At 43.5% G+C, this 61,521-nt stretch overlaps 1 protein-coding gene and 1 long non-coding RNA gene across 11 annotated transcripts; one reads left to right on the top strand and one right to left on the bottom strand.

The window, feature by feature from the left end:
* Nucleotides 1–901: 901 nt before the first annotated feature.
* Nucleotides 902–34,947, bottom strand: HMGXB4 (HMG-box containing 4). Of its 10 annotated transcripts, none has more exons than XR_011255287.1 (12): nt 34,651–34,756; nt 29,726–29,825; nt 28,929–29,077; nt 28,587–28,665; nt 26,843–27,801; nt 12,385–12,466; nt 11,356–11,420; nt 10,027–10,132; nt 9,406–9,575; nt 3,485–3,607; nt 2,883–3,019; nt 902–1,958 (listed from the first exon to the last, which is right to left on the bottom strand). XR_011255287.1 is itself a non-coding variant. In XM_069581096.1 (12 exons), the coding sequence occupies exons 6-12, from the start codon at nt 27,731–27,733 to the stop codon at nt 2,975–2,977; spliced, it is 1,482 nt and encodes a 493-aa protein (XP_069437197.1). In that variant the 5' UTR covers nt 27,734–27,801; nt 28,365–28,479; nt 28,587–28,665; nt 28,929–29,077; nt 29,726–29,825; nt 34,651–34,935; the 3' UTR covers nt 902–2,974. The 10 variants fall into 10 exon arrangements, 9 of the variants coding, with proteins under 9 accessions (XP_069437197.1, XP_069437199.1, XP_069437198.1 ...); XM_069581096.1 differs by adding an exon at nt 28,365–28,479 and having other exon boundaries at nt 902–3,019; nt 34,651–34,935; XM_069581098.1 differs by lacking the exon at nt 34,651–34,756 and adding exons at nt 28,365–28,479; nt 34,026–34,568 and having other exon boundaries at nt 902–3,019.
* Nucleotides 34,398–42,686, top strand: LOC138435912 (uncharacterized). Its single transcript, XR_011255288.1, has 2 exons — nt 34,398–34,933; nt 42,084–42,686. It is a non-coding gene; the product is annotated as an uncharacterized lncRNA (long non-coding RNA).
* The last annotated feature ends 18,835 nt before the right edge of the window (nt 42,687–61,521 follow it).

Below are 61,521 nucleotides of genomic sequence, written 5' to 3'. Positions count from 1 at the left end.
GGGGTCGCAAAGAGTCGGACACGACTGAGTGACTGAACTGAACTGAACTGGGGTAGAAGAGAGCCTCGGCTTTGGGGTTTGCTGTTCCAGTGTGCTTATTCTGGCTTTGCCATTTACTTAGCTGTTTAAACTCAGGGAAAGTGCTTTCCTGTACCTGTCTCCTCTTTTGTAAAAGGGGATAATATTGATAAAGCTTTGGGGGAGGATTAAGTGCAATAAAATATGCAAAGCACTCTCTTCATTCAGCAATATGGTGATCTCTTTCTTGCTGCCTCTCTGTAAGAAGTGAGGCTTACAGCCAATATTTTGCTATTTATGACTATTTGCTATTTATGACTATTAACACCTTGTGTTTGCATTGAAAATTTTACCTTGAAAGGTCTAAACTCATATATTAGATGTTCACAGTATTACTAAACGTACATGTCAGGCTGGCTGGCTGCAAGGCTTGGAGACAGGGAAGTGACATTAACACTTATAGACAGGACTGTAGATACCTATAAAAATTAAGTTATTTATCCAATCCACTGTAACTCAGCAAATCAGAACAGTGCTGAAACACATGATTTAGCACACAACTTGAATGCGACTCTTATACAAGATTGACAGATATTTGACTTAGGCCAATAATGTAATGTGCGTACAATTTCATTTGTCAGTGAAGATAGCTACACTTACAGAGCCACTGGGTTTGCAGTTAGCAAAAGAGAAGATGAAAGTCCTCAATGTAAAAGTTAATAGAAACAGAGCAAGATGTTTGTTAGGAAGATAGCTTTGATCAGAAACTTGACCTCTATTCCAGATGGGCTTTTTTTTTTTTTTTTTCAAATGTGAAAGACAGGTTTAAAATTTCATAGGAACTTTGGTTAGCCACAGGAAAAAGATAGCTGACACTGGACTACAAATATTAAAAATGTGATTTTTAATAATATAAGTACAAAATTTTATTTCTTTATACAACTGTAATGGGATTTGGATCAAACTGCTAGAATTTATTTAAAAAACAAAATAAAACAATGATATAAAAACTGCAAGAAGGTCTGAATCCAAAGTTTTTCCTCTAATAGTACCAAATACCACAAGGAACAGATTATTATACAAATGTGTACAAATTTTAAATACAAATACAATAGGGTTGGACTTTAAAGGAAAACAAACAAAAAGCAGGCTCTCGTCAAGACTTCGTTAATGTATACAGATGACAATGGTGGGACTGACTTCTCTCTGTACTAATCCATGTCTCTGAGGCCCCTTCCTTGATGCCCTGTGTCCAACAGGAAACTGGCGTGGGTAGAGAGGAGGTGTGTGGCAAGCACTGACACACGAAACCAAACCAGGATTTCTGCTCTTCGTAATTTTGGTTCCCAGACGTTCCTGTTCCCTTCTGTTTCCCCAGTTCAATCTCAAAGCTGCTCTGAGGTGAGAAAGGCATATGGCAGCCAGAATACCTTTAAGGAACACAGCCCCGTGGCCACATGGATGGGAAGGAAGGATGGAAGGAGTTACACAGGATGCAGGCTGGGGGCACTATCCTCAAAGATTGACTCTGATGCCTCAGTGCTCCATCCAGGCCAAGGGAAGCAAGCAGTCACCTCAGAGCTTGGTTTTGATGTGGACTCGCACAAAATTTAAAAACAACCATGAATGGCTCAGCTGTTTTCTTTGGAACTGGGAAGCAAAATCTGGTTCTTTGGAAATGAGGGCAGCTGGGAATGGTAACATTCCTTTTTATTTCACTTTCTTGACATTATTTAATTGTAAAGAACTAGAATCCCAACATAATGATTCCGTCTTGAGGCACGATACCTTAAAGTGTGGGTGATCTGGAGTTTGCAGAGGAGGCCAGAGGAAGGAGGAGATGAAGAAATGACAAATCTAGTCTCTTCCACATGCTGTTGCTGGTGGAGGCTCTTGTTTTTTAAATTATATATACAGAAATTTACAGGATAAATTAAAATCTAAGGGAGTTTAAAGAGTTAAATACACATAATTAAAACACATTCATACTCGCACATAAATAAACCTACATGAGAACACAGTACTTTTTTTTTTTTTTCTTTTGCAATTCGCTTATGTGTGGAATGCGAAACACCATGTATCTGGCCAGCAGGGGAGCCAAAGAGAAGATCCCAGGAATTAGGCTGGGCAAAGCTCACCTTCCCAACAACCAAGAGGGAGAACTGTGAGCTGAGCTGATGCTGCCCATGGAAGATACCAGCTCTTGGTGATGCAGACCAAATGCTCTGGATCAGCTCACAGTACAGACTGTGCAACTGGTGACACTGATGGCTTTACCCACTCCAGGGCTCACAAAACTCCTTGGCCCAGACAGAGGCTGCCAGTGGTACCAATGATTACAATAAGTATTGAGACGTGGACACCGACAGAGCAGGAATTGGAATGAACCCTCTACTAAGTTCACTTAGGCCATCACAATAACTTTCCGGTGGGAACGATGTTATCGCCTCCCACCTAGGTCACTTCAAGTTGAAAAGCTTTGTATTTTCAGTTAACTGACGTCTTCCCATAATCTTTCCCATTACATTTCAGACTGTAAGACAGGTAAGGCAAATGGTCAGTGATGGGTCTGGAGGTACAACTGAGTTTGGAAAAAAATCACATTATAGCCAACCTTACTGTGATGCACTAGGCATCCAAAACTAGCCCCCAGCCCCCAAGTTACATTGATTTTTAAGGCAGATTTATCCACCACAGGAGAAGAAAGAATTCCAAGCCCATATTCATGCCAAGGTTTCCTCTTGGCTAAACTTTTGCCATTTCATAAAATTATTAAAAGCAAAGTACTTACAGTCCTATGTATATATTTTACATTTTACATATATATATATATATGTGCATATATATAAAAATTTAAAACCTACACCCAGAGGCCAGTGAAGGGATCTGGAACAGTCACATACACACAAGCCAGCAACAGGGCAGGATAAGGTTTCTGTCCCAAGAGTCTTTGCTGTCACAGTCCAGGCATGATGTAAGCAATGTTGTCTAGTGTGTTTGACTGCAAAACAAGGGGAAAAGTTTCAGTTGAAGAGTACTTTACCTTAGTTCCCTGAGACATATTTCTTTGTTTAGGGGAGAGAGATCAGAAAAGGAGTCTGGAGTTAGAGAAAACAGGGAGAGAAGATGGTATTCTGTTGTCTGTTATGCGGGGAGCTTTTCTGCTGACGTCGCCCATTAATCCTAGTAAAGCAGGGGCAGCAGACTCTCTTCATCTCTGGAAGAGCAAATAGGAAACACAGGCGGTGCAGGGCCTTAGGGGCTACACTGCTTCTCTCCAGAGGAGAGAAATCTTAGGAAATGGCGCGTCTGCGGTTTCACTGAGGGTCCAGCGCACATTCAACAGTCAGTGTCACGTTCCGTCGGCTGACAGCAGTGCAGCATCCAGGAAGCCTTAAGAGCCTGGGCCTGACAGGGCTCCCAAGGGTCTGGCCCCTCCTAAATCCCAGGAAACAAGGAAACTTACCAAGACCTGTTTGGGACAGCCGTTCAACTCAGGTAGTTGTGTGGTCAGACACGCCAAGGGGCCAAGTGCACAGATGATGGAGTCCAGAAGCACGGACAGACTGCCGGACACAGCCACCATGCCCTGAAAGGAAGAGCGTGAGAGGAGGAGGTTGTGGCCTGCATCACACTCGTGAGGCTCCCTCCAGGCCCTGGGTACTTCCTCACATGGCTCTCTGAGTCTCGGGCAGTTCCAGGAAACTTGCGGCAGAAATGGAAGGTTTCTGCTTTGGTAACTCAATACATTCCAGGTTTCCTGTCTATATTTCTAACCTGTTGAATCCTCTGTGAGACCTTGGGTTGGTCACTTACAAAGAGTAGGGGCTGGGCGGGGAACAACCCTACACTTAAAAATATTAAAAAAGGCCTCACCTATTGTGGAGAACTGCTGGCAAGATTTGTAGAGGTCATGAATGCAAAAGTTATTTTTCTCATGAGCCCCAAAAATATAGCTCAAATGTGATAACCATGAGAATTCTACACGTTAATGTTTAATATAAGCACACACACACAAATTCTCCACATATGTAGCTTTTGACAGGTGAGGATACCACTTTTCTGTTCTTTTTAAAATTTAACCTCTTCTAGAATTAATACTGTTTGTTATCTCTGTGATTCAAAGAGATAAGAAATAAGATTGCTTGGTGCAAATACAGCTGCCGAGCTCGTGTAATCTGCTTCAACTAGGAGTACTGTGAGGGTACGTGACCTAGAAGGCAGTGTAGCAGAGTCCGTCAGAGAAGGAGCTCTGGGCTTCAGACAGCTGGGTTCAGAACCTGGCTAACTCACTCACTGAAAGGGGCAAGTTGCTTTCTATGCTGTGCCTGTACTAACAGTACTAACAGCTGTTAGTACTAACAGTACAGACAGTACTAACAGCATCTGCAGCAAGGAGGGGATTAAGTGAGATAACAGATGTAAAGTATTTGGGGGTGGTTCTTGCTACCTGGTAACTGCTCAGAAAGTATCCATAGTGCTTACTACTATTACCAACATCTTCATCTCCAAAACTGCATTTCAGGCTTCCTGCTAGATCTTCCGTTTTGGGTATTTCTCAGTCTCAACACACTGTAAAGAGAAACAGCCTACCGCTCCTCCTAGCATTCCTTCCTCTGCTAAAGTCATCATCACTCACACACCTGCCCAGTCTCAAGGCCTTGCCACCACTGACTTTTCTCTCCCTTCATTCTCCTTGTCCAATGTCTCCCCCTACTTCCAAGTCAGAAAATAAAGCAAAGGGTTACAAGAATGGGCCCTGAGGTCATGCCACCAAAGTCAAGGCTCCATTTCAGCACTTAGGGGCTAAATTCCAGAGAGAGTTCCTTAATCTGAAAGTCTATTCTTCCTTCTGTAAAATAAGGGAACAACACAAATTCTGTTTTACAAAGCATGCAATGTGAATTAAATGACAGACTCTATGTATAGCACTCACAAAACTGCCTGAGTGAGAGTTCAATGAAAGATAGCCAATTAATAGTATTACTCCATACTTTAACAGTTAATTAGAGGTAATATTAGGAGAAGGCAATGGCACCTCACTCCAGTACTCTTGCCTGGAAAATCCCATGGATGGAGGAGCCTGGTGGGCTGTGGTCTATGGGGTCGCTAAGAGTCACTTTTCACTTTCATGCCTTGGAGAAGGAAATGGTAACCCACTCCAGTGTTCTTGCCTGGAGAATCCCAGGGATGGGGGAGCCTGGTGGGCTGCCGTCTATGGGGTCGCACAGAGTCGGATACGACTGAAGCGACTTAGGAGCAGCAGCAGCAGAGGTAATATTTTCTGTCTGACTCTCCCAATAAGCATCCTGAGGGTAGAAACCAAGTCCTATTCTTTTTTATATCCTCCCAATAACTACTGGGGTTCTGTATAGTGTAATCCCCCAATAAATATTTGAATTAAATTAAAATCTTTGTCATGTCTAGACTATTGTTATAACGTTTCCCTAACTCTGCTGTCTTCACTCTCAATCTAAAGTAGAAGATATTCTCAAAGAAAATCAAATGAGAGCTGTGACCAGTCCTTCTACCCCAAACATCCCTGAAGCTCCTGAGCCCTCATTTCCTTCTGCAACTTGTACTGGGCCCTTCATAGTTCAGCCTTTCCCCACCTTGTGCGCTGGATGTTCTAGTTTTTAATCATTTAAGCAATAAAACCCTTTGAAAAGAAAACCTCAAGTGGAACCCTAATACATAAAAGAGTTAAAAGATCTGGTGAAGGTAGGAATGGGGGTTAAGAGCCCCACTGGGTCTCTTCTGACCTATCTCGGCAGAAGACGCCAGGGCTGAGAAGCACATGTGCACTGTGGTCTTGGTTTAGGATACCATCTCCATGAGGCAAGTCCTGCCTGTCCTTCCGGGTCCTGATGGAACCCCACTTCCCTTTCAGAGCCTCTCCTGACCCCCTAACTCTGCTCTAACTGCTTCAGGTGGCAGAGCTGTAGAATGGCAGCAGACTGCACAGTGGGACAAGCTAAGCTTGTTCACAGTGAGTTGTGTAGACTTATAATAATGGTCACAATTTTATTGGGCTTCAGGTATTCAATTTTAAATGAGCAACTGTATAAGTCAATGCCCCTTGAAGTGTAGTAGTTTACTAATTTCAGGTGGCATACAGGTGAGCATTAATCAGTTAATGATGCGCATCCATTTTTCTAATGTACATTAGAAAAAAGATTAGCATACCACACTTGTGATATCCAGGGTATCACTGTGAAAGCAGGGACAAATTTATTTAAATAAAAACACACAATAGGTAACAGTATAAGTGGTCTGAGGAAATGGCAAAATTGTGAAGATATATGCAAATGATTAAAGTCTGGGGAGAAGTGGATTAGAAGGGGAATTACTGCTTACTGCTGACACACTGTTGTTGTTTAGTTACTAAATTGTGTCCAGTTCTTTGCAACCTCATGGACTGTAGCCTGCCAACCTCCTTTGTCCATGGAATTTCCCAGGCAGGAATACTGGAGTGGGTGGCCATTCCCTTCTCCAGGGGATCTTCCTGACCCAGGGACTGAACCCTCGTTCCTACAATGGCAGACGGCTTCTTTACTGTTCAGTCACCAGGGAGGTCCACTGCAGGTACATACGGGGTCTCTCTTGGGGGTACTGGAAATGATCTGGCATTAGACAGAGGTAATGGAGCCAGAAATCTGTGCATATACTAAAAGCCACTGAATTCTTCATTTTAAAAGGGTAAACTTTATGGTTGTTGCTGTGTTAGTCACTCAGTTATGTTCAACTCTTTGCGACCCCATGGACTGTAGCCTGCAAGGCTCCTCTGTCCATGGAATTCTCCAGGCAAGAATACTGGAGTGGGTTGCCATTTCCTTCCCCAGGGATCTTCCCAACCCAGGGATTGAACCTGGGTCTCCTGCACTGCAGGCAGACTCTTCATAGTCTGAGCCATGGCAGTTATATCTCTATGACTGTTCCTTATGTTTTTAAAAAAAGTGGAATGGAGGGTCTGCAGTGTAATTCTCCCCTTTTCAGCCAATACAGACATGTAACCCTTCCGTGGCAACTGCTCACAGAAGCTGGCTTGTTTCATTGGCTAATTTTGTATCTATTTTATCTTTCCAGTTACACTGCAAGTTTCTTGATGATATGAAATCATCAGGAAACTATTAGGAATTCTCCTCCTCCCAGTTTTTGGAATTATGCCTAAGTATTCAACAAGTATTTGCTAAACTAAAAGGAGATGGCAGGGACAATCTGTAATATGGGAGGTGAATTTTATTGTTTAGTCTCTCAGTCGTGTCCAACTCTTTGCAGCTCCATGGACTGCAGGATGCCAGGTTTCCCTGTCCTTCAACATCTCCTGGAGTTTGCTCAAACTCATGTCCATTGAGTTGGCGTTGCCATCCAACCATCTCTTCCTCTGTCATCCCCTTCTGCCTTCAATCTTTCCCAGCATCAGGGTCTTTTCCAGTGAGTCAGGCTCTTCACATCAGGTGGCCAAAGAATTGGAGCTTCAGCGTCAGTCCTTCCAATGAATATTCAGGATTGATTTCTGTTAGGATTCACTGGTTTGATCTCCTTGCAGTCCAAGGGACTCCCAAGAGTCTTCTCTAGCACCACAGTTTGAGGGTATCAATTCTTCAGTGCTCAGCCTTTTTTATTGTCCAGCTCTCACAACCATACAAGACTACTGGAAAAACCATAGTACTGACTATACAGACCTTTGTCAGCAAAGTAATGTCTCTGCTTTTTAATACATTGTCTAGGTTTGACATTGCTTTTCTTCCAAGGACAAGTAACTTTTAATTTCATGGCTACAGTCACTGTAACTTTTTAGGAAACATAAGAATATCTAAATATGAAAAATAAGTAAGGGTCCCAGAATATTTTCTTCTAGAAATATCTATTCAAATATCCATTCAAATATCCGAGCCTACCAGGAAGTGTCTCTTTTTGACACTTACTAAATTTTGAGAAATTAGCCAAAGAATTTAGACAAAGCTTCATCTCTTGTGGCTCTGGCATTTTATTTGTTGAATAGTAATTCAACTTCCACATAAAAGCAAGTGGGTAGTTTTATATTTCTATACTGACTTCTCAGCTTAAAAATGGCTTTAGGAACGGAGACTGATTTCTTTACTGCAATGTCCTACTAGGACCCGGTGGAAACCTGAAATCCTACACCACTGAGTTAGCCAGGGGGCAGTATGATTAGAAGTGGAATATGGTAACAGAAATGGAACATGACAGTTTTGCAGGTTAAGTGACTTTGAAACTGAAGCTTAAAAGGACAAAGATCTCCTTAGGGTATACAACACTGTATAATTCAAGTGCAGAGTAATGAAGAGCTTGGACACCTCAATCTCCCCGTTTGCTACCTATCTTCAAAGCTGTAGAGGAACTCTTACTCCCCTGGATAATCTAACCTGTCTATTCAAAACCTTGCTGGAAATGCATAGAAAAATCCTAATTCTCTTGGAAGTAAAAATGATGAAAGTTTCCATGGGATTTGGACTCATTTTTCAAAAATAAAAGTGAGTTGTAGGGTTATATGTCAATTATTTCTCTATAAAACAGAGGGGAGGGAGAGGAAGTGTCAGGGTAATTTTCTTTCGTGTCATTGTTTCAATAGAAAACTATCAGTGTAAGCTTTGAGAGCCAGCTTCCAAATCTCTAGGTATTTCTATTACCATCCCATTTCTTTAAAAAATTTTATTTATTTTTAATTGGAGGATAATGGCTTTACAATGTTGTGATGGCTTCTTCTATACACAATGTGAATCAGACACAGGTATACACATCTCCCCTCCCTCTTGAACCTCCCCTCCACCCTCTACCTCGTCCCACTCCTCTAGGTTGTTACGGAGCACCAGGCTGAGCTCCCTGTGTTACATAGCAGCTTCCCACTAGCTATCTATTTTATGTACGGTAAGGTATGTGTTTCAATTTTGCTGTCTCAATTTGTCCCGCCCACTTGTTGCCCTGCTCCGTTCAGAGGTCTGCTCTCCATGTCTGCATCTCTAGTCTTGCCTGCCAACAGGTTCATCAGTAACATTTTTCTAGATTCCACATATATGCATTAATAAACGGTGTTTGTTTTTCTGATGTACTTCACTCTGTGTAACAGGCTTTAGGTTCATCATCTCAGTACAACTGACTCAAATTTGTTCCTTTTTATGGCTGAGTAATGTTAACTGTATATATGTACCACAGCTCCTTTATCCATTCATCTGTCAGTGGGCATCCAGGTTGCTTCCATATGCTGGCTGTTGTAAACAGTGAGCACTGCCACCCCTCCTTATCACTGTATCCTGAGTACCCGGTGTAGCAGCACACAGCAGTCGCTCACTGCGTGTATGTGGAATGAGCACACGGGTCCAGACTCTACCAGCAGCTGGAGCTTGCTGCTGATGGCGCCCTTACCTCAGTTTCCTGCAGGCGGTGTCCAATGAGGCTCAGGGACTCTCCCAGCAGCTGGAGGTGAGCAGCCACATCAATGGGCTCTGTCTCAGGAGCTTTGGCTGGCGAGGCAGGTAACAGCATGGCGGTGGGAGGGGATTTCTTCTGGGGTGACAGTACTCCCATAGAAGCAGCTGAGAACAGAGAAGAAACAGAGTGATAAAGCTTGCCCAGGGCCTTGAACCACAGAACTGTTCTTCCTGGTCTTCCCTTTTTATGAGCTCCACCAGGCATATGCTACAACTGTAGACTGAGGGTCGGATCTGGCTAATAACTTGCTTTGTATGGCCTGTGAGCTAAGAATGGTTTTAGATTTTAAAATGGTTGTTGTAGAAGAAATAAAAATACATGACAGAGAATGCATATGGACTAACCTAAAAGATGTATTCTCTGGTCCTTTACAGAAAAGTGTGCTGACTCCTGACTTAACATTTTCTAAATATTGGGGGCAACCTTTAATATCTGGTATCTGGATATCAAGATCTGCTTCTAATATAGGCCACTCTCCCCATTTCTTAGTAAAGAAGCAAAATTCACAGAGCTGTGGGGAAGAGAATGAAAAGAGGAGAAGGAAGTGGTCATTACCTTTCACTTTCATGGAACCTTCTGAGCTGGATGCTTTTCTTTTCACAGTTGTAGCTTCTGCTTTGTTCTGTTTGTGTTGTAGATACTGGGCTTTTTGCTTCCAAACCTGCAATCAGATCAGGGCAAAAATAAATTTCAAAGGGCAAAAAACTGAAAGGGAAAGCAGTCATGGAAGAACAGAATGAAGAAAAGAAAAGGAACAGTGGAGGGGAGCAGACAGAGGATTAGTGTTTCTTTTTAAGCTGGAAGGTCACTGCATAGGCTTCAGGCAGTGGAGACAGCAGCATCTCAGGTGAGGACTAGGCACATCCTTCAGTGCTACTGCTCAGACGGCAGCATGCACTCTGCGATCCCTCTGCCTAAGGCTGGAACGTAAAAATCACAGAGGAAACCTCTGGCTCACCTTTATGTCCATCTGGTTTAAATATTTCTTCTAACCTGTCGGCTCGCAACACCAACAGTAGGATAACAATGACACAAAACCCAGAAACTAAAGATACTCTACCTGGGTGAAAAATACATGTCATCTCACCTAGATGAGCAGTACCTTAAATAAAGCAAAATGGAAATTCTAATTTCTAGACCACCTTTGTATCATCTGACTGTAAGTGACTGTGAGTGATTCAGGTATGACTATATCATTGTCTTATTAGTTTCTTGATAGGGTGGTATATTATTTGGTAATGGTTGATGGAGGTGATGACCCAGAACCTGTCTTCCTAATAAACAATGTCCCATGTTTTTATTATTTGCTGTGACTATGGAGCTCTTTCCTCAGTTCTCAGACCATAGCTAACTACTAGCTATAGTCAGGGGCTCTGACTTTAGATCCTCTTTTAACACGTATCATTGCCCAAGGCAGGTCATCTTTTGGCTCAAACGTAAGGTTGCTGAGAAAAAAAATTAGGTGAGGTTAGAAGACAGCCTCCCTGCTGCTAAATCCTCACCTAGAGTGAACTGGCACCAACTTGTTTACTGACCTCTAAGCCATTTTCCACCAATCTATAATTTTTCTTTTTTCCCCTATTTTCAGTGTTTGGGATTTTGGACTTCGCCAGGGGCTCAGAGGTAAAAGAATCTGCCTGCCAATGCTGAAGACATGGGTTTGATTCTTGGGTCAGGAAGATCCCCTGGAGAAGGCTATGGCAACCCACTCTAGTATTCCTGCCTGGGAAATCCCATGGACAGAAGAGCCTGGTGGGCTACAGTCCGTGGGGAAGCAAGAGTCAGACATAACTGAACAACTGAACAACAACAACAACATAAGAGGATTACATATTTTGGAAGGACAGAGCAATGAAAAATGTGTCTGTGATAAAGTCTGCTTACCAGTTTGTCCTTCTCTGGCAACTGCTTCCACACCTCAGCCAGTTTTTTACTCAGTTCCCCAAAATCTGGCACAAAAGAGTAAGAAAACCCAGGAAAACTGAATACAGTAAAGGTTTAACCGTAAACAAAACAGAAGGCTGAACAGAACAAAAACTAGGAAGATGGTTTTGAAGATCAGATTTAAATAGCACAAGATTCTTTCAGAAAACCAAACCAAACCCTACCACTTCCCTTGGGTCTTTTATAGAAGGAAGGAGCTGTTTGGGTCGCTATGAGACAGGCTCAAAATCTCACACATCTACTCTTTAACAATTTATGCCTGATGCATCATATTGGTATCTTTTAATATGATCCCATGAAACATGGCTTATCTACTTAGGTTAAAGAAAAAATGTTATGTAGGATTTGATAAGAAATGTTAGGTTTTTACCAAATTTCTGAGAGCTCAGAAACAAAGGAGAATTTCTCTAGAGCAGCTCAGAAGCAATCTTTCAGAGGTGTAATACTGTGCTCCCCACACTGTAGAGCAAGCTCACACTTTATAAAGCACATCTGAGTCTTTTCTGATGCTTCATGTGTGCCTCACAACAGCCCTGGTGAGAGGGTTGAGAAGCTAGTCCACACACTAGGCAGATGAGATTTGTAGATGTTACCTGACTTGTCCAAGGGCTGAGGTGTAGCGTTCTCACCTTACCAACTTCGATATAGAGACAAATAACGAACAATGTAATATGTCATCTCCATACCCAACTCCAACCCTATACTCCAACTCCATACCCAAGAGGCAGTTTGGGGAAAAAGTCAGCTGTAGAAGAATCTTGGAAAGAAACAACTGTATGTTTACATACTGTGCTTTTGGACAGGCTGTACTAAGGCAAAATCTAAAGTGACTTGTATAGTTGAGGAGAGAAATGAGATTTGTGTCCTTTTCAGACCATGGGAAGAACTTCGCCTGCTGACTGAATTAACTGCCTTGCTTCACAGATAGACATGGAAAGTAAGAACACTAAAAATGAGAAATGTTCTCACCTATGCCTGGATGGTCAGCCACAATGGTTACACGGTACTCCTTGCAGAACACTTGGTAGGCCGACATGTTCTTCTTTTTTGGCTAGTACCACATAAAAATAGAACAGGGTAAGACTTAATTAGAAGTCAAGTTGAACAACTTTGCGTCTATGAGAACAAAGCAGAAAAGTGACCTGCACTTTTTCCTCAAGGGTCCTAAATTGCCAACCAACTTTCCTTAAACAGGATAATTATTAAACCATGTCACTTATGACTCAGAGATGAGTATCAGTTTTACTTTTAGAAGGTAAAAACCAGATGCTGATTTTTAGATTTTTCAGGTTGTTGCAGCTCCTTGATAATTGTTTGTAAAGCTCTTCATTCATCCTACAAATGTTACCTAATTCTTTTAGAATTGAGCGCTAAGCAAATCTTTATCTCCCCTGGGGTAGCTATTTTTCATCTTTAAAATAAGAACCACATAACTTTTCTTTACTTTGGGGCTAGAAAATCAAGAGCCAAATTTACGTTCATATTGTGCCTCTGGTTTTCATTTCTTCTTCTTTCTTTTGGTTCTGCGGCATGTGGGATCCTAGTTCTCCAACCAGGGATCGAACCTGCGCCCCCTGCATTGGATGTGCAAAGTCTTAACCACTGGATCACCAGGGAAGTCCCTGGCTTTGATTTCTAATCTTAAAATTTTCTTGATCCTGCTTTGACTGTCACTTGTAGTTTATTGTTATTTTACTGTTCACATTTTTGTGGTCCAAAGGTGAAAAGTAAATAAATAACTGAGGACAATTCTTTGGTACTCAATGTAAGATGAACCTCTTTCACATCAACAAAGTGTTTTGTACTACTTGAAGTATGTTTATGCTTCATTGAATTATGACAATTTCAAAGGCAACACAGGATTTTTGAGAAACAAGCTTTTAAAACCAACCAAGTGTATATAAAACAGAAGGTATTATACATTACCATGCATTCCATTTTACAATTAACCATAAACTTGGAAGAAAAAAGTTTCCCTACCTGAAAAGGCACATTAGATAGCACCTGTCCAACCCCCTCACTTTGAGGATGAAGAAAAGGAAACTCAGAAAAATAGTGACTTGTCTGGGTCCTGTAGCTATGCCGGTTGTAACACCAGAATGGCTACGACCCAGGCACCTGAACTTTAGGGCTATGCACTATGGGCCAAGGGAAAAATACATTGCTTCCTTACAGAAAAAGTTACTATTTCAGACTAAAAGATTATCCCTTTATAACTTTTCTCTAATATACTGAGATGTTTTCAGTCTGGCTTTCCTTACAACCTCATTTGTAAGTATCAAAGTACAATGATTGGTCCTCCACCTCCTTCCAAGATAGTCCTTTCTGGTCCTGCAAGTTATTATAATCACATGAATGTCTGGTGCTTTAAAGCTGCTGGAAACTTTTGTTTGCCTCAAGAGTTATATTTTACAATCAAAACAAAACAACAAACAACACCGTGCCTGTCTCATGACTTCAGAGCTGCACCTTGTTTAAAACAAAGTCTAATCACGCACTTTGGGTTCACCTGACTTAATTCTTAATATTGTTTTCATAAAACCACTATCCTCAAAGACCAAAGGCTAGCCAACACTTTTTTTGTTGTTCAGTCGCTCAGTTGTGTCCAACTCTTTGTGACCCTATGGACTGCAGCATGTCAGGTTTCCTTGTCCTTCATTATCTCCTGAAGTTTGCTCAAAGTCCATTGAGTCGGTGATGCCATTCAACCATCTCGTTCTCTGTCACCCCTTCTCCTCCTGCCCTCAATCTTTCCCAGCATCAGGTCTTTTCCAGTGAGTCGGCTCTTTGCATCAAGTGGCCAAACCACTGAAGCTTCAGCTTCAGCATTAATCCTTTCAATGACTATTCAGGGTTGATTTCCTTTAGGATTGACTGGTTTGATCTCCTTACTGTCCTAGGGACTCTCAAGAGTCTTCTCCAGTGTCATGGTTTGAAAGCATCAATTCTTCAGAGCTCAGCCTCCTTTATGGTCCAACTCTCACATCCATACATGACTACTGGAAAAACCATAGCTTCAACTATATGGGCCTATGTTGGTAAAGTGATGTCTCTGCTTTTTAATATGCTATCTAGGTTTGTCATAGCCAACACTTAAGACAATAAAAAAAGCTGTGTGACAGCTCTGACTTGAATTCCCAAAGGAATTCTGAAACCATTTTTGAAGAATGGAAACAACCCTGAGACATCTCCCAAAGTACCTGCTCTGAATGAGATAGCACTTCTTTGGCTATAAAAATTATGGCATGTTTGTTATAAATTTACCTTCAAAAATTTCAGACCAGTTTTTTAAAGACAGCTTATTCATAGAACTGACATTTGGCCATATTATAAAACTTGTAAGGAGTTTTAACAATGTTTCCTTAGACAAGTTATAAGACTGTGAAAGGTTATTGCCCTCTATTTCACAAGGCTATCTACAGCTATAACATAAAACTAAAATGACTTTTATAGAATGAATCACAACTCTTATTCAATACATTAGATCCCAATCCACATTCTGAAGAAAGGAGTTCCTCTCATAGCTCTCATAAGGACTTTATTCAATTGTGTAGAAAATTAGCCTGCATCTTTTGAGTACCTGTACTGGGTATGTGAAGTGGCTCAGTTGTGTCCGACTCTTTGTGACCCCATGGATTGTAGCCTACCAGGCTCCTCCATCCAAGGGATTTCCCAGGCAAGAGTACTGGAGTGGGTTGCCATTTCCTTCTCCAGGGGATCTTCCCAACCCAGGAACTGAACCCGGGTCTCCCACACTGTAGTCAGACACTTTATAGTGAGTAGTTAAACAGGATAAGCTTTTGAAGCCCAGATCTTATTCTAAGGCAGTCAAGCAGCATAAAACGGTGGAAAAATTTTAAAACATAAAGTTCGAAGGCCCACCATCTTTTCTCAGCTTCAACTTATACTAACGATTTGATCCTGAATAAAACACAGGAGAAATGGATAGCTCTTCTGACATGTGACGTTAAAAGTATTTCAGTGGCAAAGAAGGAAAAGCAGAGACTAACAAGGAGGAGATCGCAAAGGAAACATAGTAACCCATCAAAGTACTCTGTACTCTTCATTTCTTAATATTTACTAAGCATCCACTCTATGCCAGACATTGGGAATACAGCCAAGAACCAGACACAGAATCTAACAGAGGAGACAGATAAATGTGTCATCATAATGCAATGTGACAACATTACAGGAGAAGTACTGGCTGCTACAGGAATATGCAACAGAACCGCCTCACTCATCAGGGAGTTGAAGAAGGTCCTCCTTGCTGGAGGAAAGGACATTTAACTTAGACGCTAAAGCTGAGTAGAATTCACCAGGTGAAGAATGGTACAAGTGTTCCAGGCTCTCAGCCTGGTGACACTCATCAGAGAGGGAGGTAGGAGATGGCGTCAGAGAAGCAGGGAGTGCTCAGAGATGGATGCCATGTAAACTGTATTGAAGAGTAAGGGTTCTATCTGAAAGAGGCCATTATTTCAAGCAGGAAGTCACTAGGACAGATTGCAGTTTATGACCATGGAGAATGGGCTAGAGGCAGGGAGTCCTGTGATGTGAGGCGGCTGCTGCAGGAGCACCCAGGAGGGGTGGGTGAAGGCCCATGGCCAAGACAGTGGGGCTGGAGAGAAGCAGGTCAATTGAAAGGGAGGGAAAAGTTAACAGGATTTATCAGACACAATGTGGCAAAAGAGAAAGACCCTGGGCTTTGGGGCCGACAGAGCGAGGTTAGAATCCTGACTTTAGTTTCCCTGAAAGTAAAACCTGGATGATACCACTGAGCTTGGATACCACTGTTTTCAGAGGTGGGAATTCATCAGTTTGGCACTTCAGGAGGTACTCAGTCATGTTATCTCCGTGGTAGGCAGGATCCTAAGATGGCACCCAAGATTTCTGCCTCTCTGGTGGACATGGCTTGTAAAAACACCCTCCCTCGACTGTGGGCAGGACCGGTGAATACCAGAGGGTGTCACGCCCATGGACCGTATTATGCTGTATGGCAAAAGGGGATTTTTACTGCTATTAATTAAGGTTCCTAAGAACCTATCCAGATGTAATTAAGGTTCCTAAGCGAATTGAATCCGAGTGAATCAAAGAGAGATTATCCTGAGTGGGCCTGATGGTATCCAGTTCAGTTTGGTTGCATCCGACTCTTTGTGATCCAAGATATTATCTGGTGAGACCTTAAAAGAGGTGAGACCCAACAGGAGACACTCCCCTGCTGGCCCTGAACAAGTTGCCATGAGTTCTACAACTGAAAGGAACTGAATGCTGCCAACAACCTGGCAGCTCTCTAGCCTCAGCCGAGAACCCAGTTCTAGCCAACACGTGGACTCAGTCTTGTGAGAAACAGAACAGAGGGCCCAGAGGAGCACTGGCTGAACTTCTTGAGGTGATATTAACAAATGGATACTGTGGTAATCTGCGATGCCATAATAGAAAAGTTAATTTCTATTCCATGTTTTTTTTTTTTTTTAATAATAGAAGTTGTAGCATCCAAAAAGCCAATATGAGTTTTCTTAAAAATATAAATTCTGGTGAAGGGGGATAGGGTGAATTCATCTTAAACAAGACAAAGAAAACAGTGGCAAGGCCCTTAAACATTTCATTTAACTAGTAAAGGTCTTAGTTTTAGTATTCTTCTGATGAAGCCAGTCCTGTTCAGAGATGCTACAGGAGTGAGTTCTGGGTGCTGTATCTCCTGTATTAACTGAGTAGCAGCCTCATATCCCCAGATGCGCTAAGTGTTCTAGTCCTTTCAAATCTCCCTTTATTGTGCTCAAGATAAAATGAAGTGGCATCACAGAGAAAGATATGAGTTCACAGTTCTATACTTGGCCATGAGAGAGAGAGGGCACTACGGACTGACTAGCCTGGGTGACTTTGCTCTGAGGACCCAGTCCTTGGAGCGAGTGTGACGGAAAGCATGAATCTGCTTTCCTCAGACAGTTCCTGTATGTCTCCCTCAGTGCGTGCGCCTTGCTGTCCAAGGCGGAGTCTGATGGTGGAGCCGACATAATTACAAAATAAAAGTATGGCTTCTCAACATACACCGATGACTTCATCTGGTGAAGAATGGGCTGACATTCTGTTGGACTGAGCATCTACTGGCCTTCAGCTTTCCTAAGGGATTTTCAAGGGAAACTCTTAACAATTTTCACCTTATGTGCTGACCTTAGAACCTAACCTTTGTGTTATAAGATGCAACTCCAGCCTAAGGATTCAAAGTTTGGAATTCAAACTTAAGGGTTAAATTTTTTTCAGGGCATAGCCATTTTTTCCTAAATTAACAGTCAGAAATAACACATATAGTGGATGATCTCCAGATAAACAAAATATTTCCATATGATTCTAAATGCAAGGCCAGTAATTTCACCCTAGAAATTTTTTTCTGCTGTCCCACACAGTTAGAATCTTAGTTCCCCATCAGGGATTGAACCTGAGCCCCCTGCACTGAAGCTCAGTCTTAACCACTGGATCCCCAGGTAAGCCCACACCCTAGACTTTCTATTTTTATAGCAGAAATAGGATTTTAATATATTCAAGTTTAGCACTTGCTGTTTACAATAAATCACCACCCCTCCCCCACTCCCAAACTGGTAATGGAGAAGGAAATGGCAATCAATTCCAGAGTTCTTACCTGGGAAATCCCATGGACAGAGGAGCCTGGCAGGCTACAGTCCATGGGATCTCAAAGAGTCAGACACGACTTAGCAACTAAATAACAAACTGGTAAACCTTTTTTGTTTCACCTATTATACAAACATTCAATCCCTCTCCCTACTGCCAAAATCTTGTGACTTATAGTGGTTACATCTGGAATAACTAGGGGCTCTCCTTTAACAAAATGTTAATACTTTAAAAACTTGGATACTTTATAACTAGTAGCAAATAACTGCAACAAATCCACTTAAGCATGACTCAGGAGGTTGTAATTTTACAGCCAGACCTCCTTTTAAATGTTTGAAGACATGTGTCACAATATCAAGACCTTCCAAGAGCAACTTCTTAATGTGTTGTATAAAGCAGTCATGCTGAACTCCTTTAGAGCACAGAACTCTTTGTGAAAGTCAGATAAAAATCACTCTTTGAACCCATCTAGGACTCTAGTTTAAGAACCTATTTTTAAAGGGTAAAATATCTGGGGGTTAAGGCAAAACAGCTTCCCTGGTTGCTCACTCGGTAAAGCATCCGCCTGCAAAACGGGGGACTGGGTTCAATCCCTGGGTTGGGAAGATCCCCTGGAGAAGGCATGGCAACCCAGTCCACGGGGTGCCTGGGGAATCCCCGTGGACAGAGGAATCTGGCAAAACATAATTTATGAGTTTTCTAAATAAACTTGGCTTTCTTCTGCTGCTGATGGAACCCAATCTCTTCACTGATGTTAATACTGTGCAGGAGATGGTTACCAAGGCTTTACCTGCAGAAATTCTTTTACTGCTCCCAATAACCCTACAAGGTAGGTTTCATCATTCCTGCCATTTTAAGATGAGAACCAGATACCTGAGGCATAATGTTTATTATAAACATTCTTTCTGCGTCCTTTTATCAGAAAAACTTGGGGTCAAACCCTTGTACTGCCACTACACAGGTATGCATCCAGGGGCAGGTTATCTCACTTTTTTTGAGCTCGTTTCTGTGAAATGGAGATGAAAATACCTACACCTCACTGGGCTCTTGTGGAAATTCATCAGTACACCATAGATAAAAAAACTTAGTGCAGTTCTTAGACTGTATGCGCAATTCCATAGCAAAGTTCTTATTACCACTGTAATTTACTAATGCCTGCTTCCTGCCTTCCACACGTTTTTTACCTTTCAGCTGGCTGGACTTCCTGTGGTTCTCTGAACACCCTATCACCACTCATGCCTTCACACGCATTCTCCACTTCTTGACTGGAATGCCCACTCCTCCTTTCCACCCTTCAATTCCTATCTGGCCTAAAGATTCGGTTTTGGTGCTGTCTCCCTTTGAAAGCTTCCTGGTCACCCCTAGGCTCTCCTTGGCACTCGGCACACATCTCTGCTGAGGTTCAACCCACTGGGTACTTTCCAACCCCTCTTACTACATCGAGAGCTCTTTGAGAGCTGACACTGTATCTGATCAGGGCCTGGCACAATGTACGTGCAGAATAAATATGCATTTTATGCATAACCAAGTGTCAGAATTGTGTGTGAAAAGCACATTCATTTGTATTCCCTCATCTGCTTCTGGATGAAGCAGGCTGGGTGCTTGTTCATTAAGACTGTGCAGAAAAGAATAGGGCCAGAGTGGCCCCTTGATGCACCTCCAGCTGATGTTCCCCTTCCCCAGTGCCCATGAAGTGCTCCAAGGATCTGCTGTGAACTTGTTCTGTGACATCTGCTTTTGCTCCTTAGGGACCCTGTTTTCTTTCTGGTTCTTAACTGCTTTCCAAATAGATGCTGGTTGCAGAGGTGGGTTCCTAAAAGGTGGGTGTTAATATGAAAAAACAAAACAGAAACAAAACCATAAAAGCAGCACCCCCTTGCTCACTCTAATTTGTGAAATGAGTGGCTGAAAAAAAAAAGTTTTGTTTTCAAGTATATGTTATGCTTCCAAGGAACCTGGGATGAAAACAGTTGCTGTAACAGCAGCTCTTGACTGAGCCACGCCCTGTGCCAAGCATGTTACTCATTCACCTGATTTACTCTGGCAACCCACTCCAGTATTCTTGCCTGGAGAATCCCATGGATGGTGGAGCCTAGTGGGCTACAGTCCACAGGGTCGCAAAGAGCTGGACACGACTGAGCGACTTCACTTCACTTCTTCAGCCCCTTTCACAAGTGAGCAGGGAAGCGAGGAAGCCATCTCCAGAGAACAAGTCTAGTAAGTAGCAACTAGAACAAGAACTCCCTGGAGCAGGAAATGGCAACCTGATTCAGTATGCTTGCCTGGGAAATCCCATGGACAGAGGAGCCTGGCGGGCTCCAGTCCATGGAGCTGCAAAGACTTGGACATGACTGAATGACTGAGCACAACACAAGCAAGAACAAGAACTCAAGACGACTGAACTTGAGTCCAAGCTTTCAGCCACTTTATTACAACATCTGCCTGTCTCCATAGCGCTGATCTCAGACACCAGCGATCAGTCTCAGTTCCCCTAGGACCTACATTTAGCTTTGTTGAAGGCTTCCTGTGGCACTGGGTAATCATCTTAAGTATTAGAAAGGCATGCACTATAGTGGAAAGAGTACAACATTAGGGTTAAAGAAACCTCTATTAAAATTCTGGCTCCGTGTCTTGTCTTCTCAGCTTCCTCCTCTGTGAAAGGGGGCTAACCATACCTATCAGTCAAGATCCCTCTGTGTGCAAAAAGGCCTCAGAGAGCCTGGCACGTGGCAGGCCCTCAGAGATGGTGCCTCCTCAGTGGTACCACTTCTGGCTATTGTGACTCATTTATGTAATACCATGACAAGACAAGTCTAGTTATCTCTCAGAATTTAGTTTATTTGTAGATCAACAGCAATGTCTGAGCATGCCAGGCACTAGGCCAGCCTTCGTTTGCTTAGAGGAAATGAGAGCACTCTGGAAACATAGAGATAAGTGAAGACATGCCTCTGAAGTGGCAATGTCACAGATTTTATTTCAAGTGGTAGTGAATGGGGTTTTACTGATTTAGTAAAACCAAAAGTAAGGTATCTTTGGACTTCCCTGGTGGTCCCGTGGTTAAGAATCCTCCTTCCTGCGCAGGTGCCATGGGTTTGATCCCTGGTCTGGGAAGATTCCACATGCTTCAGTGCAACTAAGGCCATGCACCTCAACTACTGAACCCACATGCTGCAACTACTGAAGCCAGAGTGCCTAGAGCCTGTGCTTGGAAACAAGAGAAGCCACCACAATGAGAAGCCTGAGCATCACAACTAGAGCCCCGACTCACTGCAACCAGAGAAAGCCTGCACAAAACAATGAAGACCCAGCACAGCCACACACACACACAAAAAGAAAAGTGTCTTGGAAATGCTACCATATCCTGCTCCTCCAATATAAACCAAAAGACCCCCACTCCAACAGCATGATCTTAAAGGGGACATGATGCATCAAGGTACCACCTCACAATTTCTCTATTCCTCCTGGAAAGCAGGATTCAGCAACAAAGGAACAAAGAGGCAAACAAAAAAGCAAAAAACCTCCTCCAAGATAAAACTCCACACTGAAAGTGTCTCCATGAGGGAGACAGTCAAGTCTCCCTTCTTTGTATCGACAGTCATGGTTCTTTAGGAAGCGCTCCCCCCATGTCACTTCTCCTTCTCATGTGTACTCTGCCAACCTGGCTTCTGCTCTCCCCATTACACCCGCACTTCTGTCTTTACTAGGTCCTCTCTGGTCTCCCCTCCAGCACCCAGGGCCTCTCTTCCCCCTCCAGGGCCTTCGCGTGTGTTACATGATTCCGCTTTGGGCTCGATGACCTCTCATCCACTCACACGTTTCATTTACTGCCCACAAACACCCAACTTCTAACCCTAGTTTCCGGTGGTCCATCAGACTCAAAGGCCTCACTTTTCTAGTGCTCTCTGGAAAACCTACTGAGATGATGACTTGTCCCTGATGACTTGTCAGTGACAAATTATAAGTATTGAATGGTCTTTGGCTAACTTGCCGAACACTGTGCAAAGTCAAGGGTTTCCAAACTTTGTTGAGTCACGGTGCCTGTGCAGGTCTTCAGGTGGTATATGTGTTTTTTTTTTTTTTTAAATTTATAAATTTCCTTGTTTAAAAAACATATTTCTTTTTTTAGCTGTATGGCATGTGGGATCTTAGTTTCCCAACCAGGGACTGAACTTGTGCCTCCTACAGTAGAAACTGGTGTCTTCAACACTGGACCACCAGAGAGTATATGCTTTTTATCACAGCAATCACTGAAAACCTAGCTTTGAAAAGATATGGCATTACGGAAAGGAATGGAGTATAAAAAGATGTTGAAACCGAGAATTACCTCACTCCAGTAGTTCAGAAGGTACTTGACAGATGGCAAATATGGCTGTTTCTCTTGAAATTTTAATGTTGAAAAAAATCCTGTGGCACCCCTGTGAGTTTGCTGTTGGTGCCCCAGAGGGCCTTGGCATACAGAGGCCCTAAACATCTTTCCATGCATCACCTCACAGAACCTTAACAATCTTACCAGGTCGGTCCATCCTCACCCCCAACTAGTAGAAGGAGGAGTTATGCACCACACCCAGCACTGCACAGCTTCTAAGTGGCAGAGCCAGGAATGGAGCCCACGGCGCTGGCTCCATGGCCTTGCTCTTCACCACTTAGCTTCACCACACACTTAGCTCTGCTGAATCTCCAGATTCTTATGTCTTGGAATCTACACCTAACTTTTCTTCTTCTTCCAAATCAGACATTGTCTTGCTTCTCCACGTTTACTGCTATCCTGGTCACAGAACCTAGGGTAGAAAGGGTACCTGGAGGCCTACCACTTCCACAGTGAGCTCCTTGTGTGTGTTTTCTGCAGGCCAAGGGGAAGCTGTTTCTGAAGCCTTCCTTTCTATCTTGAGGTGAATTTTCAGATAGTTCTATTTTTTTTGGCTACACCAAGTAGCATGCAGGATCTTAGTTCTTCAACCGGGGATCAAACCTATGGACCCTGCAGTGGAGGTGCTCAGTCCTAACCACTGGACCACCAGGAAAGTCTCTCAGATAGTTTTTTATACTGAAACAAAGCCCAGGGAAGGATTTTTTTTTTTCAAGCTCCATGGAAATTTTCATACACAGTGGAAACTCAGTGTATGTCCCATAAATAATCTGTTGGAGAAATAAAGAATTGCATTCAGAGTAATCAGGTTTCAGCTGTGGACAGTCACAATCAAATACTGATTCACAGTAAGACTTTTTGCTATAAACTCAAATTCATTTTTCACTAGCAACCACTCACCACTTGGGGAAGTTATAAAAAAGTCCTTACCCTTGAGGAGATTATAATTTTATCTTCCCAGGCACCCAGGTTCAAAGCCTGAAGGGACATCTATGTACTCACTCATGTTTCTAGCTCCCCAGAGCCAAGCCCAGCTGCCAGATCTTGTCACTTTTTCCTTCAGAGTCTCTCCTGAATCTGTCTCTTCAATTTTATTTCTAACAGGCTTTCATTACTGACCTCTGACTATAGTAATTTCCTGGGTGATCTGCCTCAAGTCTCTCCTCGGTCTAAGCCACCAGGTATAGCTTCATCATTTTATTCTTAAATTATCATTTACCGCATATTTGAACCCTGCTCAGAACCCAAAGTGCCATGGCCAAATCTCTCACTTTGGCATTGGAGATTCTTTACCATTTGTTTACAACCTACATTTTGGATGCTGTTTTCACCCACATATTCATTCATTTGACATGTGTCACAAAATGCCTACCAAGGACATCAAGGAGTTGAAAGTAATCACAGTAGGTGGCTAAAAGAGTCCCTAAGGAGCTAAAACATTCTCAAGGAGCTTACCATCTTCAACAGGGGAAATGGAATACACACAAAGACAAATCCAATATAAAGAAGGAAATAAGTGCAATAACTGCCCATAGCAAGGGTGTTCATTAGATACTTATAACTGGAGGGTCAGGATGTCTTAGAGGAGGTGGCATTTGATTGGGTCTTGAAGGGGAAGCAGAGCTTCAATATGTGAAGGAGCAGAAATAAGGGGAAGAAGGTCACTGCAAAATACAACCCAAAGAGTGGAGGTCAGACTGTGAGGAGCAAGTCTGGTTTCTGCACAGTTGCATGCAAATCAGACTACTAGCAGGTAAAGCTGAAAAGAGAGGTTTCAGGCTAAATCGCCATTATGAATGCTTGGGCAAGGGTTTGGACTTTGATATTTATTCATTCAACAAGCATTCATTGATTTTCGACAACGGGCCAGACTGCAGATTATGTATTAGGGACAGAGTGGACAGCAAGACAGACATGGTCTCGGTCCCCCTGGAGCTTATGGTTTAACATGAAGACAGTAAAAATTCACTGAGGATGTTGAGCAGACAACTGTTATCAAGTGATACTTAAGTTCATTCTGGCATCAGTGTAAGACTAATTAACTGCATGGGGGAAGAGATGGAAAGAGGGCTATTTATTACATTAAGTACTGAGAGATGAGGCAGTGGTGATAGAGGGCATAAAAGTGTCGAAGTTATTAAAAAGGAAGAATATCAGGCTCAAACCTTAAGTGGAGGGAAATGTAAAAGTGAATTATAAGGTTGGAAAAAAACATCAGAAAAAGTGGGACTGACTGAGAAGGGGTATGAGAAATACCTCTGAGTATCTGTGATGAGGGTAGTACCTGTATCATGATAGAGGTTTGGTCACATAGGCGTGTGAACATATCAAGACTCATCAGATGGTATACTTAACATTTGTGCATTTTTGCCATATGTGAATTTTACCTAATAAAAGCCCAGAAGACAAATATTGAGCTTAAGTTAATGATATGCAAACTGAAGTGTCTAGGGGTGAAGTGTATGATACATACAACTTACTTTAAGATACATTAACAAAGATAAGCTAAATGGATGGATGGTGAAGCAAATGGCAAAATACTAACTACAGAATCTCAATGGGTGGCATATGGTGTTCATTGTACAATTCTTTAATGCTTTTAGCTTGAAAAATTGCATAATAAAGTACTGAGAAAAATAATAAGCATATAGATTTGAGAGTCTGGGTTGACTGGTAGGACATGAGGATTATAGGAGGCGATGGAGGGGGAGAAGCAGGCTTAGGGGTCTGGCGATGAGGCTTCATGAGTGATACACGGTCTGAGGTAGCCAAGGCATTCAGGTAGAAATATTATCAGAGCTGGAAACACAGGACCGGAGTTCAGCTCTTTTGCTATCCTGCTTCCTAAACATCTCTCTGCCTCCATGTGTTCCCTTCTGCTGATTAACCTTTTTCTCCTTTAAGCTTTCTATGGCCACCTTGCCTTCCTCACATTTACTAGGAGGTTAATTAATGGCATTAGCATGTATCACTAGAGTGGAAATTCTTGGAATAAACAGTATCTTACACAGGAAATGTATTACTTCGTGAAATAATTTTGGAATAAACAATGAATAAAACCTGCCCTGGAATTTGACTGTCCAGTTCTTGATGATCCTTAGATCAGAAGGTACAGTTTTTTCCTTTCTGATCTGTATATTTTCTTAAACGGCAATCTTACTAGTGGGGAAAATAACTTGTGCCTCAATTATAGGCCGAAAGGAAATCACCAATCCCATATTCTTAATATAGCTGATTTTCTCTTTCTTAGTTGCTTTTCTTTTCTGATTTTACCTGACATTTAACTTTGCAGGGGAAAGGAAGAAAATGGTTGTCCTTGGGTGGTAAAAACTATGATTTATTTTTTTCTCCTATTCTGAATGTCTAAGTTTCTAGACAAATAACATGCTACTTTGATAACTGGGGGAAAAAAAGTTTATCTTTTAAAGGAAACCTGTAATGACACAGCCATCAGCCCCCACAGTACAACTGCTAGAAAATTTCTTGAGTTGTGAGACAGAAATCAAACCAAGGCGGCTGATTTCTATTCCTTTCTTCTCAGTAAATGGTGAGCTTCCTGAGACCAAGAGCTATAGGCCCCTTGCTCCTCTTCCCACCTCTTAACTCATACGGCAGCACTGGTCTTGGCACACAGAAAAGCACTCACACGGTGAGAGAACACATCTGTGACACTAAAAAGAACACCACACCGTAGCCAGTATCAGTTAGTGGGAAGCCGTTACCTTATTTTGTCATTCTAATTTTAAAAATCTGTTTTTCAAGATGAACTCACAGAATGAATACCTTTTCATCTCTCAACTGCCTTAGGCAGACTGCACTGCTGAGTAAAAGAAATTGGGTTTGGCTCCTTCTATGAATTCCAAGGGCCAGTCAGAAAAAACCTTGGTATTTCTAAACCCATGCTTGGCACAGTGGGAGAACAACTCTCTCAAGAAAACCCATGAATAATTAAGATGGCTCCTATTTTTGTACCATTGGTACTATTTTATGAGTGAACGTGTTAGTTGCTCAGTCGTGTCTGATTCTTTGCAAACCATGGACTGTAGCCAGCCGGGCTTCTCTGTCCTTGGATTTTCCAGGCAAGAATACTGGAGTGGGTAGCCATTCTCTTCTCCAGGGGATGTTCCCAACCCAGGGATTGAACGGGGGTCTCCTGCATTGCAGGGAGATTCTTTACCATCTGAGCCATCAGATTTATATTTCAATAAAACTGTTGCTTCTGTTAAAAAAAAAAAAAGTGGACTAGAGATTATGCAATGTTCTTTCCTGAGCCACCAGGGAAGCCCGGCACTATTTTATACTCTGCATCGTTCCAGTGGATTTATCTTGCTACATTCCCAATGGTTCACCTGCTTAATTCCGAGTCCACTTACCACGGTCAAGGAAAAAGCCTGCTTCACCTCTTGTCCTCCATCATACTTTAAAAACATGCCTTACCTTTTCTCCTCGGTCTCTCTCTCTGTCCTTCTCCTCTCTTTTCTTTTTTTTCTCGCTGTGCCCGTCCGTGTGGAGGCTGGGAAGTGGCGGGGGTGGGGTGGCGGCTCCGGTGTACGGGAGGCTGGGAGCAGGCACTGGCGGAATGGGGACCTCTCCTGCCACCGCTGCAGGGGGAAGCCCCGAACTCCTCTTGGACTTGGAGTGTCGCTTCTCTTTATGCTTCTCCTTGTCCTTCTTCTTTTTGCTCTTCTTTGACTTCTTTTTCTTCTTGATTTCCCGGTAAGAATCATCGATCACTAACTCCCCAGCCTCTAGCTCCCCGCCAGAGGAAGAGTCTGATTCTACCAGGATAGGTTCCAGCCCTGAAAGGTCAAGGTTACTACTGTGGGATTCTGGGAACTGGGAGGCCTCAGAGCCACAGCCTTCGGGGCCAGGAGACGAACGTGGGTCTGAGGATGACTTGTGCTTCTTCCGGGCTGTTTTTAGAAAGCTCTGTAATTCGTGTCCTAGGAGTAAAGCACCCTGCTCATCCCGAGCTGACTTCTTAGAGGATTTTTTCACAGTTGCTTGTTGAGAGGGGTACTGAAAAGACTCCTCGTCAACGGAGCTGCTCCCCTTCTCCTTGGGCGAGAGGATAAGTTTCATCTTTAAGCCGTCAGGCTCACGGAGGGTCAGTGTCTCTGTGTTCACGTAGAGCGGTTTCATTTTTTTGGATTTGTGGGAACTGCCATCCTCCAGGGACAGCTCCCCACTGCTTCCGCTGACTTTCTTCCTGTGGTGTTCCTTCTTACTCTCCGAATGGCTTGAGGAACTGGACGACTTTTCTCCTATCTTTTTGGAGGGTTTGGCGCCTGTGGCCAGAGGGGAAGTGATCGCTTTCAATAGGTCCATAGCTGTATCAGCAGACTGTGGGCTGGACTTTTTCTTTTTCTTCTGTGACGGCTCCAAAGACGAAATATCTAGAAGTAATCAAGAAAAGTAATTGTCCCTATGGCAGAGTAACTTCTAGCAAGTTTCCTCTCTCACCAAAAACCCCCAACTAAGATGAGGAAGAGGCTAACAGGAATGACTGGAGGGGAGGCCCTTCAACTGATTGTAAACATTCAGAGATGATGCCCACGTGCTTCTTGGCTTGGTAGATCCTGCCTCTAACCCTGAAGACAGTTCTTGCCACTCAAGATGTTTTTCTTCACTGAGTCTTCACAAGCCACCAAAGACAGCATGCTCAGAAGGATGGACCGTGGCTGCGGGGTTACGAGTAGTTACAACTTTAGATTACGCTGAAGACAAAGCATCATTTGTTTCTGGGTTCAGGACAAATCCATTCTAGCAAAGAGTCGGTCTCATCAGCTAAGTGCATAATATAGCTAAGAAAAGCTGGTCTTGTGAGTGGATACGCACTGGAGTGAAAAGGAACCCACAGGCGCAGGCTGGAGGGCCCAGGACTACAAATGGCAAGAGGGATGCTAATAATAATGGGCACAAGATAAGTGGATGATTGGGGGGAGAAGGAACCTGGTACCTGGTGTATCACAAATGAAGACTGTTCTTCTATGCTGAATCCTCCAAAATACCAGCCCTCCACCTCTCTCCTCCTTCACACTGGTTTATCGGCACTCAGAACAAGAACCACTGTCCTGTTAAATAGGCCACTGAGTCAGCAACATCTGGATCTCTCTCCCCTACCCCGACTCCAAGAACCAGTGAAGAGCCTGTCCCACCTGCTGCCACTCCCCAGCCTCACCTCCATAGTAGTAGTCATCGGAGGAGTGCTTCCTCTTTTTCCTGTGCGTGTCCGTCCCCAAGAAGTAAAGCTCACTGTCCTGGAATTCAAGAGGAAGGAGAACTGAGCAACGAATAAGACGATGAGGCACAGGCACTTTGGAACCAATGTTGTTTTCTGACGATTTCTGACTTTGGAAAATAGAGTAACACACAGGAAATAGTAAAAAAAAAAAAAAAAAAAGATGTGAACGATGCTTATCTGTCTTTTTAAATGTTTTTCAAAGAAACATGTTTCTTCGAATACTAGGAAACACGCTATGAACTAGTTTAAACATTCCTAATTCAAATGTTTAGAATTTACCTTTAATTTCTTCTTGGAAGAATTCCTGACCTGAGCAGCGATTTCTTCCTCTTCCCTTAAAAAATCTTTGTAAGAACGTTTCTTTTCTCGTTGGCTTCGGCCAGCAGCTAGCCCTATGTCCTCAAAGCTGTGATCACCATCAAAGCAATCTGAGAAGCACAGGTTCGTTTGGGAAAGGAAACGAGAAAGTCAAGTAAGTCAAGACTGTATCACCACCCATGAAATGCAACAGTCCCTCCATTTCCGAATTAGAATCATGTCATTTGGTAAGTCCACTGGAACACAGGGCTAGATCCGAGGGGGTGAGCATTATGTCCTGATGAGTTGGCTGCAAATACAAGAATCAGACCTGAAGAAACAAAGCTTCCATGCTATGCAAATGCCCAAGGTGCGTTCTGAGACATGGTTTCTTAGTTGTGATTTGGCAGGTGGACACGGACTTGCAGAAGTAAGGCTGAAAAGAATAAGGATTCATGTGCTGTGCTGCTCTGTGGGCGTCCACTGTGTGATTCCTATCCCCAGGCTCCTGCACACTGGAGCTGGCAAGGACCACGAGTGCTGCTGGGGATCACCCCATAGACTACAGAGACTTATGGCTCAGACTCTTGGGTTAGAACCCTGTCCCAGTTTGCGTTTCCATGGGCCCAGTCGGGGGATGATGTGAAGTTTTACTAGTGTTCTGGGTCATCACTTGGGAGTCCAGGCTGTGATGGCCAGTCCTGGTCTCTATGTCCATGGGCTGCAAGGATTGAAGAGGACACCCCCTTTGGAATGCTTCTCAGGTTAAGGGGTCATACCTTCTTTCTTCACGGAGTCATCATAAGCCATGGTGGTCCTGCAGGGCCTTTGAGAATGGGGTCCCTGTGTCCAGGCTCCTTCCCGTCTACAGGACCAGGTCTGAGAAACAAAGAAGGAAAACCCTCCTGTAATGCGAAATCACTGTGGAGAAGCAACCTTCCAGGTGGAAATGCGAAGTGATCCAAGGGCGGACTGGAAGGGCAGCAAGGAATAAAGGAGGGTCTTGTCACCACCTCCTCTTTCTGTTTGTAAATATACTAGGGATGAAGCTGTAGCAAGTGCATTAGGCTTAATTCGATTTGATTCATGAATTAAAGCTGTCAGTTGGGGAAGTATATAAAATACTTCCCATTAAAAAAACAAAAAACTTCAAAAATTCATGATAACTTGTGAAATGCCAACAGGTCTAGTAACACTGAGACAGGGTGAAAGCCGACATGAAGTCCGAGGGTTAGGTTCAAATACGGTCACAAACTGCACAGACAAAGCAGGATGCAGAGGAAGACAGATCATGCCACGCATTTGAGACCACAATACCCTACTGGTTGAACTGGTGACAGGCTAAAATCTGTTGTATTGCAGTTTAAGCAGAAATGATGACAACATGACAGGGATAGTAAAGATCTTGAGAGCATAATTTTTTGGTGTGTATTTTGTTGGGCTCTTTGAATTTGCTCAAAATCACAGAAGTGTAAAAGTAGGCACACTTCTTACATTAGTTGCCCATAAAACAACTTTAATGCTATCAAGCCTTTCTTAAAGGCTACAGGTGAAAATGGGCTTCCCTTGTGGCTCAGCTGGTAAAGAATCCGCCTCTAATGCAGGAGACCTGGGTTCGATCCCTAGGTTAGGAAGATCTTCGGAGAAGGGAAAGGCTACACTCCAGTATTCTGGCTTGGAAAATTCCATGGACTGTATAGTCCATGGGATTGGGATTGCAAAGAGTTGGACACGACTGAACAACTTTCACTTTCACTGGTGAAAATAAGGAGGAATTGCCACCTGTCCACTGGTGATGAAACTTTTATCATTATTAAGATTTTTACTAATCTGAAGAACTATTAAAATTTAAGTGTTCTAAATACTGCTTTAAATTTATTAAAATTACTTTTTTGGCATTCAACTTTATATGTCCATTTTGACTTTGAAGATGATGAGCCATAAACTGCACTCGAAGGTAAGGGTCTTCAAATATTTTTAGGACAGCCAATGTCACAATTCCTGTGGGAAAAGTTTTTGCAGGAAGTTTAAATTTTATATACTAAATATATTGAAAATGCCCTCATTATGTTAGTGAAATGCTTAAAAGTTGATCTGATTATTTACTTATATTTTATTTTACCTTCATAACTATAGCGGGGTTTAGAAATGCTGAAGGACCCTTCAACGAGATATTGACAATCCCTTTGAGGAAGGTACAGGTAATTGTGAAGTATGTAACTTTTGGGAAAGAAAAGAAGAATGAACAAGGGAAACTTTCCTAAGAGTTACATTTAAAATAAACCAAAAGAAAAAAGACCTACTTGCACAAGTCAGATAAGATACAATACACAGATAAGCTTATGTTGAAAATAGAAAAAGAACTATTACCAGGAAGGATTTACAAGTAACATTCAGAAATGTAAAAAAGCATTTCTCCACTTCCCTAAGGAGTGGAAAGAAGAATGGACTTGGTCAAGGTAAGAGAAGCTTGAGTGAAGTGAAGAAATGAAATGAACTGGGTTCTTTTTACAAATAATTGGAGAACTGCTTACTCAAAGGGCTTTTCACAGGAAATTATGCGGATATGAGGTCGGGTCTCATGTAGAAATTCATAATATAGCCAGTTTTTCTTTTCTTTTTTTTTTTTTTATAGCCAGTTTTTCATGTTCCAATACTAAGCGTTAAACTTTCTCAAATAGAAATTACTGTTGCCCCCATCCACCCACATGGTGCAACTTCAGGAGGGGTCAGAGGAGCATCATCGTAGGGAATTACAGCCATTTCATTTAAAAACAGCATATCTGCTTACTCGCACTAAAGCATAGTAAGTTTATTAGAAGAGTATATGGACCCCATTCATTTTCATAGGCTGATAATGCCAAGAAACAGCACAACTTGTGACCTCAAGTTAAATGTTTTCCATGCCAAATGGATTCTGGCTAAGAACCTTTGAAAAATAACAGGCAAAAAAATCTGAAATATTCAACGCCAATGCGGCCACCAATCTGTGGTCAAGAACAAAATGCTCTTCTGTATGAAGTGAAGGCAGGTCCTGAGACTTATAACCAGGCCTTCCCTTTGGAAATATCAAAACTAACATAAAACAGAGCTGAACAACTAACAGTCAGAATAGGAATAAGTAGCTCTGAAGACAGCTCCAGAAAGAAAACAATGATGTCACTTACTGGACTATGAAAAGGCACTCATGGTCTCTTAACTGACTGCTTTGAAAAACAACCAGTGGATGAAAAAACTGTACAAGGGAACAGAAAATTAGGGGCTGGTCCTCAGAGGCACAGAACAGCACAGAAAACGTGTGCTGGTGCTGGCATTTTGTATTACAATTAGGTCTGCTATTATTTAATTTTTCTAAAGACACAGGAGGAGCATTTTATAAATTACAAGATTAAATAACCTATGGTAAAAAATGAACGGGGCCTGAAGGCAAGTCCAACTCAGTAAAGAACTGGGACAGTCAAGAGCTTAAAAAACTAAAATTAGATACAATGGTCTCACTCACTCACAGCTTGGGCAGACTGATGGACCCTGAACTTCTAGGTTCTTTCAAGTGAGGATATTATTGCAACCCAGGAGTTAGTTTTGGATGCTGACTCATAGAAGGAAGATGAAACCAGATAAAGAAGTCTCAAGCAACAGTGTGGAGGAAAGGCAAAGTTAGGGCAACATTTATATAAGATAACTCTCCTGATGTTCTTTCCAGGTCTTGAACATTATCCATGATAAATTCAGAGTCCAGGCTTAGGCAGCAGATTGTGAGGATTAATGAAATTGAAAAATATTAGGCTGGATATTCACATTAGAAAATAGAGGCCATAATTACATTAAATGTTGGCAAACGTAAAAACTCATTTAGATGTTTAAAGCTCCTTCTCCGGAACTCCATAAATTTTGGTGTGTACAGAATTCAAAATTGTCAACTTCAAGAGGCAGGATAATTTTACAATTATGTTCCTTTCAGTGGGTTAGGAAATGACAACAGAAGTAAAAGTTCATTATTTATGTTGTTTGTGGAAGTAAGAAACATGCCATCATGAAAAATGTGTACTTTTGGAAGGTGAAAATTATCAAACTTGTGGACTTCTCTTCAAGAGATGAAAAAGGAGACAGAGCTACTCTTCCACTTGTAGGTAAGTATAGGGTGATGTTTAGGCTTTGCTTTCGGAGTTATCAAAGCAATCAGGAAAAAAGGGGAAATCATCAGACATAGTACTTTGTTATTTTGAAAGCCTAAATTAAAAGTACTTTGGAAAAAAAGTTTCAGAAGATGGTGTTTTGAGGTCATCTCAGCCCCAGCATTCACTAGCAAGCTTCTTCATCCCAAAATGTAAGTGTGTTTTGAAAAAGACAAAGAAAGCCTCGGAAATCCGAGGCAGTACGCGAAATCCTGAGGCGCGGGTCCAGTTCAAGAGGCAAGTCTTGTTCAAGATTTTCAAGATCCACGTTCTCTTCTTCCAGCCCTTCTTTCAGGAACTCAAGCTGCCAGTCGGTGCAGGAAAAGGAAGATGCACATACAGCTGTTGCCAGTTTCTGAATTGCTGCTGTTGTTACTTTGAGGATAGGAGCAGGGGATGCCTTCTCATTTTCGCCCAAATTTCCTCCAATCTCAGGACGCAGAGACTCGGAATTCTTGCCACTCCCTTCTCCAAGAACCTACCTATGCAGCACTCACAGCCCCTGCCAGCTCTGGAAACTGCAGAGATCCCGACAGCCAGGGTTGGGGATTGAATCCTCTCATTGGGATGCAATTGAGCGGAACCACGACCACCACACAGATCTGCTGACAACACACATTTCCAAAAAAACCCAGCGGTACAAATTTTGACAAGCCTTATCCAATCAACAGGCTCTACTCTAGATTCAGTGGTTTTTGTTTTTAAATTCTGCTATGGGGTAATATAATCAGCAACCAACTTAGCCATCAGGTAGCAGAGAGATAAGATGGTTCTCCTCTTCTGCCCGATAGAAAAATTAAGTGAAATCTACTAGCAACAGCTTTGGGGGGGAAATGGGTCTGGATGGAGCAGATCCCACTAAGGAAGGCACGTTCAAACTGGGTCGCACGCAAAGATTACATACCACACAGGTTATTGCTACAAAGAGCCCCCAAGACCACCATTTTTGTGGTCCCCACGGCAAACCAACGGGATTCTCTTGGCAGTTTTGCAGCAACAGCTAGTTCAACAAAGCTGGGCGAAGAGGGGAAAAAAAAGAAAGCTCGTCGCATCCACTCCTGCCAGCCGCGCCCCGGCCCTCCCATCACCCCGGCTCCCTTGCCCCTTGACAGCCCGGGGACCCTGTGTTCCAGGTCCTGAGCCGCAAGGCGGCCGCGACCCGGGTTCCCGCGTCCCGGCGGCTCCAGGCGCCCCCGAGGGCGGAGACGGCCGGGCAGGGGGAGGGGCGGCCTCGGCCCGCGGGCCCCCGGGGCGGCCGCACGCCCCCTCCCGGCCCGCACTTTCCCGCCTTCCCCATTTGAACAGCTCCCGCCCGCCTTCCTCCTTCGGCCCGCTCCAGCCCCTTCCCGGGGGCGGACTGCGGCCGCTACTCCAGTCCCCGGCTCGGCCCCTGGGCTAGGCCGCGAAGGGCCCGGGGCGCTCTCGGGGCGGTGTCGCGGCCCGAGGCGGCGGGTGGCGGCGGGGCGGGGCCGCTGCCGCCTGGGGGTGGGGGCCTAGCTCGGCCTCGTGGGGGCTCCGCTCGCCGCTACCTTCACTAGGCTCGCCCGGATCCCGCCTCAGCGCCGCCGACCGCCGCCATCTTGGAGAAGGAGAGAAAAGCGCGAGCGACCAGGGAGCCTCAGTCGAGCCCAGAGCGCAGACTCTGCTTGGGAAGGGGAATCCCGCTGGTGCAAGAGCGCCGAGCGCATCGAATGAGACGCTGGGCTTGCTGAGCCCCGGAGCTAGTCTGTAATAAGAATTTGTCCTGTGTCAGGCTTGGGCTAGAAGCTTTACGAACAGGACAGCATTTGATCCTCACTGCATCTCTGTGAGGTAGGTTCTGTCACATTTTACAGATCAGAAATGGGGTTCAGAGGGAGGGGTTAAGTGACTTGCCCAAGGATACACAGGTAGTTGGAGTGCAAGACAGGCTACCAGCCACTTCAAAGAGTTCTGATTCTTACTGAAGTGCTCTTTCCAAAAGACTCTGCTGTTTCCTTCAATATATTTTTATACAATAACTCTTGTCTTTGCAAAGTCGTGCAGATTAATACCAGTGCTGCTTGTCTGGAATTTAGCATCTGCATTTAGATGACTGGCGTATTTGGGATGAGGTAGGCAGAATATATCTTTATAACAATGCACTGAAAAATAATTTGCATGGAAAGTCATCTGCATTTCTCCCCATAAATCGTTTGCATTTCAAAGTTAGAAACAGTTTTCAGAGAAATGAAGAGTTGCTACACAAAGGAAGGAAAGTGTTTTGTTTTTTCCCCATTTTGCTCTGGGGAATTTAGATCAATGGGTAGAAGTTACAGTGTGCAGCTCTTGGTTCAGTATGAAGACGAATTAATTTTTCCAGCGCAGTTCAGTTATGTTTGACTACTTTGTAAGGTAGTGAGCTCCCTGAAGAAGCCTAAGCAGAAGCTATTGTCATAGTTTCTGTGGAGCAGGGAGTTTAGAGATATAGAATGGCATCTCAGTTCAGTTCAGTCGCCCAGTGGTGTCCGACTCTTTGTGACCCCATGAACTGCAGTGCACCAGGCCTCCCTGTCCATCACCAACTCCTGGAGTCCACCCAAACCCATGTCCATTGTGTCGGTGATGCCATCCAACCGTCTCATCCTCTGTCATCCCCTTCTCCTGCCCTAAATCTTTCCTAGCATCAGGGTCTTTTCCAATGAATCAGCTGTTCGCATCAGGTGGCCAAAGTACTGGAGTTTCAGCTTCAACATCAGTCCCTCCAATGAATACCCAGGACTGATCTCCTTTAGGATAGACTGGTTGGATCTCCTTGCAGTCCAAGGAACTCTCAAGAGTCTTCTCCAACACCACAGTTCAAAAGCATCAATTCTTCTGCGCTCAGCTTTCTTTATAGTCCAACTCTCACATCCATAAATGACTACTGGAAAAACCATAGTCTTGACTAGATGGACCTTTGTTGGCAAAGTAATGTCTCTGCTTTTTAATATGCTGTCTAGGTTGGTCATAACTTTCCTTCCAAGGAGCAAGCGTCTTTTAATTTCATGGCTGCAATCACCATCTGCAGTGATTTTGGAGCCCAGAAAAAACAGGCAGCCACTATTTCCACTCTTTCCCCATCTATTTGCCATGAAGTGATGGGACCGGATGCCATGATCTTAGTTTTCTGAATGTTGAGCTTTAAGGCAGCTTTTTCACTCTCCTCTTCCACTTTCATCAAGAGGCTCTTTAGTTCTTCACTTTCTGCCCTAAGGGTGGTGTCATCTGCATATCTGAGGTTATTGATATTTCTCCCAGAAATCTGGATTCCAGCTTGTGCTTCTTCCAGCCCAGCATTTCTCATGATGTACTCTGCATATAAGTTAAATAAGCAGGGTGACAATATACAGCCTTGACGTACTCCTTTTCCTATTTGGAACCAGTCTGTTGTTCCATGTCCAATTCTAACTGTTGCTTCTTGACCTGTATACAGGTTTCTCAAGAGGCAGGTCAGGTGGTCTGGTATTCCCATCTCTTTCAGAATTTTCCACAGTTTATTGTGATCCACATAGTCAAAGGCTTTGGCATAGTCAATAAAGCAGAAATAGATGTTTTTCTGGCTCTGTCTTGCTTTTGATCCAGCGGATGTTGACAATTTGATCTCTGGTTCCTCTGCCTTTTCTAAAACCAGTTTGAACATCTGGAAGTTCACGGTTCACATATTGCTGAAGCCTGGCTTAGAGAATTTTGAGCATTACTTTACTAGCGTGTGAGATGAGTGCAATTGTGCAGTAGTTTGAGCATTCTTTGGCATTACCTTTCTTTGGGATTAGAATGAAAACTGACCTTTTCCAGTCCTGTGGCCACTGCTGAGTTTTCCAAATTTGCTGGCATATTGAGTGCAGCACTTTCACAGCATCATCTTTTAGAATTTGAAATAGCTCAACTGAAATTCCATCATCTCCACTAGCTTTGTTCGTAGTGATGCTTCCTAAGGCCGTCTTGACTTCACATTCCAGAGTGTCTGGCTCTAGGTGAGTGGGAGTGATCACACCTTCGTGATTATCTGGGTGGTGAAGATCTTTTTTGGACAGTTCTTCTGTGTATTCTTGCCACTTCTGCTTCTGTTAGGTTGATACCATTTCTGTCCTTTATTGAGCCCATCTTTGCATGAAATGTTCCCTTGGTATCTCTAATTTTCTTGAAGAGATCTCTAGTCTTTCCCATTCTGTTGTTTTTCTCTATTTCTTTGCATTGATCACTGAGGAAGGCTTTTTTATCTCTCCTTGCTATTCTTTGGAACTCTACATTCAAATGGGTCTACCTTTCCTTTTCTTCTTTGCTTTTCACTTCTCTTCTTTTCACAGCTATTTGTAAGGCCTCCTCAGACAGCCATTTTGCTTTTTTGCATTTCTTTTCCATGGGTAAGGTCTTGATCCCTGTCTCCTGTACAATGTCATGAACCTCTGTCCATAGTTCATCAGGCACTCTGTCTATCAGATCTAGTCCCTTAAATCTATTTCTCACTTCCACTGTATAGTCATAAGGGATTTGATTTAGGTCATACCTGAATGGTCTAGTGGTTTTCCCCACTTTCTTCAATTTCAGTCTAAATTTGGCAATAAGGAGTTCATGAGCTGAGCCACAGTCAGCTCCCAGTCTTGTTTTTGTTGACAGTATAGAGCTTCTCCATCTTTGGCTGCAAAGGATATAATCAATCTGATTTCAGTGTTGACCATCTGGTGATGTCCATGTATAGAGTCTTCTTTTGTGTTGTTGGAAGAGGATGTTTGCTATGACCAGTGAGTTGTCTTGACAGAACTCTGTGAGACTTTACCCTGCTTCATTCTGTACTCCAAGCCCAAATTTGCCTGTTACTCCAGGTGTTTCTTGACTTCCTACATTTGCATTCCAGTCCCCTATAATGAAAAGGACATCTTTTTTGGATGTTAGTTATAGCAGGTCTTGTAGGTCTTCATAGAACCGTTCAACTTCAGCTTCTTCAGCATTACTGGTCAGGGCATAGACTTGGATTACCATGATATTGAATTGTTTGCCTTGGAAACAAACAGAGATCATTCTGTCGTTTTGAGACTGCATCCAAGTAGTGCATTTCGGACTCTTTTGTTGACTACGATGACTACTCCATTTCTTCTAAGTGATTCCTGCCCACAGTAGTAGATATAATGGTCATCTGAGTTAAATTCACCCATTCCAGTCCATCTTAGTTCCATCTTAGAAGAATGGCTTCTAAAGTTGTGAAACTCATGAGACTCTATGCAAAGTTATGTGTTTGTGCACATGTGTATTTTTCTGGGGTTTAGATCCTATCAAAGATTAGGAACCTCTATCCTAGCAGGCTGTCCATTCCAGAATTGGACAGGTGCTTGAAGATGGTATAGTCATTCTTATCACTTTACAGACTTACAAATCAAGGTTAAGAGGAGCAGGGGAATTTGTCTCAACCCATGCTGTCAATAAGTGATCAGATTAGGATTAGATACCAGGTTATTGGACTTTTGGTTCACTGCCGTTTTCGCCATATCATGCTCTCTCTTCCTTTATGCTATGTGGAAGATCAGATTCTGTTTAATTACTATTCTTACAACTGTGAGATGCTGAGATGTGAAAACACTTGAGACAGAGTTGTTGAATGTATCCCTCAAATGTAAACACACACACGCACACACAAAATAACTCTAGCATAATGACCTTCTGCACAGCCCATATCCTGCTCACCAAAAAGACTGGCAATGAGTTTCACCAAATGGTGTGGGATTGCACTTCTGGGACACCTACCTGACATTAGCATCCTTGCTAAGTATTTAAGAGCCTCAAGAATGTATTTCTCCCTTCTTCAGTATTGGTCAGGATGTTTTTAGTTGTAAGCGACAGAAACCCAATTCAAAATTGTTCAACAGGAAAGGAGAATTTATTGGCTAACATTATTAGCCAGTGCATTCAGCTGTGGCCGGATCAAGGGAGGAGCTCCAGCTGCTCTCTTGACATTTCTCTTTGGTGCTTTCTTCTGAACTGGCTTTATTCTCAGGCTCCAGGTGGTGACTCCAATAGTTTCAGGCTTTATTATCTTTATTGGTAGCAACATCCCTAGAGAGAAAGTTTCTTTTTCCTGTTTGTTTTGGTAGATATCATGGAATTGACTCTTCTTTCCTGAATTGCTTCATATGTCCAAACAGAAAGCAATCAGTACGAGCAAAGGCATGGGATATGCTCATTGGTTAAATTAGGTCACATCCTCACCCAAGAGTAGGTCAGGCAGAACCTTAAGGAAAATCAGAGATTGTTGTCAGAAGAACTGTAGGGAGAAACAGACAAACACAATTATGTCAGAGATTTCAACAACCATCTCTCAATAACTGATAGAATACCTAAATAGAAAATCAGAAATGCGACTAAAACCTTCAGCAGCATGTTAATTGGCTTCAGTTCAGTTCAGTCGCTCAGTTGTGTCTGACTCTGCGACCCCATGGACTGCAGCACGCCAGGCCTCCCTGTCCATCACCAACTCCCGAAGTTTACTGAAACTTACTTCCTTTGAGTCGGTGATTCCATCCAACCATCTCATCCTCTGTCGTCCCCTTCTCCTCCTGTCTTCAATCTTTCCCAGCATCGGGGTCTTTTCAAATGAGTCAGCTCTTCACATCAGGTGACCAAAGTATTGGAGTTTCAGCTTCAACATCAGTCCTTCCAATGAATATTCAGGACTGACTTCCTTAGGATTGACTGGTTTGACCTCCTTGCAGTCCAAGGGACTCTCAAGAGTCTTCTCCAACACCACAGTTGAAAAGCATCAATTCTTTGGTGCTCCACTTTCTTTATAGTCCAACTCTCATACCCATACATGACTCCTGGAAAAACCATAGCCTTGACTAGAAGGACCTTTGTTGGCGAAGTAATGTCTCTGCTTTTTAATATGCTGTCTAGGTTGGTCATAAGTTTTCTCCAAAGGAGTAAGCATCTTTTAATTTCATGGCTGTGGTCACCATCTGCAGTGATTTTGGAGCCCCCCAAAAATAAAATCTGCCACTGTTTCCACTGTTTTCCCATCTAATTCCCATGAAGTAACAGGACCAGATGACATGATCTTTTTTTCTGAATGTTGAGCTGTTAGCCAGATTTTTCACTCTCCTCTTTCACTTTCATCAAGAGGCTCTTTAGTTCTTCTTCACTTTCTGCCATAAGGGTGGTGTCATCTGCATATCTGAGGTTATTGATATTTCTTCCAGCAGTCTTGATTCCAGCTTGTGCTTCCTCCAGCCCAGCATTTCTCATGATGTACTCTGCATATAAGTTAAATAAGCAGGGTAACAATATACATCCTTGACATACTCCTTTTCTTATTTGGAACCAGTGTGTTGTTCCATGTTCAGTTCTAACTGTTGCTTCCTGACCTGCGTACAGATTTCTCAAGAGGCAGGTCAGGTGGTCTGGTATGCCCATCTCTTTCAGAATTTTCCACAGTTTCTTGTGATCCACACAGTCAAGGCTTTGGCATAGTCAATAAAGCAGAAATAGATGTTTTTCTGGCACTCTCTTGCTTTTTCGATGATCCAGTGATGTTGGCAATTTGATCTCTGGTTCCTCTGCCTTTTCTAAATCCAACCTGAACATTTGAAAGTTCATGGTTCACGTATTGTTGAAGCCTGGCTTGGAGAATTTTGAGCATTACTTTACTAGCATGTGCCACCCAACCACATACATGCTTTGTAGGAGCACATGGAGCATTTACCAAGATAGACTATATATTGAGCCATTAAAAAAGTCTTAATAAATTTAGAAACGATTCAAGTCATGTAAAATATGTTCTCACTATAATGGAACTAAGCTAGAAATCAGTGACATAGAGATAATGTCTTTATGGAAAATTCCCAACTATCTGGAGATTAAATAATATACCTTCAAATCATGCAGACATCCAAAAATGAGTCAAAAGGGAAATTAGGAAGTATATTGAACTGAATCAAAACAAAAAACACAAAACATCAAAATGTGTGGAATGCAGTTAAAGTAGGGCTCCGAGGAAGATTTATAGTACTAAAATCTATGGTACTAAATCTGTCAACAAAAGACAGGTCTCAAAGTTTCAAGTCAGTAACATCAACTTTCACTTTAAGAAATTATCAGTGGGTTGGGGGTTTCCCTGGTGGTCCAGTGGTTGGGACTCTGTGCTTCCACTGCAGGGGTACGGGTTTGACCCCTGGTTGGGGAACTAAGATCTCACATGCTGCACCGTGCAGCCAAAAAAAAAAAAAAAATTAGAGAAATTAATTAAAATTAAACTCAAATAAGCAGAAGAGAGGAAATAATAGAGGAAGGGCAGAAATCATTAAAATGGAAAGCAGACAAATGATAGAGAAAAGGAATGAAACTGAAAAACTGATTCCAGGGCTGGGGAAGAGAAAGCACAAATGAGCCTGAAGCACGCTGCAGTACCAGAAAGTAAGAAGAGTTCTTCACGAAGAGAAATGGAGAGTGTGTGTGTGTGTGTGTGTGTGTGTGTGTGTGTGTGTGTGTGTGTGTGGCGGGGGGAGCAGAGAGGGTATGTCAAAGGGACAGATGAATTGACCTGAAAGAGCTCCCAATGGTCAGAGCTGGAGCAATTCAAGAAACTAACTAAATGGTATCTATTGGATCATAACCAAGGTTATAAAATAAGTATACAGGACTTGGTAATGATATCAATGATTGAACAGATAAATAGGGGAAAAGAGACAAATATGCATTGTAGAAAAATCCCAAATAATACCCCACCAGGAGGTTGAGCTTAATTCCCACCTTTCCACTTGAGAGTTGGCTAGACTCAGTTGACTCAGTTCTGAAGACTATAGTCATGGAGAGAGAAGGTAGTAATTGTAGATGTCGAATTCTGACAAGTACTACCTTAACCAAGTGATACTAGTTACCTTTGATATGACAGGATGAGAAAGACACTTTACCTTGAGGCAGGCTTCCTCTGGCTTCTCAGGTGGCTCAGTGGTAAAGAATCTGCGTGTCATTGCAGGAGACGCGGATTTGACCCCTGGGTCAGGAAGATCTCCTGGAGTAGGAAATGGCAACCTGCTCTAGTATTCTTGCCTGGAAAATTCCATGGACAGAGGAACCTGATGGGCTACAGTCCATGGGCTCGCAAAGAGTCAGACACAGCTAAGTGACTGAGCACATGTTCTTCCCTTAAATCCATCACTGCAGCGAAACCATGATAAAACACATCAGATACACACCCAATTGAGGGACCGTCTCCAGAACACCTGACCAGTACTTCTCAAGGCTGTCAAGGTCGTGAAAAATGAGGGAAGGCTGAAAAATAGTCACAGACCAGCAGACACAAGCACAGCAAAATGCAAGGTGGTAATCTATGCAGTGTAATGGATCCTGGAACAGAACGAGGACATTAACAGAAAACCTGGAACATCCAAAGTCTAGAGTTTCACTAATACTAATGTATCTTTGTTGGTTTCTTATATTTTGACAAATATACAACAGTAATGTGACCTAGTAACAAAAGGGGAATCTGAAACTGCAGAGTGTATGAGAACTTTCTCAGCTATCTTTGCAAGTTTTCTGTAAGTCTAAAATTATTCCAAATAAAGGTTTATTTTCAGAAGCTTGTCCTTTGAGAAGATCTGTAAAATGGGTAAATTTCTAGTTGGGCTGATCAGAGAGAAAAAAGAAAGAAGGCATGAAATAGCAAAATCAGAAACCCAGCTGCAAAATGCACACACAAATTTTGCCTTCGCTGTCCATCTGTGTTGACGCAAGTACATGAAGTGATTTATTTTCACAGCTGCATAGTATTCTATGGTGGCAGTGTGCCAGATTTTATTTTTTCATTTTCATCACTTTGGGCATTTGCATTGTATCCATTTAAAAAATTATTAGAGACTTCCCTAGTGGCCCAATGGCTAAGATTCAGAGCTCCTGATGCAGGGGGCCTGGATTCAATTCCTGGTCGGGGAACTAGATCCCACATGCTGCAACTAAGAGCTGGAGTGTTGCCACTAAGAATCCTGAACTCCAAGTCTCACGCATACCACAACTAAGACCCGGCACAGCCAAAGAAATGAATACTTAAAAATGCTTATGAGCAGTAGTGCAGCCATCTTGTTTGAGTGCTCTGTGCAATTGTGTGAGAGCTTCCTCGAGAAGTCTGCTAGGAGCCAAAATGCTACGCGTGTGTGCTAAGTCGCTTCCATTGTGTCCGACTTTTTGCGACCTTATGGACTGTAGCCCACCAGGCTCTCTGTCCATGGGATTCTCCAGGCAAGAAACTGGAGTGGGTTGCCATGCCCTCCAGGGGAATCTTCCTGACCCAGGGATTGAACCCTCGTTATGTCTCCTGCGTTGGCAAGTGATTTCTTTACCACTAGCGAAGTTCTTTACCACTTGGGAAGCCTGGAAATACTATAACCTAGGAGCAGGCAATGGCAACCCACTCCAGTACTCTTGCCTGGAGAATCCCATGGATGGAGGAGCCTGGTAGGCTGCAGTCCATGGGGTCACTAAGAGTCGGACACGACTGAGCGACTTTACTTTCACTTTTCACTTTCATGCATTGGAGAAGGAAATGGCAACCCACTCCAGTGTTCGTGCCTAGAGAATCCCAGGGATGGGGGACCCTGCTGTCTATGGGGCCGCACAGGGTCGGACACGACTGAAGTGACAGCAGCAGCAGCAGTGCATATCATTATCTTTACTGATATCACCAGGTTACTTTCAAAGTGGATGAATGAACTTCTGTGTTTTTCCTACAGCTGGCTTCCTGAGTTCCCGTTCTATCTCTGCTTGGGGGCTTCCATCTCTCTCCCTCCTCTCCATGCCTTTCACCTATGAGATGACCAATTAAGGTTAATACTAGATGATGGAAACACCCAGACCTCCTGAAAGACATTAATAACCTCTTGAATTTTGCTCTTTCAAAATATGATCAAAGCTTCAACCTCCTGGTGAAGACCAGTGTAAGAAAAATCAACATGGTGTACATATCTGGCAATTTTCTGTACGACCCAATAAACTGAAGGACACATTCATAGATACCAAATCATTTGCTTGGTCATTTGAGACATACATTGTATTCTCATAGATACTCCTTTTGTACTGGCTGGCTTCATTCTACTGGTTTTTCAGATATGAGGAGTGACTTATCCAAGGTCCCGTAGTAAATTGATGGCAGTACTGAGATGAGAGGGCTTGCCAGGTGGCTCAGTGGTAAAGAATCCGCTTGCCGATTCGGGAGACACAGGTTTGATCTCTGGGTCGAGAAGATCCCTGGAGAAGGAAATGGCAACCCACTCTGGTATACTTGCCTGGAAAATCCCATGGACACAGGAGCCTGGTGGGCTTCAGTCCGTGGGGTCGCAAAAGAATCAGACACAACTGTGCGACTGAGCACCACCACCACCACCACCAAGATGAGAACTCACTTTTCTCTCGACCCCACCAGAACGCAAGTCATTCCCGACCCCACCTTTGTGTCTGGTTCAGTGCCCAGGGATGCAGAGAGTGTATCCTGACATTCTCCACTGCATGGACCCAAGCACAGCTGCATATACAAACTTGTTCAAATGGCAACTGCTCTGAGCCCTCAGTTTACTTAGAGGGGGTGATTGTTCTCCCTCAGGTCTCCTAAATGCCCGGAGGTCCTGTCACATAGCCGTGATTTGGCTTTCATCCTGCCACTCCTGGTCCCCAACAGCCCTCCCTGTTCTGCCTCACTGCCTGTTCCCTGTGAACCTTGCTTTGCCTTCCTCCTCTGTGTTATGCTCAGCTGGGGAGTCACATGGGTCCCCAAGGGTCCCAGCTCTTCAGTGATGAGTTCCCAGAGGATGATGGCAGTCTTGTCTTGTCCCCCTGGCATACCCACAGTGTCAGGTGGCTGGACCATCACCTCTCCTCAAGGACAGAATCTCAGTGTGGAGTCTAGTCATTGGTTCATCCTCATGCTTCTCAGTTCCCAGCCCCTCACTGGAAAGTGAGCTTCCTCCCAGCATCTTCCTTTCCAGCAACCAAGCTCCAGCTGGCGCTACCCAGTCTGTAAGACATGTTTTAATGACTTTAAACCACAGAGGGAAGGGATCAGAGTTCTCTTCCTTATTCCTGTGGCTACAGATAAATAAAATGCTAATGGGAAGGATGACATCCTATTACTTTCCAGTCTGGCTCTAAATCCCAGGTGCTTGCTGAGCACTGTCGTCCTGTGACTTTAAAAATATACTTTATTCTCACCAGCCCCCAAACCCACTCATCTCCCGTTCTTTCTTACTGGTCAAATTGGTGGCACCATTTGAGGATGAAAATAAACCATGGGGAGCAGATTTGCTGGAGGAGGGCATGGCAACCCACTCCAGTAGTCTTGCCTGGAGAATCCCCATGGAGAGGGGAGCCTGGTGGGCTGCAGTCCATGGGGTCACAAAGAGTCGGACACAACTGAGTGACTAAGCACAGTATGGCATAGCATCGTAGCAAGTTACAACCCCATAATAAAGGAAGAGTCACTGAGTCCACTGGTAAAGGTAATACGTAAATTAAAAAATGGGTTAGAAGAGAAAGCTCTGCCTTATGAGAAAAACCAAATAAACAGAAAAAAAATGGCATTCGACAATCATTATAGTTACAATATTATAGTTACAACTGAGATGAGAGTGGACAAAGGATGCGGATATAGCGGGTAAAGTTGGGGGCTCATGGATGTTACACAATCTCAAATTAGCTCTCCACAAGGTACTTATTTACAAAGGAAAACCCAGCAACATTACTGGGGCAAGCTGGCAAAGGCCACTTTAGCCAGGCATCAAAGATAACATCACCAGCAAACGGACAACTTGACATCATGTGCTTCCCAGTACAAGGCCCTGAGAAGAAAACATCACTCGTGTTATTTTTACCAAAGATGCACAACCCAAATCTAACTACGAGGAAACATCAGACAAATCCAAAATGAAAAATGTTCTACCATTTTAGCCCGTGCTCTTAAAAATGTCAATGCCAGGGAAATCTCTGTGCCTCCCTCTCAATTTTGCTGCAAGCATAAAAAAGCTCTAAAAAGGTCTTTAAAAAATGCCAGTGTTGTAAAGTATGCTCGTGCATGTATGCACGTGAGATTGAGAAGCTGGCTAAAATTCATGGGGACAAAAAGATGTAGTGATTGAATGTCACGCATGATCCTGGATTTCCTTTTGCATTGCTCTTCAGTTGCTAAGTTGTGTCTGACTCTTTGCAACCCCATGGACTGCAGTATGCCAGGCCTCCCTGTCCATCACCAACTCCTGGAGCTTCCTCAAACTCATGTCCACCGAGTCAGTGATACCATCCAACCATCTCATCCTTTGTCGTCCCCTTCTCCTCCTGCCTTCAATCTTTCCCAGCATCAGTGTCTTTTCCAGTGAGTCAGTCTTTCACATCAGGTAGCCAAAGTATTGGAGCTTCAGCATCAGTCCTTCCAATGAATATTTGGGACTGATTTCCTTTATGATTGACTGGTTGGATCTCCTTGCAGTCCAAGAGACTCTCAAGAGTCTTCTCCAGCACCACAGTTTGAAAGCACCAATTTTTTGATGTGCAGCCTTATTTATGGCCCAGTTTTCACATCCCGACATGACCACTGGAAAAGCCATAGCTTTGACTACATGCAGCTTTGTCTCTGCTTTTTAACATGCTGTCTAGATTTGTCACAGCCTTTCTTTCAAGGAGTCTTTTAATTTTGTGGCTGTAGTCATCATCTGTGGTGATTTTGGAGCCCAAGAAAGTAAAATTTGTCCCAGTTTCCACTTTTCCCCCAGCTATTTGACACAAAGTGATGAAACTGGATGCATGATTGGGAGAGTTGGTAAAACTGGAATAGGATTTGTGGAGTTGCTAATAACATTTATTGCATTTATGATAATTGTCTGTTTTTGATCATTGAACTGTGATCATAGAACAGCCTGTCCTTGTTCTTTTTTTTCGGTTGTGCTGAGTCTTCATTGCTACCTGCACGGTTTCTCTAGTTGCAGCAAGTGGGGATTACTCTCTGTTGTGATGCTTGGACTTCTTGTGGTGGCTTCTCTTGTTGTGGAGCACAGGCTCTAGACCCGCCGGCTCATGTTATTTAATCTTAGAGTAAGTAAAGTCACTCAGTCGTGTCCGACTCTTTGTGACCCCGTGGACTGCAACCCACCAGGCTCCTCAGTCCATGGGATTCTCCAGGCAAGAATACTGGCGTGGGTTGCCATTTCCTTCTCCAGGGGATCTTCCTGACCCAGGGATCGAACCCAGGTCTCCCGCATTGGAGGCAGACGCTTTAACCTCTAAACCACCAGGGAAGCTTTAATCTTAGAACCACCCTGGTAGTAGACATTTAATTTAATCATATTCAGATACATAATATTTACAGGAAAGGAGATTGAAACTCAGAAGTGTAAAGTTACTTGCGTCAGACTCAACTACAGGAAACTGTACATTAGGTGCTGATCTCTGAGCCTCTAGTAATAATTACACAATTCGGGAGTCCGTAGGTGGAGGTGATGAGAAACTTCTGGGGATCCAACGGTGAAACTGGCCTGCCTGGCTTTGTTGGTAGTGGAGTCGGAGCTTTGGGGCTCTCTGAGGCGCTCCTGCACATGTCCACTAGAGGGCACTGCTGGCCCAATTTAGAAGTATTGGTACCCACTTTCCAGCTTAGGTGTGGTCAGAGTAGAATTGCTATTAAAGCCCAAAACGCTTCAGCTTCTGGGTCACTCACTTGCACAAATCCCTTCTTCTTTTGTACGCAGTTTTGCATTCATAATTTTATATTATTTTTCCATGATAGGATTTTCTCAATAAGCTTCAGACTCCTCCAAATGTGAATTTACTCCAACTCTTTTTTTAAAAATTTATTTATTTATTTTATTTTATTTTTTCCAACTCTTGCAAATACTTTAATAATTAAGGGCTGGGAGCTTTGTGATACTGATGCTCATGAGCAGCACAGAGAGTCTCTCTCCATGGGACGAGGCTGTCCCCTCAGGGACTCTGCCCTATTTGACCCTGATTCCTGGTCTGTAGCACATGGTAAGCTGTCTGTACATGTTTGTTGAGTGAATAAACGAGGGGCAGACATCCGCCAGTGCCACTGATTTTATCTTTTCCTCTTTCTCCTCTTTGGGTCTCAGTTTCTCAACTTCAGAGGTGGGAGGATGAGATCTAGAGTTCATTTGAGGCTCCTTCCTTCCAGTCAGAGATTCATTCTTGATTCTCTCCTTCTCTCTCCTTTTTTCCCCTCTGCTGCCTCCCTTCTGACTTTTTATTTCTCTGTTTCTGCCCCCTTCCGCCTCTCCCCTCAGCCTGTGCCTCCTGGTGAGAGACCTCTTCCTGGTTTGCAGACAGTTGCCTTCCCTTTGGTCCTCATATGGCAGGAAGGGAGCACTGGTGTGCCCTCCTCCTCTTATGAGGCCACTAGTCGAATCACGAGGGCTCTACCCTCATGACCTCATGTGAACTTCACTATCTCCTAAAGAGATAACTTAGGAGATAATTAAAGGCGTCAGCTCCAAGCATCATCACATTGGTTCAACATAGGAATTTTAGGGGGAGATGATTCAGTTCTTAGCAGCTTGTTAAATGATGATGGTTTATTTCTGTCCATTAAAATCTGTTTCTACTTCTTTATTCCTTATCTAGGGAAAAACGGTCACTCTTTTCATCCCTGATTCCCTCCTCCTCTCGTGTCCAGTCAGGTGTCAAGTCTTGTCAATTATGTCTCCTACGCGTCTCCCACATTCTCCCTTTCTGTCTCTCTACAGCTTCTCTGTGTCAAACCCTCACCATTCACATCAGCTAGGATTGAGTACCAGGAAGCTCTGGTGCAGTGGCTTTCAAAGGTAAAGGGTGTGTTCCTCATGTGCAAAAGGAAGTTTGGGACAGGCAGTTCAGGACTGGAACAGAAGCCCAAGGATGTTAGCAAGGACCCTGGCTCCTCCTGCTTTTTCCCTTCTGCCATCCTCAGTGTTGGTACTGGTTCTCATGATCACAAAATAGCTGCTGCTTCTCCAAGCATCACATCCACATTCTGGGCTATCACTTCTGATTGAGAGCCTTTGTCTTTTTATTTGGGAAGGGAGTCCCTCTCTTCCATCTATGTCTCATTGGCCAGAACTGTGTCATGTGAATCCCCCTGGCTGCAGGGGGGTTTCACTTTCCAGGCTCTATAGGCGAGAGAAGCAGGGGAAAGAGGGATGCAAATGGCTTCAGGTAGCCAGTCTTGGCATCTGTTATGTCATCCCTCAGCCCAGCAGCCTCTGAATTGATCTTTCTGTCTCCATTCTCCCCAGAGTGTTCCCATTGACAGTATGTCTGTCTTAGGGGCATAAGAAACCATTATATCCAGCAAATCAGTTACAGTACAAATGCAACAGTAATACTTACGGCAAATGTCTATAGATGTGTCCTGGTGTGTCACATGGGCTTCCCTGATAGCTCAGTTGGCAAAGAAGCCACCTGCAACGCAGGAGACCCCGGTTCGATTCAGGACCCCTGTTCAACATTCAGGACTTGTGAGGTGTAATCCTAAAAGTCACTTTATTATTGTCTCTCCCTATCCCTCTAACTTTGGCTTTGTCCCTTCCCTGCCCTGGAGGAAAACTCTGGTGGTCCTTATGGCTCTGCAGGTCAGCTGAAGCAAGGGAAACCCCTATGGTCACTCTAAGTACAAAAGAGAGCCTTGGTTCAGAAATTGGAATGGACAGTCTGAGCTTCCCAGGTGGCTCAGTGGTAAGAATCTGCCTGCTAGTGCAGGAGCTACAGGAGACCTGGGTTTGATCCCTGGGTTGAGAAGATCCCCTGGAATAGGAAATGGCAACCCACTCCAGTATTCTGGAGAATCCCATGGACAGAGAAGCCTGGTGGGTTAAAGTCCATGGGGTTGCAAAGAGTTGGGCACAACTGAGCATGAAGCATGCATTCACTTACATGCATCCAGTCTAGATCTATTCAATATTAACACTTCAATGAGTTTCCAAGGTAAGTCGCCTCCCTCTCCCTCCCCCATCCAGCTGGATTGCAGACAGGGCTCTGGCTTTGGGAAGGGGATGGTCCTTCTCTTTTCTTCTCATGGATAGCCGTTATTCCTGGCTCCTCTGGGACTGTGGAGCACTGGGCAGGGGAATGTGGAGGGAAGAAGGAAAGGGGAGTCAGGGGAGGTCTGTTTGCCTGGGAGTGTCATCACATGCCTTCCTGACCTTTGGACTGGCTGATGGAGCTGACCCTCTGCCAGACATTGGATAGATTTTCCGGGAACCCCCCCTGCTGCCCTCCACTCCTATTCTGTTCCCCTGGACATTGCTGCCCCATCGGCTCCTGGCTTTCCCACGTTCCACTGCCACAGACGCTCGTGGTTGGTAGAAGGCTCCCGACTGCAAATCCTGTGTCCTTTCCCAAAGGCAGACACTGAGATCAGCCTTTGTATCCACATGGTTTATTAAGGAGATGCTCCCTGGAGAAACCTGTAAGCTAGGAAAAGTGGACAGGGAAGGGGAGGAAGCCAAGGTGCAGGCGAGAGACGTCGGGAGAAACCCCATCATCAGTCTGGTTCTGTAGGAAACTCTGGAGTGGATATGAAACCTCAGAACACCTCCCCACTCAGAGCAAGATGCTGGTCTTTCATAGTGTCACACCGGAGAGCAGCCTCCGGTCCGGAGTAGGGTGCTGCAGAGCGGCAAATCTACTCCAGGAGCTCGTGGGTGGGCTTCCAAAGAGAGTTTGCACGTGTAGCCTTTATAATCAAGGCATCTTGCAACTGAGAGATGGGCACACAGGACGGGTAAGAGCTATCTGTGTGTTAGTGGTAGTTGTTTCAGTCATGCCCGACTCTTTGCAGCCCTGTGGGCTGCAGCCTGCCAGGCTCGTCTTGCCTATCGTATTTCCCAGGCAGGAATCCTGGAGTGGGTAACCATTCCCTTTTCCAGGGCATCTTCCTGACCCGGAATAGGGCACCAACAGTGTCCCCAATACCGTCCCTACTTGGATGGTTTTATTTTATTTCCCAAGTTGGTTTGTCCAGTAATCAGCCCCCTTGTTTATCCTCATACCTCAGCCCTCCCTGGCATTTTACTTCCAAAACCCCTCACTAGAGGCTGAACCCAGCTGCACTGGAGGAAAAGCCTGTCATGAGCCTGAGGCCACCCCCCACCCCCACCCTTCTCCCGACATCCGTCACAACTCATCACCTTCCCCGTAAACTCGGACATACACTTTGTGTATTTCCATAATGTTGTCAGCTGCCCATATAGCACTGAGAATATATTTCCCCATTTTAGAGTGCTGGTAACTCAATTTATAGCGATTTATTCCACAAAAGCAGACAGTAACTCAACTGATGAGAGGGGGGGCAAAAAACCTACCAACCCACCACCGTCTCTCTGTGCTGGAAATCAAAATGGTAATTCATGGAATAGATTACGGCAAGTAATAAGCTTGGTCCAGAGACGTGTGAGCTGAGTTAAATGCCTTTTAAGTAAATCTCAGTGTGAGTTATCTGTTCACTCAGACGTGCCTGCATGGAGACAGAGGAAGGCTGTGTGGACAGACCGGCACACGCTGTAACTTTCATTATCACACACTGAGGTTCTTTGTTAATAACCGCAGTCAGAGGGACTGCACATCTTCTGATCACTGTGACAGGTGGCTATCAGTGTGAGGTTGAGGCATTCATTCGTTCATTTGATCACTCATTCCCCAAGCCTCTGTGAGGCCCAAGATGCACCAGGCATTGTGCTGGGCATTGGAGGCACAGAGATGCAGAGATGGATCGACAAGGTCCAGCCCCTGCAGAGCTAACAGTCTGGTGGGAGGAGATGAAATAATAAACAGGTCAGGTGATCAGATATTCATGCGCTATGAGATTTGGCAAGGTCACAGGCTCTGGCATCAGACTGCTAGGATTCAAATCTGAGTCCTGCCATTTACTTGGGCAAGATACTTACCCTCAGTTTCCTCATCTGCAAAGTGGATAGAAATAGTGCCTATTTGATAAAGTGGATAGAAATAGTGGATGGGAGGTTTAAATGACACATGCATGGCAGACTGCCTGGTGACATTTAGTGCTCAATAAACGTCTTTTGCTGATGTCTGTGTAGGGCCAGCGTCAGAAGTGTTAAGAATGGTTTGATGGAGTGGGTGATGCTTGTTGGGAGATTTGAGTGGTTCTAGTGCATCTAAGCCAGGGAAGGGCCCTAAGAGCAGGGAAGCAGGATGAACAAAGCTCAGAGTGAAGGGTAGGTGGTGGGGCACTTTAGGAAGGTGCTGGTGTATGTCTTAGTCTGCTCAGGATGTCAGAACAATGGACCACAGACTGGTGACTTGAACAACAATTATTTTCTCACAGGTCTGGAAGCTAGAAGCCAATGATCAAGGTTCTGGCTGATTTTGTTTCTTAACGAGCATTCTCTTCCTGGCGTGCAGGTGGCTGCCTTCTTGCTGTATCCTCGTATGACCTTTTCTCTGAGCAGGTGGGGAGACAGAGGAAGAGATATCAGCGAGGTCTTTCTCGTTGCTGCCTCTTCCTCTTATAAAGAATACCACTACTGTAGGATTAGGGCTTCACCCTTATGACCTAATTTAACCTTAATTACTTCCCTCAAGGCCCCCTCTCTGAATACAGTCACACTGGGGATTAGGGCTTCAACATACAAGTTTTGGAAAACACAAACATTCAGTCCATAACAGAGCCGTTGGAAAACTGAGTCTAAGAACCATGTTTCTCCATTTACTAGATGTGTGGGCTTAGGTCAATTATGGCTAACTCTTGGGACTTTGTATGAATTAATCCAGGTAATATTTTGTGTTGAAGTGGCAGAAAATGTTGAAGGCTGTGGTTTCTTAGTTGGAATGGTGGAGATACGGCTCTCAGTGGCAGGAGAACCATGCAAGGGCAAGAGTGTTTTCCGTGCCCACTGGTGGCGAGGTCACCTAACCCAGTGGCCCACTGACCCACTGTGGAGTCCGAGCCCAGGTGTCTGCAGCAAATCTAACTTCTGTTGTGGGATTTCCCAGGTGGTCCAGTGGCTAAGATTCTGTGTTCCCAATGCAGGGAGTCTGGGTTTGATCCCTGGTCAGGGAACTAGATCTCACATGCTGCAACTAAGAATCCCGCATGCTGCAGATTTTTGAAGAAGACTGAAGATACCATGTGCCGCAACTAAGATGCAGAACAGTCAAATAAATAAGTATATATATAAAAAAATCTAACTTTTGCTGCAAATCCATCCAAGACTTCATCTCCTGATGCTTTGGACAGTGTGTGCTGCATGAACTCTTGGGGCCTTCTGTATCACAAGATACTGTACATGTCACCCGCTGATCAAAACCGCACACAACAGATCTCGTTGGTGCTCTCTCCATTCTGTACATCCGATCTTACCGCCTGTCGGTAAGTATGTCCTTCCTTAGCTAGGTCATGAGTAAAACACAAAAAGGAAATTTGGACAATCTAACAAGACCAGACAACAAGCTGCCTGGGGATCAATGAATCTCAGGGATGACTTTTAAGTTTGCAGTGTGTCGAGTGAATTCTACGGCATTCTCATTTTGCATAAGACTGGCATCTCAAAGATATCATTGCTGATTGACTAATGCTATGGCCTCCTATGAGGTTAAAAACATCGTCACTCATATAAATTGTAGGCCACTTTTTCTCTGTTCTCAATGGGAATCCCATGCAAAGAATGATCAGTCCAGAATCCAAAAGTAATTGAACAGGCAATTTAGTTTTTTATTGCAATCCTCTTGAGAAAATAACAAAAGAAACTGGCATCAAAAGGCATAGCAAAACTTCTTGAAGCTCCTTTCTCCTTATTTCTTATACTCTTCCTGTCTTTCATATACATAGAGCTCCCCTTAGCCCAACCCTCCCTGCTATAATGACCCTGTTACTTTTGTCCCCCGCCATCCACTTCCATTACTATTTATTTATTCAGTTTTGCATTGAGTCTCTCTTATGTGCCAATTTCTGAATATAATGGCAGACCAAAGGCTCGTGGCTCTTGCTTTCTCGAATTTGCATTGCTTTCCCCAGCTTTTTCCAGGTCTCTGTCCACAGTTCCCGCTGTCATCTCTCACCTGGTTGACACCGGTGACCTTAATTTCTGGCCTCTTCTGCCCTTGCCCTGTGGATCTGCTGTTCAGACTGCCTGTCTGGGTTCTTGTTTCCAAAGTTCTCCCTCCTTTCCTTCCTCCCTTTGTTGCCCTTCCCTCCCTCCATCTCCCTTTGTTGAGATACGAAAAAGTTTACATTCTTTTTTTTTTTTTTTTTGATCTGCTGGTGTTTTATTTTTTATTTTATTTTTTTTAAATTTAAATTGGTTTTGCCATACATTGACATGAATCCACCACGGGTGTACATGCGTTCCCAAACATGAACCCCCCTCCCACCTTCCTCCCCATAACGTCTTTCTGGGTCATCACCGTGCACCAGCCCCAAGCATGCTGTAACCTGCGTCGGACATAGACTGGCGATTCGATTCTTACATGATAGTATACATGTTACAATGCCATTCTCCCAAATCATCCCACCCTCTCCCTCTGAGTCCAAAAGTCTGTTATACACATCTGTGTCTTTTTTACTGTCTTGCATACAGGGTCGTCATTGCCATCTTTCTAAATTCCATATATATGTGTTAGTATACTGTATTGGTGTTTTTCTTTCTGGCTTACTTCACTCTGTATAATCGGCTCCAGTTTCATCCATCTCATCAGAACTGATTCAAATGAATTCTTTTTAACGGCTGAGTAATACTCCATTGTGTATATGTACCACAGCTTTCTTATCCATTCGTCTGCTGATGGACATCTAGGTTGCTTCCATGTCCTGGCTATTATAAACAGTGCTGCGATGAACATTGGGGTACATGTGTCTCTTTCAATTCTGGTTTCCTTGGTGTGTATGCCCAGCAGTGGGATTGCTGGGTCATAAGGTAGTTCTACTTGCAATTTTTTAAGGAATCTCCACACTGTTCTCCATAGTGGCTGTACTAGTTTGCATTCCCACCAACAGCGTAGGAGGGTTTGCTTTTCTCCACACCCTCTCCAGCATTTATTGCTTGCAGATTTTTGGATCGCAGCCATTCTGACTGGTGTGAAGTGGTACCTCACTGTGGTTTTGATTTGCATTTCTCTAATAATGAGTGATGTTGAGCATCTTTTCATGTGTTTGTTAGCCATCCGTATGTCTTCTTTGGAGAAATGTCTATTTAGTTCTTTGGCCCATTTTTTGATTGGGTTTTTTATTTTTCTGGAATTGAGCTGCATAAGTTGCTTGTATATTTTTGAGATTAGTTGTTTGTCAGTTGCTTCATTTGCTATTATTTTCTCCTATTCAGAAGGCTGTCTTTTAACCTTTCTTATAGTTTCCTTTGTTGTGCAGAAGCTTTTAATTTTAATTAGATCCCATTTGTTTATTTTTGCTTTTATTTCCAGAATTCTGGAAGGTGGGTCATAGAGGATCCTGCTGTGATTTATGTTGGAGAGTGTTTTGCCTATGTTCTCCTCTAGGAGTTTTATAGTTTCTGGTCTTACATTTAGATCTTTAATCCATTTTGAGTTTATTTTTGTGTGCAGTGTTAGAAAGTGATCTAGTTTCATTCTTTTACAAGTGGTTGACCAGTTTTCCCAGCACCACTTGTTAAAGAGATTGTCTTTACTCCATTGTATATTTTTGCCTCCCTTGTCAAAGATAAGGTGTCCATAGGTGTGTGGATTTATCTCTGGGCTTTCTATTTTGTTCCATTGATCTATATGTCTGTCTTTGTGCCAGTACTATACTGGCACAAAGTTTTTTTAAAAAAATTTTAATAAAAAAAATTGTTTTGGCTGTGTCACATGCGGGATCTTAGTTCCTTGACTAGGGATCAAACCTGCACCCCTTGCATTGGAAGCACATAGTCTTAACCACTGGACAAACAGGGAAGTCTCAAGTTTGCACTCTTTGATAGAAGACATGTAGTTCCTTTTTGAGTCTTCCTAGATGATCCCTGGAAGCCTCTAGTCCTACATGAAATTTGTAACTGGAAAAGGAGCATCAGGACAAGCAAAACAGTTCTGTTATTTGGAAGGAGTTTTAGAGATTATCTCGTCCAATTGGAAGGGGTCCTTTCAATCTAGACCCTTTCTGCAGTATTCTTGGAATCACTCAGACTTTGCCTTGGCTTATCCAGCATATCATTTCCAAGGGTAATTAACTTTCTATAGTGTTCCTGAGAGTAATACAACACCTGGAGCTGTAGGTGCCTGGTAAATAATCACTGGCTTTTGGATAAATGGGGAACTTCTTTAGAAAATGGGGAACTTCACTCAAGAAAGTTCTTCCCAATTGTTGTGGTTGTTCAGTTGCTAAGACGTGTCTGACTCTTTGTAACTCCATAGACTGCAGCACACCAGGCTTCCCTGTCCTTCACTATCTCCCAGAGTTTGCTCAAGCTCATGTTCATTGAGTCAGTGATGTCATCCAACCATCTCATCCTCCGTCATCCCCTTCTCCTCCTGCCTTCAATCTTCCCCAGCATCAAGGTCTTTTCCAATGAATTGGGTCTTTTCCAGTGAGCTGGCTCTTTGCATCAGGTGGTCAAAATATTGGAGCTTCTGCTTCAGCATCAGTCTTCTAATGAATATTCAGGGTTGATTTCCTATAGGATTGACTGGTTTGATTTCCTTGCTGTCCAAGGGATTTTCAGCAGTCTTCTCCAGCACCACAATTCAAAAGCATCAATTCTTTGGCACTCAGCCTTCTTTATGATATCGAGCCTAAATCCTCCTTCCTATCCCATAGCTCTATTATTCTGAGCCCTTTCCTGCACAGAATATGGTAGCTGTCAATGAAGCTGTCCTTTCCAAGATCAATTCTAAGACAATTTCTGCAGTTCTTCTTGAAGAATGGTTTTTGGTGCTTATTTCTGAGCTATATGAAGGAATGTCACTTGGTGCTTTATCTTAACATCAGCGTCCTGGAGTCTTTCCTTTATTGGGATTTGCAATGGTCCTGTATTTAGACCAAGGGAGACTCAGATGGTGGGGGGAGGGCAAGCCTGGGTTGCAGAATCACTTAGTGAGCTGACTCTTTCCCAGGGCTCATCTCTTTCTGATCAACAGATTGAAATTGGATGTATAGATTTTTTTTACTCATTTATTTATTCAATAAACATTTATTTAACACTGACTGTGTGCCAAACCCTGGGTTAATCACTGGATACAGAGATGAATGAGAAATCTTATTTTCTCCAGAAGCTGTTAGCCTGGTGGGGAAATCAGATAGGGAGACAATTCTGATACATTGTGATACATACTAGAATAGTCAGTATGGTGCAGAAGACTCAATGGGAGCTCTAGAGATGGAGGGTACATTCTACAAAGCAAATGGGATCAGGGAAGCCCTCACTGAAGATTTGACACTTGAGCTGAAGTTAGGAGGTAGACCAAATGGATGGCTTCGAGGACAGTGTTGGACAAAACCACCAGGTAAATATGCAGGAAACACAAAAGCTGGTTGAGGTGGGGCATGAACAAGTGTGGTCTATTTGGGGAACTAGGTATGCTTGAGGATGGCAGACTCAGAGCACATGAGTAGGAAAGGATGGAGAGGGAAGCCGGGGCAGACCTTTGGGGAAAACCCCCTCAGCTCAGAGCTGCTTGTATTTTCAACACAGTTTTGCTCAATCTTGTATGTTTAATGTGGAGTTCTTGGTTTTATGGAGATCATAAAAGGGTAGCTAGGTTTAAGAAAATAATTATAAAAAGTCTGAACGGAGGCTTCCCCGGTGGTCCAATGGTTAAGAGTCTGTGCTTCTGCTGCAAGGGGCAAGGGTTTGATCCCTTTTTGGGGGACTGGGATACCATATACTGTGAGGCCAAAAAAAAAAAAAAAAGAGAGAGAGAAATATCAAACTTGAACATACAAAAAAGTTGAGATACAGTACAATGACTTCTCATATATCATCATAATTACCTTGTTTGCTGCATTTTCTTTATCTGTATTTTTTCCTTTTTCCTGCTGAAATACCTGAAAGCAAACCTCAGGAGCTATGGCATTTCATCCCAACGTACCTTATTATGTATTACTAAAAACTGATCATTTTCAGGGATTCTCTGACAGTCTAGTCGTTAGGACTCCACAATTTCATTCCCGGGCCCAGGTTGGGGAACTAAGATCCTGCAAGCCATGTGTTGAGGTCAAAGAAAAGAAAAGAAGTAACTTTCTTATCAGTTCAGTTCAGTTCAGTTCAGTTCAGTTGCTCAGCCATGTCCGACTCTCAGCGACCCCATGAACTGCAGCACACCAGGCCTTGCTGTCCATCACCAACTCCCGGGGTTTACTTAAACTCATGTCCATTGAGTTGGTGATGCCATCAGATCATCTCATCCTCTGTCATCCCTTTCTACTCCTGCCTTCAATCTTTCCTAGAATTAGGATCTTTTCCAATGAATCAGTTCTTTGCATCAGGTGGTTAAAGTATTGGAGTTTCAGCTTCAGCCTCAGTCCTTCCAATGAATATTCAGGACTGATTTCCTTTAGGATGAACTGGTTGGGTGTCCTTGCTGTCCAAGGGACTCTCAAGAGTCTTCTCCAACACCACAGTTCAAAAGCATCAATTCTTCAGCGCTCAACTTTCTTTATTGTCCAACTCTCGCATACATATATGACTACTAGAAAAACAATAGCTTTGACTAGACAGAACTTTGCTGGCAAAGTGATGTCTCTGCTTCTTAATATGCTATCTAGGTTGGTCATAACTTTTCTTCCAAGGAGCAAGCATCTTTTAATTTCATGGCTGCAGTCACTATCTGCAATGATTTTGGAGCCCCCCAAAATAAAGTCTGTCACTATTTCCACTGTTTCCCCATCTATTTGCCATGAAGTGATGGGACCAGATGTCTTGATCTTAGTTTTCTGAATGTGGAGTTTTAAAGCCAACTTTTTCACTCTCCTCTTTCACTTTCACTAAGAGGCTCTATAGTTCTTTGCTTTCTGCCATAAGGGTGATGTCATCTGCCTATCTGCTGCTAAGTGGCTTCCGTCATGTCCGACTCTGTGCGACCCCATAGACGGCAGCCCACCAGGCTCCCCTGTCCCTGGGATTTTCCAGGCAAGAACACTGGAGTGGGTTGCCATTTCCTTCTCCAGTGCATGAAAGTGAAAAGGGAAAGTGAAGTCGCTCAGTTGTGTCCGACTCTTAGCAACCCCATGGACTGCAGCCTAGCAGACTCTGTCCATGGGATTTTCCAGGGAAGAGTACTGGATTGGGGTGCTACTGCCTTCTCCATCTGCCTATCTGAGGTTACTGATATTTCTCTCGGCAATCTTGATTCCAGCTTGAGCTTTGTCCAGCTCAGCGTTTCTCATGATGTACTCTGAATATGAGTTAAATAAGCTGGGTGACAATATACAGCCTTGACATACTCCTTTCCCAATTTGGAACCAGTCTGTTGTTCCATGTCCAGTTCTAACTGTTGCTTCTTGAGCTGCATTCAGATTTTTCAGGAGGCAGGTCAGGTCGTCTGATATTCCCGTCTCTTGAAGAATTTTCCACAGTTTGTTGTGATCCATACAGTCAAGGTTTTGGCATAGTCAATAAAGCAGAAATAGATGTTTTTCTGGAACTCTCTTGTTTTTCCGATGATCCAGTGATGTTGGCAATTTGGTCTCTGGTTCCTCTGCCTTTTCTAAATCCAGCTTGAACATCTGGAAGTTCACAGTTCACTTTTTGTTGAAGCCTGGCTTGGAGAATTTTGAGCATTACTTTGCTAGCATGTGAGATGAGTGCAATTGTGTGGTAGTTTAAACATTCTTTGGCATTGCCTTTCTTTGGCATTGCCTTTCTTTGGCATTGGACTGAAAACTGACCTTTTCTAGTTTTTTGTATAGAATCACAATTCCATTAGTACACCTAATAAAATTAATACCGTTTTCTTCCTATCATCCAGTTTATAGTTTATATTCAGAATTTCCAAAGTACCTTAAACATCTTTTGCAGGAGTTGTGTTGTTTGACTCAGGAGCAAGGTGGGCGGAACAGAATTCTATCAATAGATGTGTCAATAAGGATGTAGTGGTGGGCGAGTTGAAAGGTGGCTCCAGTAGCGCCCACTGCCTGGGAGCTGTGCCTGCATCTAAATCCTTCTATGTAGGTGGGCAGGACCTGCGACTTGCTTCTGCTGATGGAATATGGCAAAGGAGCAGACTTCTGTGACTGGGTTATGAAGGATGCTGTCTTCTGTTGTATGTGGGGAATCTCTCTCTTGCTATTATTATATTTTGATATTTACTTATTTATTTGGCCATCCTAGGTCTTAGTTGAGACTTGCAGGATTTTCTGTCTTCTTAATGGCATTCAGAGTCTTTAGCTGCAACATGAGAATTCTTAGTTGTGGCATGTGGGATCTCGTTCCCTGATCAGGGATGGAACCCTGGACCCCCTGCTTTGGGAGCATGGAGTCTTAGCCACTGGACCATCAGGGAAGTCTGGAGAGAAATAGCTTTCCCAGGAGCACTTGGTTGTCTTCTCTGAGCACCTTTTTTCCCTCCTTTATTTCCAGAACTGGATTGAATGCCCATTTTGGGGCTAGTACCTGGCAAAGAAATTGAAGATTGCACAGTAGTTTGGACCAATCAATCATGGTTTATCTTCTGGGCTGGGCACTTTGTCCCATGAATGAAACTGTCATTTTATTAACAAGGGAGAAGGGAGGAGTGACCCCTAGGCAGGCTGTGGTCGGTGTCTGTTAGAGCAGTACTGCATGCCAGCAGGGGATGCATGTGACATTTCCACACACTGAACCTGCACATCAGGCCTCTTCCCTCTGCCTCGTAGGAGCCAGAAGGAGCCTTCTCTCCCTCTAGCTGATGGCTGTAGATGGCAGTGTACTGTCCTGTAATGGTTCTGCAGATAGCAGGCGTCTGGTGCTCAGAGCTGGGGCCTTTGGGAACATGGCCCCAGCTAACTCAAAGGAAACAAAAAAGTGCACGTGCATTAGAAGACTGCATCACAATGTGACGAGTCAGTAGGTGTCAAAGTCTGGTTCTGTTGTTGTCTGTGATATAGAATTTGACGATAACCTCTGTGAGCTTCAGAGCCCATTTGATTTTTTTTTTTAACATTTCTCCTGAAGCTGGTGTTTTCTAAAGGACTATGCAAGTGTTTTAACCAGGGGACTCCTAGGGACTTTAATTGGAGCCCAGGGTCAAGGCCCTCTATACATGCATTTGGATAGTGAGGCCTGAAAATTCACTTCCTTTTACCAGTAATTTTCTTTTCTTTATTTCCAGGAAGGGCAAGTCACATGTTTTCAGGAACACATTTGGTTGTGTGGCTTCATGCCATGGCAATCTAGACAGCAGTGCCTCTCTCAGCGGGGTGGGGGCAGGATGCACAGTTTTGCAAATTGAACGACCTTTAGCTGGGAAGGGGTGGTGGATGTTTAGTCGCTAAGTTGTATCCGCCT

This window comes from Ovis canadensis, chromosome 3 (genome assembly GCF_042477335.2).
Source record: "Ovis canadensis isolate MfBH-ARS-UI-01 breed Bighorn chromosome 3, ARS-UI_OviCan_v2, whole genome shotgun sequence".
In the NCBI taxonomy this organism is placed as follows: Eukaryota; Metazoa; Chordata; class Mammalia; order Artiodactyla; family Bovidae; genus Ovis; species Ovis canadensis.
Note: the sequence above shows the minus strand (reverse complement) of the source record. Positions and strands in the feature narration are given on the sequence as shown.

Bases quoted from the DNA above. Each gene is read 5' to 3' on its own strand.
- HMGXB4 (XM_069581093.1), bottom strand. From the start codon at position 29,756: ATGGCTTATGATGACTCCGTGAAGAAAGAAG. The intron at 10,133-11,355 runs GTAAGCAGACTT...ATCTGATTGCAG, and splicing joins TGCCAGAGAAGGACAAACTG to GTTTGGAAGCAAAAAGCCCA. The intron at 3,020-3,484 runs GTAAGTTTCCTT...CTTGTTTTGCAG, and splicing joins GCTGTCCCAAACAGGTCTTG to TCAAACACACTAGACAACAT.